Source organism: Theropithecus gelada, chromosome 11, assembly GCF_003255815.1.
Source record: "Theropithecus gelada isolate Dixy chromosome 11, Tgel_1.0, whole genome shotgun sequence".
NCBI lineage: Eukaryota > Metazoa > Chordata > Mammalia > Primates > Cercopithecidae > Theropithecus > Theropithecus gelada.
Window position 1 is genome coordinate 94,145,157 of NC_037679.1, and position 63,364 is coordinate 94,208,520.

The 63,364-nt window shown below is 39.7% G+C and overlaps 1 protein-coding gene across 1 annotated transcript; it reads left to right on the top strand.

The window, feature by feature from the left end:
• The first annotated feature begins 4,385 nt into the window (after positions 1 to 4,385).
• STYK1 (serine/threonine/tyrosine kinase 1) lies at positions 4,386 to 59,816 on the top strand. The gene is made up of 12 exons (XM_025402683.1): positions 4,386 to 4,719; positions 32,016 to 32,022; positions 41,756 to 41,874; positions 44,259 to 44,378; positions 44,825 to 44,959; positions 47,540 to 47,803; positions 49,421 to 49,602; positions 51,325 to 51,408; positions 53,869 to 54,077; positions 56,059 to 56,099; positions 56,763 to 56,859; positions 58,380 to 59,816. The coding sequence occupies exons 4-12, from the start codon at positions 44,327 to 44,329 to the stop codon at positions 58,582 to 58,584; spliced, it is 1,269 nt and encodes a 422-aa protein (XP_025258468.1). The 5' UTR covers positions 4,386 to 4,719; positions 32,016 to 32,022; positions 41,756 to 41,874; positions 44,259 to 44,326; the 3' UTR covers positions 58,585 to 59,816.
• The last annotated feature ends 3,548 nt before the right edge of the window (positions 59,817 to 63,364 follow it).

Sequence of the window (63,364 nt, forward strand, 5' to 3'; positions counted from 1 at the left end):
ATGTCCACCTGCCAGAGATGTTCCATAGCATGCAACAGCTCTAGCAGGCAGGAGTTAGGGGGAGATGAGATTGTGCATGCAATGTTTAGAGGATCATAGAATATGAACCCTGACAAGAACCTGAGGCTAATGTAGTCTAACGTTTCAATTTTACAAGTGAGAAAACTGAGGCCCAGAAAGGTCAACCTGCTCAAGCTGATGCGAGCTCTGGAATCTAGCTGTAGGTCAGTGATCTCTAAACAGTCATTCTCAACCGAACAACTGTATGAGAATCCTGGCGAAAGAAGGAAAACGAGAAGAAAAAAATGAGTGGACCCAAATGGTTGATATCATATCCTTAATTATCACGTTTTTTTAATCCATAGGGAGAACGAATGTTCTTGAGAATAAAAGTAGTTGGCAAGTGGTATACGTTTTTTATGGACAATAACATTTATTTTTTTAGTATTTACAGGAAACAGAGACTACGAAGAGGTGTAAGACATGGACCTTATACTGCACGCTCTTCCAAGCAATGTGTGGTAGGCAGAACAATGGGCCCCCAAAGATGTCCACACCCTAATCCTCAGAACCTGTGATTATGAGGCAGGAGAATAGGGTTTGAAGGCAGGAAACCTAAGGCTGATTGGCTCTGACTCCTAGAACTGAATCAAAAGGAAAACCCCACCTATCCACACCCAAGTAACAAAACGATCAGAGGCTACTTCCTTTGCAACTTCCCGCTCCACCCTTTTCTGCGTTGCAGATGAAAAATGAAAGGACCTCCGATTGGTCCCCTCCTGCAACCAATCAGACTGGTTACAGGCCAAGTCTTCGTGTGTAACTTTGTAACTTCACTTCAGCTTCCGATTGGTCATTTTGCATCACCAATCAGACTGGTTGCTGGCCGCTACTTCATTTACATAGGGTTTAAACCAAGTAACCAACAGAAAACCTCTAGAGAGTATTTAAACCCCAGAAAATTCTGTAACCAGGCTCTTGAGTCACTTGCTCGAACCTGCTCAGTCTGTGGAGTGTAATTTATTTTAATAAATCTGTGATTTACTTTCATTGCTTTGTTTGTGCCTTTTGTCCATTTCTTTGTTCAAAACGCCAAGAACCTGGACACCCTCCACCCGTAACGATTATGCTACCTTTAATGGCAAAAGTGACAATGGAGATGTGACAGAGGTTATGGAGCTTCAGAGAAGAAGATTATCCTGTGGTCCCAATCTACTCATCATGTGAGTCCTTAAAGGTGGAGAAACTTTCTAATCTGTGCTCAGAGAGAGAACAGGACACACAGCAATGGCAGAATGGTCACAGAAACACACACCTGATGTGAGAGGACTCAACCAGCCACTGTTGGCTTTGAAGATGGGGGAAACAAAAAGGCTAGCAACCAAAGAATATGGGAGACTTTTATAAGCTGGGAAAGGCAAGAAAACAAATTCTTCCCAGGAACCTCTAGAAAAGAATACAGCCCTGCTAATACCTTGATTTTAACCCACGTAGAATTATATTAACTTCTGACTTACAGAACTGTAAAATAAAAAATTTATATTGTTTAGGCCACTAAGTTTGTGGTAATGTGTTATGTTAGCAATAGAAAACTAATATATAATGTAAAAAGAAACAACATATACATGGAAGCTTACCAATGATCAATATTCTATAGGGTATACCAACCAGGGTTAAACACGAGGTCATATCAGTAGTAATTTCCCATACTCTGTCACTGCCTTTAGTTGGTTGCAGAACCTCTGGTTTTTCTTAAAAGATCCTTTCCCCAACTGTCCCTGAAGATCTTCAAGATAGTAGAGGACCTCATACATTTTCACAATCCCAAACCCTAGCTGCTACATAGAATCCACTATTTTCCTTGTCTTAGATTTCCTCTGGTGATGTCTACTGTTCTCTAAATGCCTGGGAAGCTCCATTTAGATGCCAGGCATTGCTGCGGTGACTCTACCACTGACTCTGTTTATAGCTTTCATCAAAGGGATTCTGATCCTCTGTGCCAGTGCAAGCCTTTCAGGTAAGCCTCAGGCCCATGTGGAGCTACCTCCCACTAGTAGCCACTGCTTGCCCTTTTGTGAAAGTTGAGCTGCATTTCCAGATAAGGTTGGAAGAATTCACCTGCCTCGCTTTTGTGTTATATTCCCTTGAAAACAGTTCCAACGCAAAGCTACCTTGCGTACACAAGGTCTCATACAGTTTTATTGTTGCTGTTGTATTTTTCTGTGAAATAACTCTACCAGTTGTACTTAGAGTCCCCTCTCACTAGGACTCTGTTATTTCATAAGGGCTTGGCCAAAGGACATTGAGATGCAGACACAATGCTGAACCCCAAGCTATTCTTGTTAGTGGAAAATACCTTTGTGCTTTGATTTTCGTTTTTCTTATAATGAATGACTTTCCAGGAATTCCTCCATGCCTTCTGTAAATAGATTCCACCCCACTAAACCAATAGATTCCTTCCTCACAACTGCAGAATCATACAAGAGGGAATATACTAAGTAACACATGGATGGATGGCTTTAACAGCTTAGAGGAGAGCAGGATCTGGCAGTTAGGATTCATGTAGACTAAACTGGAGAAGGAAGAGATCTCCAATGTATATTTCAGTGTGACTTCCCACTACTGTTCAGTACTTAATCTGGACAGAGAGAGAATGGGCATTCGACAAATTCCTACGGAATTAATAATGAGGCAGAAATGATGATCTGGTAGAAACACTGGAGCCGAAGCATTGTTGACAATGAGTTGGAGGCTCATAAATTTGAGATGGAGGTAATAATTGAAATTACAAGGGAATGAAAACTTGAAGAGAAAAGAGAAATAATGGCTATTCTAACCATCTTATTAATGAGTATAATGTGTGGGACTAGCTATACATATATACCTCATTGTGTATTTCTGCTGTTTAACTCAGACTATGTGGTACTTAGTTGTTTCCGTGTCTCGGCATTACCATTTCCAGTGTTTTCTCTATCTCGAAATGTTTTTAATGTATAATTTATTTGATTTGCTTAACAAAATTGGAAAGTAAAATTTTGCCTCCCCTTTCTGTACCATATATATATTTTTTTAATCCTAGAGGTTATAACCTCTATTACCATAACAGTAACGAGATTTTAAACAAAATTCTGTGCATCAGAATGAGTATCTAGCAATACACTGCAGAAATTTAAAAAATGAGTAAACCACTTTATCTGTCATCAAGGAGCATGCTTGGGGAGGCAGAGTAGAAAATTACATAATATGAAGTTCCAAAGAGTTCATTTGGCTTTGATTTATCACTTATGACATAAAGGATGGAAAGAACAACTAACTGATGAGATGTCTTCCTTTCTCCTTTTGAGGTAAAATTCACATCACATAAAATCAACCATTAGCCATTTAAAAATGAACAGTTCAGTGGCATTAAGTACAATTCATCCTGTTTTTATAAAGCCCTAAAGGAAATGAAAATGCCAATAGAGAAAGCTCTAGAGAATTGCCATATCTCAATCTCTAAATATTCCACATTACCTTGCACCCAAGTTCTTTTTGCTCTAATGAATGTCAGTTTGTGTTTCGTATGCGTTCAATGCTGAACAAACTGGTGACATATTCAAGTTTCCTATGACCCATATTTCTTTAATAGAATTTGTATTAGGTGTTCATATCTAACAGAATTCCTTCAGCTATCTATTAAGTATTTTCTATTATTTTAGTTTCCATGTGGGCAGGTAACATAACTAATTTGTTCACTGTTTCCCCAGAGGAGAACCCAGGACATAATGGGATACACATACACACACACACATACACATATACATATACATATATGTGTGTGTGTGTGTGTGCGTGCTCTCTAAATGAATGATCAATTACTTAATCTTGGGATTTTAATTCCCATTAATTCCTTATAGGTTCCCCCACGTCTCCGCAGTGATCAGTACTATCTTTTTTTTTTTTTTTTCAGACGAAGCCTTGCTCTGTCGCCCAGGCTGCAATGCAGTGGCACAATCTCGGTTCTATGCAATCTCTGCCTCCTGGGTTCAAACGAGTCTCCTGCTTCAGCCTCCTGAGTAGCTGGGATTATAGGCGTCCGCCATCACGCCCGGATAATTTTTGGATTTTTAGTAGAGACGGGGTTTCACCATGTTGGCCAGGCTGGTCTCGATCTCCTGACCACAGGTGATCCACCCGCCTTGGCCTCTCAAAATTCTGGGATTACAGGCGTGAGCCACCACTCCCGGCCCGTCAGTATTACCTTGGAACACCCCGGCAAAGCCTTCAGGTGGAGAACGTTCCCGGCGCGGAATAATCCACCTGAATGTGAATCCTGACCATTTTTAGGCGCCAGTGGAGGCCGCTGCTTTGGGGCCGGCCGTGAGGTGGCGCTGTTGCCCTGTATCGTGACTCCGTTTTCACCTGGACTGGAGTCTCCGCGATACCTGGCATCTAGCGATCACTGTAGATCAGCAACAAGTCCAGCTTTTACAGTTTCAGCAGAGGTTTCCTGTGGCTCGCGTGTGGCGAGTCCCGGAAACCTCAGAGCCCGCAGACTTCCCTTCGCGGGAGCCCGCCCGAACTCCATCCTTTGCCGGCAGCCACGCCCCGCAGTGGGAAGGAGGGACTGAAAAGCATTTCCTTGAGGCTGGCACACCTTGCCCTAGCCAAGCCAGTCATTATTTCCCCTCTGACTGGGCCGGTCCCACCTGAAACCGGAGTGACCACAGGAGGGACACGGTAGTGAACGGGGCATGGGGGGCGGGCGCGGCGGGGAGGGTAAAGAAGGTGGGAGGGGAATGGCGGCGAGGCAGCCGGGGGTGGACTTTGCAGCTGGGGAGGGAGAAGAAGGGAAGAGGCTGGGAGCGGAACGGTTGTGATCTGCTGTTTGTGTTTATGTGAACAAACAGAAATCACCAAGTGAATTAACCTGTGTTTCTTCGGAACAAGCATCTTGTGGGGTTTGGCTTCTGTGTTTTTATACGGTAAGGGACTAAACCTGCCTCAGCAGATTTGGTGCAGAGAGAAACATGAGAAAACCCAGGAATGGGGGACCTCTGTTTATTCCTGGAGAGGGGGCCATCAGGAGAGGGGCAGGGAAAGAATGAGCTTACAGGAATTACTTGTCAGAGGACTGCATAGCCTTTCAGACCATGGGCTCATTGCGTTCAGCATCAGCTTCTTCGACTGCAAAGCATAAATACGGGAATTACTTTCCAGGGTTGTTGCGGTATTTAAATGAGATATCAATCACCATGATTAAAAAGGGTACAGCGTGATGTGCTATCCCTTGCTGACTGAATCTCTGTTTTCTTTCTTTCTTTTTTGGGGAGTGGGGAGAATGGGGGAGGGAGTCTTGCTGTCTCACCCACGCTGGAGTGCAGTGGCACGATCTCGGCTCACTGCAACCTCCGCCTCCCAGGTCCAAGCGATTATCCTGCCTCAGCCTCCCAAGTAGCTGGGATTACAGGCGCCCACCACCACGCCCGGCTAATATTTTTATATTTTTAGTGTCTTTTTAACGTCTTTTTTCCTCTTTCATTTTTCTCTATCAACCCCTCATCCCCGCTTTGTCTCCCTTCTTTCTTTCTTTCATTTATGCGATTGTTGCTTCCTTCTGTAATGAGTCCTCTCCACATTGGAGTTTCTTATACCTATGAGACCACACTTCCTTCCCACTGGGTGGGAAGTAGTTGTGGCAATAAAGGAGTCGAGTTACTATAATGTGCAGCACAGCTCAACTGAAATACACCTGGAAACGGAACTCTGTGCTGTCTACCCGTTTTTTCCCCCTCAGTATACCGGAGTCTCCATTGACAGCTAGCTAGGCGGCAGCTAGGTCTTTCAATGAGACATCATGAAGTATTTGCTTCAATGAAAATCATACGCGTTTTCTTTCAGTGCCTGCATTACTGTATGAGTTTGCTAGGGCTGCTGTAACAAGGTACTACAAACTGCATGGCTTTTGGCACCAGGTACCAGGGACTGATTTTGTGGAAGACAATTTTTTCATAGATGCGGATGAGGTTGGTGGGAGATGGTTTCAGAATGAAACTGTTCCATCTCACGTCATCAGGCATTAGATTCTCATAAAGAGTTCACAACCTATATCCCTCACATGAGCTGTTCACAATAGGGTTCACGCTCCTATGAGAATCTAATGCCTGCGGGGATGGTAGCTCACATCTGTAACCCCACCACTTTGGGAGGAGGTGGTGGGTGGATCGTCCTGAGCTCAGGAGTTTGAGACCAGCCTGGGCAACTTGGTGAAACCCGTCTCCACCAAAAATACAAGAGGAAGAGAAAGAAAGAAAATCTAATGTCGTGGCTTATCTGACAGGAGGAGGAGCTCAGGAGGTAATGACAGCAGTGGGGAGTGGCTGTAAATACAGATGAAGCTTTGCTGGCTCACCTGCCTCTCACTTCCTGCTGTGCACCCCGGACCGGTCTGCACCCCGGGTGTTGGTGACCTCTGGCTTAAACAACGAAATGATTGTCTCACAGTTCAGGAGGCTAGCTGTCCAAAGCTAAGGTATTATGAGGGCTGCATCTATTCCAGGCCTCTTTCTTTTGCTTGTAGATGGCTGTCTTCATGTTTATGTGGTATTCTCCCTGTATATATCTGTCTCTGAATTTCCCCCCCCCCCCGACTTTTTTTTTGAGACGGAGTCTCGCTCTGTCGCCCAGACTGGAGTGCAGTGGCGCGATCTCAGCTCACTGTAAGCTCCACCTCCTGGGTTCACACCATTCTCCTGCGTCAGCCTCCTGAGTAGCTGGGACTATAGGCGCCCGCCACCACGCCCGGCTAATTTTTTTTTTTGTATTTTTGGTAGAGACGGGGTTTCACTGTGTTAGCCAGGATGGTCTCGATCTCCTGACCTCGTGATCCGCCCGCCTCGGCCTCCCAAAGTGCTGGGATTACAGGTGTGAGCCACCGTGCCCTGCCCCTGAATTTCCCCTTTTTATAAGGACACTAGTCTTATTGGATTAGGGTACATCCTAATTACCTCATTTTAATTGATTATCTCTGCACTATCATCTCCCAATAAAGTTACATTATGAGTTCTGGAGGTTAGAATGTCAGCATATTAATTTTGGGAGGGTGTATAGTTCAACCCATTAACAACTAAAGTCTTTAATCATGCACAAGTTAGTTGAGCATTGCATCTATTTCAGTTGTCTCTGGCAGAAACTAATTCCCACCTTTCCCAAACCCTCACAACCAGTCCCAACCAACATGTGCTCCGAAGTTCTGCCAGGAGTTATGTGATTTTGCAGCTCTGTTTTCTTTTAACCTGAGTTTATACATTTCCTGTTGCCACTGTAACAGATTACCACAAAGGTGGTGGCCTAACCCAACATAAAGTTTTATTTTACAGTTCTGGAGGTCAGAAGTAAAAATGGATGGGTAGGTCTCCAGATGGATGGTTCCTTTTGGAGGTTCTAAGGGAGAATCAATTTCCTTGCCTCCTCCAGTCTCTAGAGGCTGCTTACCATCCTTGGCTCATGGCCCCTTCCTCCATCTTCAAAACCAGGAATGGCCGGTCGAGTGTTTCTCATGTCTTTTCATGCTGACGCTCACACTTTTGCCTTTCTCACACTTAAGGATTCTTGTAACTGCACTGAACTCACTGAGTATTCCAGGGTAATCTTTTTATTTTAAGGTCAGTTGATTCATTCCATCTGTAACCTTAATTCCCCTTCACTATTTCAACACTACTAAAAATCAACATATTCATAGGTTCTGGAGATTAGGACATGGACATCTTTGGGAAGCCATTATTCTGCCTACTATACCTGAGCTTTCCCAACTGGGTATTCTTTATTTTTATTATATGTATATTTAAAATTTATGTTTAATTTAAAAAAATTAAAAATTATATATATAATTTATCATATACATGTTGTTTTGAAATATGTGTATATTGTGGAATGGTTAAATTAAGCTAATTAACATAGTATTATTTCACATATTTTTGTGGTAAGAACACTTAATATCTACTCTCTTAGCAATTTTCGAGAACACAATACATAGTTATTAACTATAGCCACCATGTTGTACAGTAGATCTCTTGACCTTATTCCTCCTTGTTAGAAAGAATCCTTTCATATCCTCTGACATCTTTCCAACCCCTCTAAGTCCCCCAACCTCTGGTAACCACCTTTCTATTCTCTGCTTTTATGAGTTCAACTTTTTTAGATTCTACATATAAGTGAGATCATGGGATTATTTTTCTTTCTGTGCCTAGTTTATTTCACTTAACATAATGTCTCCTGGGTTCATCCATGTTGTCAATTTCCATTTTTCAAAAGGCTGAATAATATTTCATTGTGTTTATACTATATGTATTTATACTTTATTCATTTATCCATTGATGGACATTTACATTGATTCCATCTCTTGGCTATTGTAAACAATGCTGCAATAAACATGGCGGGCAGACAGCAGTATGTCTGAAATCAGACACGCTGATTTCATTTTCTTGCTATCTATACACAGAAGGCAAAACACTGAGCCTTCAGAATAAAAGTAAGATAATATACTCAATAAAGAACACCATATACAAAAGTCAAATCACTATTGGATGTATACCCAATAGTGGGATTGCTGGATCATACAGTAGTTTACTTTTAATTTTTTGAGGAACTTTCCTACTGTTTTCCCTAATGGTTGTACTAATTTACATTCCCACCAACAGTGTGCAAGCGTTCTCCTTTCCCTATATCCTCTCCAACACTTATTTTTCGTTTTTTCGATAATAGCCATTCTAACAGGTATGAGGTAATAGCTCATTGTAGTTTTAACTTGCATTTTCCCTGATGATCAGTGATGTTGAACATTTTTTCACGTATGTGTTGGTCATTTGTGTGTCTTCTTTTGAGAAATGTCTATTCAGGTCCTTTGTCATTTTTAATACAGTTATTTGTTTTCCCCCTATTGTTTTAGTTCCCTATGTATTTTGGATATTAATCACTTACCAGACATGAATCACTTCTCAGATATTTCTCCCATTCCATGGGTTATCTCTTCACTCTGTTGATTTTTTCCTTGGTTGTGCAGACATTTTTTAGTTTGATGTAACCCCCTTTGTCTATTTTTGCTTTTGTTGCCTGTGCTTTTGGGTTTATGTCCAAAAAAACCTCGCCTATCCTAATATGATGTGGAGCTTTTCTCTATGTTCTTTTCTAGTACTTTTAGTGTCAGATCTTACATTTAAGTCTTTAATCCGCTTTGAGTTGATTTTTGTATATGGTGTTCTTTATTGAGTATATTATCTTATTTTTATTCTGAAGGCTCGATGTTTTGCCTGCTGTTTATAGATAGCAAAGAACTTAAAATATTTTATCTGAAGAAAAGCAACCTGCTTAATGATGGAACAAAAAATGTGTCCCTATTGAGCAGAAACCTGGGTACCATGGACTTGCTATATTTACTGTTAAAAACTACTCCCCATTCCCCCTTGTACTTTTAGTATTGTAGTTTAATTCTTTATGCCCCATTAGTTTCTATAGGTTGTTTTTCTACAAAAATTTCTTGCAGATCCAATGGTATTTTCATGGACGAATTAGCTACTTATTTATTCAACAATCATATGAATTCCGATATATGCCAGACACTGCTCTTGGTGCTAGGGATACGGCAGTGAACAAAATAACTGGTCCCTAAATTTTTATTCTCTTGAAGGTTTCATGCTTTTTCTTCTTACTTTGCCACTTCATTTTTGTCCTCCCTACCAGCCCAGGCTCAGCCAGTCTCCAGTTCTTCAACATGCTTTCTGAATTTAGATGTAGCTACTGTTCTGTGCCTACTTCTGGCCTGTGCTAATGAGGGACCTAAAGAAGCTGACTGTGCTCTCCAGGAAATTACAGTCTTGTTGGGAAGAAACAGATAATAATAGGCAAACTGGTTAAGTACTGAAAAAGTAGGTTGGGTATTAGCATATCATGTCTTGGCATAGTTTCTAACTGGAGAAAGTCAAAGTAGAAGGGAATGAATATGCACAAAGGTAAAGAAACTAATTATGGCCAGCCGGGCGCAGTGGCTCACGCCTGTAATCCCAGCACTTTGGGAGACTGAGGCAGGCGGATCACCTGAGGTCAGGAGTTTGAGAGCAGCTTTGCCAACATAGTGAAACCCCATCTCTACTAAATATACAAAAAAAAAAAAAAAATTAGCCAGGCATGGTGGCAGCTGCCTGTAATCCCAGCTACTCGGGAGGCTGAGGCAGGAGATTAGCTTGAACCCGGGAGGCGGAGGTTGCAGTAAGCCGAGATCGTGCCACTGCACTCCAGCCTAGGCAACAAGAGTGAAACTCTGTCAAAAAAAAAAAAAAAAAAAAAAAGAAGCAGCAGCAGCAGCAGCAGCAGCAGCTAATGACACAGACATCAGTGTAGAGTGGACAGAGTCCTCTCTCAGTCCAGGGGACCTGAAATCTGTTTTAAGCTCTGTCTTTGTGAGCAAACAACAAGGCACCTACCTCAGGGGTCCTTAGTTGTTTGATTATTATTTTTATTCCTTTTAAAAATGAAGGGTAGAGGTCGACTGGGAAATTGCTGGAGATTCTTCCAGGTTTAAAAAACAAACAAACAAAAAAAGTCTTTTATTTTTGAACTTCGCAGAATTTCTTTGAGATTTCTAACCAGAATAATAAGACAGTTTAGAGTTCAGAGGAGATAGTAACCTCTGGATAGGGAAAAGATAATGGGGATGGAGTAAGGGGTTTCTATCCATCCGTTGGCTTAAAACCTCATTTCCTGCAGAACCCTCCTCAGCCCAGGTGGCCTTCTTCACTAGCTTTTTCTCCCTATACCTTCTGCTGAATTGGGCAGTTAGAGTTCAGCCCTATCATATTGTGAATACTACCTCCTAAGGGTGAGTCTTCAGGAAGCACGAACATTTCCTGATGCTCACTCTTTCCTTAGCCCCCAGCAGTCTAGGTTGTATCCAAGCTTCTGAGTATTATGTGCTTCCGTGAAAGCCATCTCAATCAGTTTTCTCATATTTCTCTTTCACAATAACCCTTCTTGGCATAGTGACAACAAGGAGTATCGACAGTTAATTTGTTTTGTTTTGTTTTTTGAGATGGAGTCTCACTCTGTTGCCCAGGCTGGAGTGCAGTGGGATGATCACAGCTTGCTGCAGCCTTGACCTCTCAGGCTCAAGTGATCCTCCCATCTCAACCTCCCCAGTGGCTGGGACTATAGGCGTGTGCCACCACGTCCAGCTAATTTTTGTATTTTTTTTTTAAGGGACAGGGTCTTGCTGAAGACCCTGGCTAACTAGGCTGGCCTGGAACTCCTGGCCTCAAGTGATCCTCATGCCTTCATCTTCCAAAATGCTGGGATTACAGAAGTGAGCTGTGGAGGCCAGCTGACCGCTAATTCTTAACAGTTGCCATGGTCAGAGCAAATTGAAGGTAGTATTTTAACTTTTATGACCCAAAATTTATACTTTTATGCTTTAAATTACTGGCCAAAATAAAAAATGAAAAGGAAACCTGCTTTAGTTTTTTCCCTCTGTAGCTGTTAACCTTTTATAACCTCAATAACTAGCCGCATCTTTATACATTTAAGTGTATTTTCAAAAATTGTTAGATAACAATATATAGAAATATGGTAGTTTTAGAATATTGATCTAAATTTAAAGTATTATATGTATATAATTCTAGGCTAAGTTAGAATTCTAGTAAGGACACAGTAGTGGATGCCAAAGGTTTAAGGGAAAAGAATGTATTTCAAACTATACATTGTGGTTATAGAAAAATCTCAGTAATACACATGTGTATTAGTCCTTTCTCACACTGCTATAAATTAGCCAAGACTGGGTAATTTACAAAGAAAAGAGGTTTAATTGACTCATAGTTCCTCATGGCTGGGGAGGCCTCAGGAAACTTATAACCATGGCAGAAGAGGAAGCAGGCACGTCTTACATGGTGGCAGACTAGAGAAAGCATGTGAAGGAAGCAAAGGGGGAAGAGCCCCTTATAAAACCATCAGATCTCGTGAGAACTTATTCGCTGTCACGAGAACAGCATGGGGGAAACCACCCCCGTGATCCAATCACCCCCCACCGGGTCCCTCCCTGGACATGGGGGGATTATGGGGATTACAATTTGAGATGAGATCTGGGTGAAGACATAGAGCCAAACCATATCAACATGTAATATCCACATATGAAGTCAGATGCCTTTCTGGAAAAAGCCTTGAAATGATTGATTTTAGTTGCACACTCAGACACTGAATGATTTAACCAGATGTACTGTGTTGTGGGAGATGAATGCAGGATTTGTGTTGGACAACTTTAGGGGACAGGATTATTTTATATTCATATTATGCTACCAAATAAGTGGTGAAAAATACTTGCCAAAGGTGCTAATTTGATGTTTAGAGAAGTTGATCTCAAGTACTTTTTTTTTCTGACAATAGTCAGCTATCAGGACCAATTGTATGTCAAGTCACCCCTAGTTTGTGTCAGTGAAAAAAGGCTTAGAATCAACTTCTCCAAAGTCTCTGTTAAGTCAGATCAGGCTGGCTTCGCCTAGACAGGAAAAGCTCCTGGTTGACCCTCAGCTACGAAAATTAGCTGGACATGGTGGTGGACGCCTGTAGTCCCAGCTACTGGGGAGGTTAAGATGGGAGGATCACTTGAGCCTGAGAGGTGAAGGCTGCAGCTCTTTGACACCTCTTCATTCTGGGCCCAAATTTAGTACCACTTCCGGCCAGTTAGACGCTATAACAGCAAGAAAGGACTTGTTTTAGTCGTAGAATTAACAGGTTTGGCTTATGGTTCAAGGAAGGAGGAGAGAGGAAACTGGAATGCTGAAAATTGATCCTGACCTCCTTGTGGTCAGATTTATTCTATAAGACTTATTCTCCAATTCCACAAATCCAGCCCATCTGATGTGAAATCACATGGCTTCCCTGACTCCTGCTTCTGTGGTCTTTCCTCACAGGGCTCAAGGCCTGACTCCTTTAACTTCCCTTGGCGCTGATATCTTAGTATAAGTCAGAGCGAGTTCTGGCTAAGGAAGAAAAAGGAAGCAGATTATTAATTAGAATATTCTTAAAGCCCCATCAATGAAAACACAACTGCGATATAAATATTGTAGCCTTCATGTATCTGGTAGAGATTGGCAGAGGCTAGTCCGGATACATGTGCATCCCAAAGGCCCAGAAGAAACGGTGAAAGTGTATGCACGTTGTGAATTGCAAGGGCCAGGGTCTTCTTCCTCATTCTCATCCCTACAAAACTCAACTGAAAAAAATAGATGGAATATCCCAGTCAGCCGTATGAAGGGTGGGAAATTGTAGTGGGAAGAGCACCAGATGGAGATGCCAACACACAATGCTTAGGTGCTAATTAACTATTGGGAGGTATCTGAACTCTGTGCCTTAGTTCCCCCACCAGTATATTTGGAAGTTAGGTTTTTGTTGTTGCTTTCAAAGCACCCTTCTTATTGTACACATAGGGCATTCTGTGGCATTTGTGAAGCATGTGCTGTATTTCATAGTGTATTTGTCAAAGAGATCAAGAAATAGACAACAGGGTTGCTGTTCTTATGTTTTTTGTTTCTGTAACAGGGAGGTGTGATTATAGTGGTACAGAAGGTATGGGATGGTCACCTCATTTACAGTGTGTGAACGGCATGGCTTTCTGACACTGAGAGTTGAACCTGCTGTGTTTGCATTCTTTCTTGGAGCCCAGGCGGTTCCCATAACCCCAAATGACCTTGAGTTCACTCTCTGTCTCTTTTCCTCACCCATGTTTCATACTTAGAGACAGTCTAATTATGGATTCATGATTGGAAGGTCCCACATCTGATTAGATCTCTGATTCATTTTCTGACTTATGCAAGTCACCTTTTCATTTAAACTTAGTTTCCACATGCAATATGAAGTTGGCAAAATATCCACAAATTATTGTGAAATGGTTTTCTTTTACAAAAATGGGGATAATTTTGAAAAATATTCCAGTTTTGCAGCATTAGAAAAAAAGAAATGTAGGTAAACCAAATGTGATTTAAAACTACAATTATAATCTCCCCTCCCACACCAAAATCATTTTTTCTAAGTCTCCTTTTTTGGGGGGCTGACATTAAAATGAACTATTCTTAATTCGTTAAGTTAACATTTACTAGGAAATAGAATCAGGCTCACTTGAAATAAGGTCATAAAAGTGTGACCTTAGGATATCTACAAACAGACGGACAACAAAAATTTGACAGTATCAACAAGACATAACTAGTGACAGGTTGTGAATTTATAAATATTCAGATAGTGTGTGAGATAGATTGCTCACAAAAAGAAGTTCATTGATCCTTGGCATAGAACTCTCTGTTTTGTGCTAGATGTACTAGCATCTTTACACCTGAGTTTAGGGTTTAGCGGGGATATTGGGGGCTGCGTCTTTCTGGGCTTTTACTTAAATCTCAATCAGACATATTTTTGGTGCCTAGGGAGCGGTGGTCTCTGTAGGAGGATGGATAAATAGAAGTATTTATGTTAATAGGAAGTTAGGGATGCAGATTCTTTGGACACACTCTCTTGTCCCTGCAATTTATGACAACTTGAGAAATTTAGATCATCCCCTGTGGTCTGTCAGGGGAAAATAAGCTGGGTTCTGACATCAAGACAACTATAGAATATAGTGCCCTATAGTCTGTCTACTTATCCCAGGTATGAGAAGGATCAATAGTGGCATTGTATTACACCATGCTACTTCACATAGAATGTGTTTCTGGCCAGTCTCTGGGAGGCATTTGTCGCCCAACCTGTCCTAGAACAGATTCTTCCAGACACAGAACATTCTGTGGTCTCACCAAATCACACACAAATTCTGGTTTAACCTTTAGAGGCCATGGAACTATAAAGTTTATTATCAACAAATGTTACTTGTACACCAAAAACTACAAAATATCCCAAATATCCTTGAAAGAAGCTAAAGAAGACCTAAATGAATGGAAAGACATATTGTTTTCTTCAATGGGATGACTTAATACTGTTAAGATAGTGGTACTCCCCAAACTGATCTACATACTCAACATAATCGCTATCAAAATTCCAGCCGTTTTTGTTTTTGTTTTTTTTCCAAAATGGTCAAAGTGATTCTAAAATTTATGAGAACACAAGGGACTCAGAATAGCCAAAGCAGTCTTGAAAAAGAACAAAGTTGGAGGAATCACACAATGAATTTTTTTTTTTTGAGAGGGAGTCTCGCTCTGTCGCCCAGGCTGGAGTGCAGTGGCCCGATCTCAGCTCACTGCAAGCTCTGCCTCCCGGGTTCACGCCATTCTCCTGCTTCAGCCTCGCGAGTAGCTGGGACTACAGGCGCCCGCCACTGTGCCAGGCTCATTCTGTATTTTTAGTAGAGATGGGGTTTCACTGTGGTCTGGATCTCCTAACCTCGTGATCCGCCCGCCTCGGCCTCCCAAAATGCTGGGATTACAGGGGTGAGCCACGGCGCCCAGCCACACTTAATGATATTAAAACTTATGACAAATCTACAGTAATCAAGACTGCGTGGGCTGTGTGCTGTGGCACGCGCCAGTAATCCCAGCTACTTATGAGGCTGAGGCAGAGGGAATCCCTTGAGTCCAGAGCTTGAGGCTGCAATGAGCTCTGATCACACCATTGCACTCCAGCCTGGGGGACAAAGGGAGACATTTTCTCTAATAATAATAAGGCTGAAAAAGACTATCTTTAATAATAACAAAGAGCAGAAAACGGGTGTTTTTAACAAATTGTGCTGGGACAACTGGATATTCACATGCAAAAGAATGAAGTTGGACCTTGACCTCTAATTCAAAATGAACCAAAGGCCTGAAGGTAAGAACTAAAACTCTGAAATTATTAGGAAAAGCGTAAGTGTAAATCTTTGTGATACTGGTTGGGCAATGGTTTCTTAAACACACATCAGAAGCACTAGCAATCAAACACAAAATTGTCAAAAGTGAAAAGACAACATAGCAGCATGGAAGAAAATATTGCATATGATATATCTAATAAGGGTTTAGTTTCTGGAATATATACTGGGTACTTATACAATAAAAAGACAAATTGCCCAACCAAAAAAAATGGTAAAGGAGTTGAATGTACATTTCTTCAAAGAAGATATGCAAATGGCCAACGAGCATATGAGAAGATGCTCAGCATCAAAATGCAAATCAAAACCACAATGAGATATCATTTCACACCAACTAGTTGGGCTACAGTAAAAAAGACAAAAAGCAAGAAGTGTTTGTTAAGGATGTGGAGACACTGGACTCCTTATAAATTACTGGTGGGAGTATAAAGTGATGCAGTCACTTTAAAAGACAGTTGTCAGTTGCTCAAAATTTAAACATAGAGTTACCATGTCAGCAATTTCACTCCTACATATATACCAAAGAAAAATGTAAACATGTCCACGTAGAAACTTGTATGTGAATGTCCACAGCGGCGTTTTATATAAATGTGGAAAAGTGAAAACTATCCAAATGCCCACCCACTGATAAATGGCTAAACAAAATCTCTGTGTCTATCCATACAATGCAGTATTATTTAACCTCAAAAAGGAATGAAGTACTCTTTCATGCTACAACATGGATCATCCTTGAAAACATTTGCAAGTAAAAGAAGCCAGCCAGTTACAAAGTCCACATACTGTATGAGTCGATTTATATGAAATGTCCTGAATAGGCAAATCCATAAAGACAGAAAATAATTCATGAATCCCTGGGGCTGAGGAAGGGAGCAGTAGGGTATGATTGCTATTGGGTAGGAGTTTCTTTCTAGGGTAATGGAAATATTCTAAAATAAGATATTGGTGATGGTTGCATACTTTTGTGACTCTAATAAAACCACTAAATTGCACATGTTAAAAAGGTAAATTTTATGGTATATGAATTATATCTCAATTTAAAAAACAAGTAATATTAAAGGTAATTCTAATTTTACAAAAAAATACTAGTTTTTGAGAATTTACTGGACAAACAGTATAGGACAGATTTTAAGAACATGGACTCTAAAGCCAAATGATCTGGGTTGGAATCCATCTTCACTGCTTACTAGCTGTGTGGTCTGGAGTAACTTACTTAACCTCTCTGTGCCCCAGTTTCTTCATCTGGTAGAATTAAATGACTAAATATTTGTGAAGTGCTTGGAAGAGTGCCTAACAACGACTACCACAGTATAAATGTTTGCTGTTATAACCGTGTGCAATAAACTGTACTAGGTAATAGTGGGAATCAAAACCAGTATCGAGGAAGTTTGTGTAAAACACAAATGTCAGTTAAGGAAGAGCAGAGCAGGGTGGATTCCAAAGCAGATTGCTTCACTCCGTTTATTGGCTGGACTCTGCTCCATGCCGATGTGTGAAAAGAGTCTGGGTTTTGTCCAAGAGGAGGAGGCGATGATATGGATCGAGAATATAACATCTAAATTTTGCCTTCTTACTTGGGTCCTGGGAAAAGGTCCAAAAATATGTTAGAGGAGACAGATGGGGACTCGCAAGGAATGGTTAACGATACTTAATATATACTTGTTGTTTAATGTAAGTAAAAATTAGGCAAAAATTTTCCAAGATTTTCCTCTGGAATTTTGGTCATAAACTCATGATGTTTCTCCTCCTGTTCTGATTTGAAGATTACTTTTTTCTTGAGACAGTTTTAGTATTTCATTTCAAAAAGTAAAGGTCAGACTGTTACCGGAAAGGGGTTCCAATCCAGATCCCAACACAGGGTTCTTGGACTTCGCTCAAGAAAAAATTCGGGGCGAGTCCATAGAGTAAAGTGAAAGTAAGTTTACTAAGAAAGTAAAAGAATAAAGAAATGCTCTCCATAGGCAGAGCAGTGGTGTGGGCTACTTGACTGAGTATACTTATAGTTATTTCTTGATTATATGCTAAACAAGCAGTGGACTGTTAATGAGTTTTCTGGGAAAGGGATGGGCAAATCCCAGAACTGAGGGTTCCCCCATTTTTAAACCATATGGGGTAACTTCCTGATGTTGCCATGGCATTTGTAAACTGTCTTGACACTGGTGGGAGTGTCTCTTAGCATGCTAATACATTATAATTAGTGTATAATAAGCAATGAGGACCACCAGAGGTCACTTTTGTGGCCATCTTGGTTTAGGTGGGTTTTGGCTGGCTTCTTTACCACATTCTGTTTTATCAGGAAGGTCATTGTGACCTGTATCTTGGGCTGACCTCCCATTTCACTCTATAACTAAGAATGCCTGAACTCCTGGGAATGCAGCCCAGTAGGTCTCAGCCTCATTTTACCCCTTCCCTATTCAAGATGGAGCTGCTGTGGTTCAAATGCCTCTAACATATTTCTCTCCTCTCCTTTACAAGGGGACCCTTAATCCTAAGGGTTTTAGAGGGATGAAGATCCATCTTCTGTAACTTCTTCAGGCTGAATAGTAGCAATGATATTGCTGCCTAACTATCAGTGTCTTTTGTATTCAGGGTAGAGAGAAGCTTGGTCAGAAAGCATCAATATGCAGATGGCCATTCATAACTCTTGATTTCACACAAAAGATAATATCTGGAATATTAATAAGTGTTCAATTTAAGAAAACATTCAGTAAGCTTATACTGCATTCCTACACAAAGGGTGCAAAAGCAATATATTCCACAAGAGTAGAGCAAAATAAACAAAATTATCCTAAGTAAACTAACAAGGCTTTTTGTGAAGTGGGCAACTGTTGGAACCAAGATGACATGGGGTCACTAACTGATTCCAGTACTTGCCCAGAATTAGAATACTAATCCAGATTTTTATATTACCCATCCATCTTGTTTCTTCTGAGCTGCAGTCAGAGATCACTGGTTGATTCACAGGAATAGGCAGGGTCAGTCTAAATTGCAGAAAAAAACTAAAAACGGATGGGACTAGAATCTAACAACAGGTGTACCATAGTTCTTGAAACATAATTTTTCTATCTCCTCATTTTAACTAAAGACAGATCATAATAGAACTGATTTGTTTGCAAAAGTAAGCTTTAGTATTATACTTGGCCTGATTATTTATATGAAGTTCAGCAAGAATAATTATTTTTCACATAAGTTCTTTTTAAATTATCTCTGATGAAACTTTGTGCCATCAGGAATTTCAGTTAAGAGTTTTTAAAAACTCCTTGAGCTCAGCCATGGTTTTGTACCATAAAATACCTATGAGTTGGATAAATTCCCCTCCTCTTGAGGTCCCAAGATAACTTGGGGCTCCTGGGCCCATCAGAAAATGACATTCTTCACTTACCAGAGGTCAGGAACCCTGTACAGGGACTGCATAGACAAGGTATGAGGCCAGTTTTCCCAAGGAGCTTTTATTGGCTGTGTAAGTCAAGTTTAATTCCTTAAAGGAAAGCACGCTATTCTAGTCAAAGACTTGGTAATAATAAGTTTATTCAATTGTGTCCTGTTGCAAAAGAAAGCATTCTTTTTCACTTATGCAAATAACTATATTGCCGTAAGTTAAGCATACTCACAAGTAGTTTCCAAATTCTGGAGAAATCAGAGAGAAATATGCTCTAAAATTTTCTTTACAGGAGTATTGCCACAAGCTATAGAAAACCCAAAAATTTTCTTCACTCTGAAAAACAAAGCAAAGAATTAGCAATATTTTAAGCAAAAAGTCACAAAATGATTATTTCAGTCATTCCTTGTTGGTTCAATCCATGCAGTTAACTCCTGTTCTGTTTGATATTCATGAACATTTCAGCTCTCCATGAGAATCATGAAAGTTTTCTCCTCTATCCTAATGTCACAATCTCCAAAGTTATCAGAAACCTGCATTCAAGAGCACCTGTCAAAGTCCTATTGCTGATTATAAGGCACCTTTAAAAGAGGATCAAAACAAGACAACAGTTGTCTGTGAATGACAAAAAGTCTTAGGGCAGTCACAGTCAGACATGATTGACAAGGAAATGTGGTTACCTCTATGTCACACAATAATATTATGTAACAATTATAATTACTAACAATACACTAAGTCATATTAGAATTATAGGAGCTTCCCATAATTTTGGAACACATAACCAAGAACGTATTTATTCAAATATAGCCCAAAGAAAGGCAAACATAATTTTATATTTTATAATGCTTCCTGTATGATTTCTATAGATTTCTATACCACATTAAGCCACATATGGCCCTTCTGGACTTTAGAGGACCTAATATGAAAAGATTAATTAGGTCAAAAAATTTATCATTTGATTTTGGAAAGTTTGTCAAATATCGAAGGTTTAAGCACTTGATATTACAAACATAGAATCTCAGGTCACCATAAGTCATTCATTTAGCCAAAATGATAACTCAAAAATTGTAAAAAGACAAAAAACTTTACTCATTAATACAGGGAAGACAGCTTTCCACACAATGTCTCTTTTCCTTCCTGTCTTTTTCTTATAGTTTAGTCAAAAGGCAAACAGAATTTCATTTTTAAAAATATTACACAAAAATCTTATTCAAGAGAGAAAGCCAGATTTTACCCTTTGCATTAGTGTACTGTTAATGTCAATCCCAATTCTTAATAAAACCTTATAGACAAATCTATTCAATCTTAAGCAGTTAGACGAAAAGGTAAGATTCCCGTAAGCCTTTTTAAACTCTTTACAAATTTTTGTTAAGGAGCAGATCAGTGCTCTAAGAACACCCTGTTGTGCTTTTATTCCAATGTTCAATTTACAGAAAAACTGAATAAGACCCCTTTAACTTTAGCCAGTATGTTCACACAGAATTTCCTTCACAAGATTAATTTTTCACAGATCTTCCACAATTTGCTCAGACTTTCAGGATAAAGAATACTTACAACCCCTTAGCCTTCTAAACTAGGCTAAAAAAAATTCACATTCCCATGCCTTCTTATAATCTTTTACCAAAAACACATTTCACTTTCCTTACACACCTTGCATGTTAAAACTGTTTTTCCAGTAGTCTCGATTATATGTTACAATGTTAACTCTTAGCAACTTTTATTTTTGGTGAAAAACCTGGTAAGTAAGTGATTTTAATTAGGTACTAGGTGTGAAGCTTAGGACACCAGACAGAAGTACAAGATAAGATCTGATTCTTTCCAGCATAGCCAGGGGGCATGGCAAATTCTACATATCCCCAGGACTTATCTAGAATCTAATGTCTCTAAAGCAGGTATACCAAACAATTTTCAGAAGTCAAATAAGCAGTTTATGACCTTAAAGCATTTAGTAAATCCAATATCTTATCTACCTAATTTAGACCAAATGTCGAAATTTGGAAGACATTTTTATTTTACCAATAATCTTTAAAACTGTCTTTATTTCCCAAAGCTTACTAAAGTCGCATGAACTAAAAAGCCTTACAGTTTTTATTTTTCTGACAAAATATTTGATTTAAGTACTTATTATTTTTAAACCAATTAATCAGAGCTCTTTCATATATAAACATTACTCATACAACACATACGAATACACAACAGACAGAAGATCCAATAGTTGTAAGATTTTTCATTTGCCAATTTTTAAGTTTCTTAATTGAATTACTGGCTTCAGGGAGGAGCCCTTTGAGGAACAGGACCAGGAAAGCATGTAATTTCTAGAGCCTAATAGGCAGGCATAGCTGGAAGGCAAAACAGATTTAAAAAAATTAAGGGTCCCATTTTTATACCAGATGTTGAATCCCCAAAAAGAGAAAATCAGTCCACATCCTTTGGGACTCTTATCTCTCAGTGTGGCCATGGGGACACTTCCATATCTTCCAGGTGGCCAAGAGTATGCTTCTCTGATCCAAACATGCAAAGAGCCGAGTATCCTCCCCCCATAACTTCCATTAGCCATCCCTAAAAGTATGTTTCCTAGTTATTACAAACCAAAGCTCTCTCACAATGAGAAGTAATTTCTGATACCCACAAAAGTCAAAACCATCAGATAACACAATACAAAATGAAACACAGCATTAGATTTTGAGAAGGATTTATTTATCCCCTTTCAATTCCAGTGGTTTCATAAGGCAAACAGAAGCTTTTTTCCAAAACAGGACCTGTGGCAACTCCTCTGCTTTTCCCAAGGACTCCCAGGCTGTTAGAAATTATTTTAGATCACCTCATGTGTATCAAGAGTGGCAAGAAGACAAAATGGAGAAAAACAATTGTATTCATACATTTTTTTTTCTTTTTTCTTTTTTTTTTTTTTTTTGAGACAGAGTTGCCCAGGCTGGAGTGCAGTGACATGATCTTGGCTCACTGCAAGTTCCGCCTCCCAGGTTCACACCATTCTCCTGCCCCAGCCTCCCGAGTAGCTGGGACTATAGGTGCCCACCACCTCGCCCAGCTAATTTTTTGTATTCTTAGTGGAGACAGGGTTTCACCATGTTAGCCAGATGGTCTCTATCTCCTGACCTCATGATCCACCCTCCTTGGCCTCCCAAAGTGCTGGGATTACAGACGTGAGCCACTGCGCCCGGCCCTGTATTCATCCGTTTTCACCCTGCTGATAAAGACAAACCTGAGACTAGACAATTTACAAAAGAAGAGCTTTAATGGACTTACAATTCCACATGGCTGGGGAGGCCTCACAATCATGGTGGAAGGCAAGGAGGAGGAGCAAGCCATGTCTCACATGGGTAGCAGGCAAAGAGAGAACCTGTGCAGGGAAACTCCTACTTTTAAAACTCTCAGGTCTCATGAGACTTATTCAGTATCACAAGAACAGCATGGCAAAGAACCGCCCTCATAATTCAGTTATCTCCTACTGTGTCCCTCCCACAACACATGGGAATTATGGGAGCTACAAGAGGAGATTTGGGTGGGGACATAGCCAAACCCTATCAACAATTTAGTCAACTGAGAAGAAAAAATTTTTTTTTCCTCAGAGAAATAAGATCCAAGAAGAGAAAAATTATAAAGACCTTTTAAATATACATATAGCTCATATATCTGCTTTTAATTAAAGCTGACTTTTAACCATAACACTTTAAAAATACTCTTAAATCTCTTATTACCTGACTTTAGCCAGGCCAAACAATCCATTTTTCTGGCTTTTAAGCTCTACCAAAAGTAACCTCCCAGATGGAACCGGTAAGCCTTCACTAAGGTTATGACTTAATCACAAGTGTACCAGTATTTTAAAAGAAGTGATTAGCAGTTTTTACAAGATTTAGAGTCTACAAGGTAGCTTGGAGAAAGGAAGACTCAAGAAGGGAAGATAGAAGTTGTTCATGGAGGGGAATAAAATCAACAAATGGCAAAGATCACACAAATATCTACCAGAAAGTACTAATTCCCTAAACCAGAAATTGAACCCTGAACCAGGGATGCCATCGTGAAAAGACAAAGCCTTAACTACTAAGCTACAGCATTGGGAAGTTTCCATTGCCTTCCCAGAAAGGGCCTAGAGCAGACAGTTTTGAGCCAATGAAGGCTTTTAACTGCTGAAAACAATTTTTAGAGCTAACTATGTCATAAACTCCAAAATTGCTGTCCCCTGGATGGCAGAGACTAAGAGAAAGTACTGCCACGTGGTTACAAGGTCAAGCTCCCAAGGGTGTAAAACAAGATGAGAGAGAAACCCTATCCAGCTTATGGAGTCCTAAGCCTGTGTTCTATCCCAAGGTACCTCCCCTTTATGACTGAATAACACAGAAAGACAAATTCAAAGCACAAAATACACCAGATTCGCTACAGCATTAAGACTAGCATCGTGAATCCTTTTACTCATTAATCAAAACGTTGCAAGAGCTGGTGATTTCTACCATTTGTGCAACTGGTTTGTACAGAGAGAGGAATCGGAAGGGATAAAAGTGTTGCCTACGGTGGGGTGGGGAAGCCAAGGAGCTCAGGGAGACTAGAGAAAGACCCAGGTGGCCACTTGTCAGTAGTGAAGGATGTTTCCTAGAAGTCCCATAAGCTCTCAAGTTTCCCCCTTTGGGGAGAAAAAAGTTCCCCATGTCTGGTGATCCTGTACATGCCTAATCCTGTCACCCATAGCTGTCAGCAAAGAGTGCAAGGCAGATTAATCCAAAGAGAATAGCAGTTAACATCCCATAGTGTCAAATCCACTTTTAACCAAGAAGGACTTTGCTGAGAGGGGCCTCTAACCCCTAAATCTTCGGACGGACTCTAACCTTTCTAAATTGGGCCTCAAACTCAAGTTCCCTTAAGCATCCTTGCCTTTTATTAGGAGGGACCTTAACCCTCTCTGTCTTAGGAGATACTCTCCTAAGTTCGACCTCTAACATAATCTGATCCTTTGGCTGGGCAAAACATATCCCGCACCTTACCTAAAGTTGGCCAGTTGGCAGTGCTGTAGTCTATTTCCTTTGGGTCCATAGAATTTTCCTCAGTATAGTCCCTTCATGGTTTCCAGGAAGATGTTACTGGAAAGGGGTCCCAACCCAGACCCCAAGAGAGGGTTCTTGGACATTGCTCAAGGAATAATTCAGAGTGAGTCCATAAAGTGAAAGCACGTTTACTAAGAAAGTAAAGGAATAAAGGAATGGCTACTCCGTAGGCAGAGGAGCAGTGTGGGCTACTTGACTGAGTAGACTTACAGTTATTTCTTGATTATATGCTAAACAAGAGGTGGATTATTCATGAGTTTTCTGGGAAAGGGTTGCGTAGTGAAGTTTCCACCCCTTTTTAGACCACATAGGGTAACTTACAGATGTTGCTGTGGCATTTGTAAACTGTCACGCCACTGATGGGCATGTCTCTTAGCATGCTAACGCATTATAATTAGTGTATAATGAGCAGTGAGGATGACCAGCGGTCACTTTTGTGGCCATCTTGGTGGAAGTGGGTTTTGGCTGGCTTCTTTACTGCATTCTGTTTTATCAGCAAGGCCATTGTGACTTGCATCTTGTTGACCTCCTGTTTCATCCTATAACTAAGAATGCCTAACCTCCTGGGAATGCAACCCAGTAGGTCTCAGCCTTGTTTTACCCAGCCCCTATTCAAAATGGAGCTGCTCTGGTTCAAATGCCTCCAACAAGACCAATCTTTAAACATGAATGCAGTGCCACGTTTTTGTTCCCAGGACAAGTCAAGAATCCACGAGGGTAGCAGGTATTGCTAGCACTATTCATATACCTTTGCTTTAAACTGCTTTCTGTATCATTGTAGGGGCACATCTACCATTCTTGATTTTCCAGGAGCTCTGACTGTGTCTGTCAACATACAGGATGTACAGATTCTACTAAAAGGACTGCAAGGACTGGATTTTGAGGAAATGATATAAGGTATTAAATTTCTTGCTTAAGATGATAGAGAAAAACCCTTATCCACCTTTTCTCAGGTTTTACACTTCTGAATTCTCATATGTAAATATATTTTATATATCTTAGTTTCATTATAGTTCTACTTTCTTGAGTACTCCTCATGAGATATCAATAAATAATGATAATACGTCATATTTGTACTGATTGTTATACATCTCAAATACTTTACATGCAACTCTCTAGAAAAGATACGTTAATTGGGCCGGGCACGGTGGCTCACGCCTGTAATCCCAGCAGTTTGGGAGGCCGAGGCAGGTGGATCACAAGGTCAGGAGATCAAGACCATCCTGGCTAACATGGTGAAACCCCATCTCTATTGAAAAAAACAAACAAACAAAAATTAGCCGGGCATGGTGTCGGGCCCCTGTAGTCCCAGCTACTCGGGAGGGTGAGGCAGGAGAATGGTGTGAACCCGCAAGGCGGAGCTTGCCCTGAGCCAAGATCGCACCACTGCACTCCAGCCTGGGCGACAGAGCGAGACTCTCTCTCAAAGAAAAAAAAAAAAAAAAAGAAAAGATACGTTAACTGATTTGCCAAAGGTCACAGGGGAAGTCATTGACCCAGTGTTATAAGTGAGATCTCCGGACTCCTTTCCGTGTTTCAGGAGAAGTTTCTTCCTTTCAACCAAGCATTTCTCCTAGAACTTTCTATTGAGAAATATTTAGGTGAGGAAAACAAGATGAATTTCAGAGCAGAAGGAAGTTGAAGCCAAAGTGAAGATTACTGTCAGGACCTCATCATACTGGAGACCATATTGGTGTGCAAAAATAGCATTATTTTAAAGTTCATTTATCTTAGATTTTTTCCAGAGTGCATCTCATATTATCTCTCTGGAGACTCGTTAACCCTTTTTCTCTCTAAAAACTGTAAGTAGTGATATAAGACAAGATAAAAAGTGTGGTCGACAAATGATACAGCCTTAAGTAAAGTTTGCTTGAAAGTCTGTGAAAGAAATACCAAAACCTTAAGAGTTTAACAGATCCTCAAGTTATTTACCATAGAAAAGCTTTACTTCAGGAAGCAAGGGTACTTCAGAAGAGATGGCCTTGCGCATGTCTACATGAGAGGAGAGGGAAGGATGTGGGGAATATGACAGTTCTACCTTGGATTTCTGAAATACTTGTATTTGTATTCTAAAACTTTAAAGTACTTTCATATGATTTATCTCATTTGTGCTGTCAAAACATCTCTGATTACATTGTGCAAGACTATGACCCATTATTTTACAGATTAGGGATTAAACCCTGGGGAAATGATCTCACTTGCTGAAGATTACATACAAATGAGGGAGAGATGAATGAAGGGAGGAGGGGGAGAGAAAGAATGAGAGAGAGAAAGAGAGAGAGAGAACTAGAATAGTGGATGCCAATGTAGAATCTTATCTAATAAATTAGAGTCTGGCGAATTTTCTCTGGAATGAATTAAGAAAAGGAGATAACAAGGGTTTAAGGCAGGATTCCCAAACTTGGTCGCATATTGGAATTACCTTAGGAGCTTTACATACATCTCAATACCTGGTTCCTATTCCCAGAATCTGATTCTGATTTAATTGGTTTGAGATGCATCCCAGGCAATGGGATTTTTAAAAAGCTCCTCAAGTAGAACCTCTGACTTACATTTTGGTTGTTAGAGCCTAGGAAAAGAATAGTATAAAATCTGCTGCGTCCACTTTAATACTCATATGACCTTTTAAATTTGAAAACTATGAAGCAATTTACAAAAAAAGAATAGAACAATTGACAATTTAAGATTTAAAAAGCAGATACATTGCAGAAGGATGGTCAGAAAATTGTACCAAAGTGTAAGTAAGATTTTCTGCAAGCTCAGGTGTCAGGAAATAATTATCTTATTCCTGTGGAATATACAGAAATGTGAGTGGTATTATGTTATCATATTGATGTTACATAGAATGAAGGTCTTACCCACAAGGAGAGGTCATTCAAAAATGTCATAATTTGAGGAATAATAACAGTAATTATTATAGGAATATTCTTATTTTTATAGCTATCCTAGGAATAATTAGTAACAGCTACTGCTTACTATGTACTAGGTATTGTTCTAGGTGCATTATCATGTAAAATTGGTTAATTATTACAATGGCTCTTTGTGTTAGATACTATTGCAAACCCAATTTGCAGATGAGAAACTGAGGATGAGGAGAGATTAAGTAATTCACTCAAAAGTACAAAGCTAATTATAATAGTAGGAGAGATGGGTATACTGAATTTCAGAAATGGGCTGGGCTATGTTTCTGAGACTTATGATTAAAAAAAACTGGAAAGTGAGCTGAAACCTAGGAGTCTGAATAGTAAATACACCTTTCTCATGGCAGATATAAAAGACCATAAGGAAAGGAGTGAGTGAGCCCAGCATTTCCCTCACACATACAAGTTCAGAGCAGGAAAAGTGCAGGACCAAGGCAGGAGGCTGTTGGGCTCCAGCATGGCCCTCTTAAGACAACAAGCTAGCTGCAGTAGAATTGCAAACTTCAACTTAGGAAAATACACACTCCTGCGCACACACCTCACACACCAACAACCACACTTGCACACACACTGCTCCTGCACTTTTTTTTTTTTTGAGATGGAGTCTCGCTCTGTCACCCAGGCTGGAGTGCAATGGCGCAGTCTCGGCTCACTGCAACCTCCGCCTCCCAGGTTCAAGTAATTCTCCTGCCTCAGCCTCCTGAGTAGCTGAGACTACAGGTGCCTGCCACCACACCCGGCTAATTTTTTTTTTTTTTTTTTGGTAGAGACGGGGTTTCTCTATGTTGACCAGGCTGGTCTCGAACTCCTGACCTCAGGTGATCCACCTGTCTCGGCCTCCCAAAGTGCTGGGGTAACAGGCATGAGCCACCACACCCGGACCTGCTCCTTCACTTTTTATTCACTGAATTGGTTTCCTAAATTTACTTAACATTTAGCAAGTCTTCGGGCACTTTCATTTTATTGTGCCTGTGCTGGGAAGAAAGGAATTTTAGCTACATTTATGCTAATGCATTGAAGGAAAGCCATCAAAAAGGGAACCTTGATCAGGAGCACAAAGTTGGAACCATTTGTCTGAAAAGTAATTATGTTATACAAATACATTCTTGCTAGAAGAGGCACTTTTAGCTACTATCACTGAAGAACAATTTTACATTCTTATTAATTCTCACTAGAATCCTCTGATGTAAGCAGGCAGAATGATCTCAGCTGTATAGGTTAGTAAACCAAGGCTTCAATACATTAAGATAAACCCTTTTAAGATAAAATTCTTTTATTCTTTCTCCTTTACTACAGTTGAATGGAGATGATACATTAACTTTGTTCGTGGGACTTCCAACTTGGCTTTCTCCCAGGTCGGCAAGATAATGCCTTTAGCAAGCAACAGTGAAGCTTGTTAAACTCCAGATCTTCACCTTGACTGTAGGCCAGGAGAGCCCTCTTTGAAGCCATTAATCTTGATTTAACGATTGTACTTTGTCTTTAATTCTAAACACTAGTTCTTTAGGAAGATTGTTTTCCCTCTTTGACTTTTTTTTATTACCCTCAGCCAATTTTCTCTTTTGTATTTCGGCTAGCAAACTTTTCTGCCTTGTAGCCTTTCTTCTTTTGCATGTTCCTATTATAAAATAACTAAGGCTTAATTCATTCCATTTGGAAAATAGAAAATGGAGGAAAAAATTATTCATACTAACCATCATCACTGTTGCTATAACATTCTAATATACTTCTCTTTGGGATTCCCCTACACAGGTGTTTTTCCCACTCAATTTCATTGTACTCTTGTGGTACATATATTGTTAAAATGTGCCTTTTTACTTAACCCACTAACATTAAAAATTGCCATTTATTAAAACTTTTTGTGAACATAAATTTAATAAATATGTAGTATTCCATTGTCCAACTATATAAAAATAATTTGAAACATCCCTCCTCTTGATGAAAATTTAAGTTTTTCTTCTATTTTTAATTTTTTATTTCAGAAAATTTCAAATATATACAAAAGCAGCAAAAATAGTAGAATGGCTTCCCATGTATATCCCCTGAATTCAGCAATTTTGAACACATGGTTAATTTTTTTTAATTTACATCTCCATCTATTTCTCCTCCTTCAAGTTCATGAATTATTTTGAAGCAAATCCCTATTTATATTTTCAAAACAGTTAAATAAGTGTCACAGATTTTTTTGTGTGTTCAGAAACATCTTCCATTTTTAAAAAAACATATACATAATTGACACTTGGGAGAGAAATTACAGAGTCAAAATCGTTAAGGCCATTCAGACTCTCAATTTTCATAGTGCCAAGTTATTTTTCAAAATGTAGACATTTAGATTCCTTGTCAATCTTATAAGAGTGGTCTTTTTAAATAAAACTCTTTAGAGCATAAATATTAGTTTCCAAATGTTGTTTTCTGCTGGGTGTGGTAGCTCATACTTATAACCTCAGCACTTTGGGAGGCTGAGGTGGGAAGATCACTCAAAGCCAGGAATTTTAGATCACCCTGGCAACATGGCAAGGCCCCATCTCTACAAAAAAAAATTTAAAATGAGCCATGTGTGGTGGCACCTGCCTGTGATCCCAGCTACTCAAGAAGCTCAGGTGGAAGGATCACTTGAGTCTGGGAGATCAAGCCTGCAGTGAGCCAAGATCACGCCTCTGCACTCTAGCCTGGACAACAGAGCAAGGCCCCAGCTCAAAAAATTAAAAAATAAAATAAATAAATAATAAATAAATAAATATCTTTTTTTCTTAAATGAATTGGCAAAAAAAATGTATCTTGTTTTATTTTAACGTAGTTTTAAAATTACTAGTTAAGATAAAAAAACTTTCATTTTAGTTCACCATGCTTCCATATTTGTTAAACATTTTGTTTTGGTGAACTGGTTTTCTTTTGTTTTTCATGTTCCTTATTTATTGGCACATTAATGGTTTTCTTATTACTATAAAGGTACTATGTTTTTATTTGTTTATTGGTTGATGTTTTCATTGTGATTTTTTTTTTCCTGTTGGCAGAAAGTTTTTTGTTTAAGCTTAGGAAGTTGTCACAAACCCAATACAATTTATAATGTTAATTTTTTATGTCTCTCAAAGCATCTAGCTTTTTTCCCCAAAATTTATTTTGTGTACAGGTGAATCAAAACTATAATTTTTGTTATCAAACAAGTATTCTATCACCTAAATTCCATTTGATGAATATATCTTAGTAGTTCTCAACCCCAGCTGTGTGTTAGTATCTCCTGGGAAGCATTTCCTTGATTGAAGCTGATATGTGAGGTCATAATCTATGGGGTTTATAATCATCATAGTCTCTAAGAGGAGTGGTGTATTAGTCCATTTTTATGCTGCTGATAAAGACATACCTGAGACTGGGCAATTTATGAAAGAAAGAGGTTTAGTGGACTTACAGTTCCGAGTGGCTGGGGAGGCCTTACAATCATGGCAGAAGACAAGGGGGAGGAGCAAGTCACATCTTGTGTGAATGATGGCAGGCAAAGAGAGAGAACTCTTTTGTGCTGGGAAACTCCCCTTTATAAAACCATCAGATCTTGTGAGACTTATTCACTATCACAAGCACAGGACAGACCTACCCCCATGTTTCAATTACCTCCCACTTTGTCCCTCCCACAGCATATGGGAATTCAAGAAAAGATTTGGGTGGGGAGACATCCAAACCATATCGTTTTACACCTGGCCCTTCCCAAGTCTCATGTTTTCACATTTCAAAACCAATATTGCCTTCCCAACAGCCCCCCAAAATCTTAACTCATTTCAGCATTAACTCAGAAGTTCACAGTTCAACATCTTATCTGAGACAAAGCAAGTCGCTTCCACCTATAAGCTTGTAAAATCAAAAGCAAGTTAGTTATTTCTTAGATACAATGGGGTTATAGACATTGGGTAAATACAGCTGTTCCACAGGGAGAAATTGGCTAAAACAAAGGGCTACAGGCTCCATGCAAGTCCAAAATCCAGCAGAGCAGTCAAATCTTAAAGCTCCAACATGATCTTTCTTGACTCCATGTCTCACATCCAGGTCATGGTGATTCAAGTGGTGGATTCCCATGGTCTTGGGCATCTCTGCTGCTGTGGCTTGGCAGGGTATAGCCCCACTCCTGGCTGCTTTCGTGGGCCGGTGTTGAGTGTCTGCAGCTTGCCCAAGCACATGGTGCAAGCTGTTGGTGGATCTACCATTCTGGGGTTTGGAGGATGGTAGCCCTCTTCTCATAGCTCCGCTAGGTGGTGCCTCAGTAGGGACATTGTGTGGGGGCTCCAACCCCACATTTCCCTTCTGTACTGCCCTAGCAGATATTCTCCAGGAGTGCCCCGCCCCTGCAGCAAACATTCTCTGAAATCTAGGCAGAGGTTCTCAAGCCTTAATTCTTGACTTCTGTGCACCCACAGGCTCAACAGCACATGGAAGCTGCCAAGGCTTGAGACTTTCACCCTCCGAAGCAACAGCCCAAGCTCTACCTTGGCCCTTTTAGTCACAGCTGGAGCAGCTGGGACACAGGGCAACAAGTCCCTAGATTGCACATAGCAGAGGGACCCTGGGCTCAACCCATGAAACCATTTTTTCCTCCTAAACCTCTGCGTCTGTGATGGGAGGGGCTGCCTCAAAGATCTCTGACATGCCCTGGAGACATTTTCCTCATTGTCTTGGTGATTAACATTTGGCTCTTTGTTACTTATGCAAATTTCTGCAGCTGGCTTGAATTTCTCCTCAGAAAATGGGACTTTCTATTCTATCACATTGTCAGGTTGCAAATTTTCCAAACTTTTATGCTCTGTTTCCCTTTTAAAACTGAATGCCTTTAACAGCATCCAAGTCACCTCTTGAATGCTTTGTTACTTCGAACCTTCTTTGCCAGATACCCTAAATCATCTCCTTCAAGTTCAAAGTTCCACAGATATCTAGGGCAGGGGCAAATGCCACCAGTCTCTTTGCTAAAACATAACAAGAGTCATCTTTGCTCCAGTTCCCAAGAAGTGTCTCATCTCCATCTGAGATGACTTCATCCTGGATTTCATTGTTCATATCATTAGCAGCATTTTTTTTTTTTTTTTTTTTTTTTGAGACAGGAGTCTCACTCTGTCTCCCAGGCTGGAGTGCAGTGGCGTGATCTCAGCTCACTGCAACTTTCACCTCCCAGTTCAAGCAAGTCTCCTGCCTCAGCTTCCTGAGTAGCTGGGACTACAGGTGCCTGCCACTGCACCTGGCTAATTTTTTGTATTTTTAGTAGAGGCTGGGTTTCACCATGTTAGCCAGATGGTCTCAATCTCCTGACCTCGTGATTCAGCCTCATGATCCGCCCACCTCAGCCTCCCAAAGTGCTGGGATTACAGGCATGAACCACCGCTCCCGGCCTGGCTTTTTGGTCAAAGTCATTCAACAAGTCTCTAGGGAGTTTCAAACTTTCCCACGGTTTCCTGTCTTCTTCTGAGCCCTCCAAACTGTTCCAACTTCTGCTTATTACCTAGTTCCAAAATCACTTCCACATTTTTGGGTATGTTTTCAGTAGCTCCCCACTCCTGGTACCAGTTTACTGTATTAATCCATTTTCATGCTGCTGATAAAGACATACATGAAACTGGGCAATTTACAAAAGAAAGAGGTTTAATGGACTTACAGTTCCAAGTGACTGGGGAGGCCTCCCAATCATGGTGGAAGGCAAGGAGGAACAAGTCACATCTTACACGGGTGGTGGCAGGCAAAGAGAGAGAACTTGTTTAGGGAAACTCCCCCTTATAAAGCCATCAGATCCCATGAGACTTATTCATTATCATGAGAACAGCATGGGAAAGACCTGGCCCTTGATTCAATTACCTCCCACTGGGTCCCTCTCACAACACATGGGAATTCAAGATGAGATTTGGGTGGGGACACAGCCAAACCATATCAAGTGGGAAATGAATATCAGGATTGATATTTTTAAAAAACGCCTCCTAGGAGATTCTAATGTGCTCTCTGGTTTGAGAACCACTAATCTGCTCATTTTGATTCATGCTGACTTCTTTATATTAAAGTCCTAAATATGTGTCTTTTTTTCTGGGATATTTATGTGTTCTAGTAATCTATCTTAATGTTTTTCTGTGTGTGTGTGTGTGTGTGTGTGTGTGTGTGTGTGTGTATTTAGGCTTTGTAAACCATTTATGCCTGATACAGGCCTCTCCATACCAAACTTTGCTTTGTTTTTTTAGAATGAGAGATTACTGCATGTTGGGGTATTACTAGTTCCCTTTCTCATCTTGCTGGAGCCCTGTTTCCAAAGAAATCAACTATAAAATCTCTCTCTGAACTCCTCTTTTCAGTCCGCTCATTCATACAGGTCTCAAAGATCACAGAAGAGCTCCCTAGACACATTTTCTCCACATTCTTACCACCTATTCATTCCCAGAACCACCCTGCTCTCTGGCCACTACACTATAGCCATTCTTTCTATGACGAGTGACCTCCATGTTGCCTGTATCCACTACTTATTATTTTCCTGACCTCTCATCAGATTTTAGTCCAGCTGCTGTCCATGATCCTCTCCTTTGCTTCCACAACAGCACAAATTCTTGGTTCCCCTTTACTTCTCTAGTTTTTCCCTCTTAGGCCCTTTTTGAGTTTCCTCCTGGACCCCAACTCCTCTTCCTTCATGCAGCCTTATCCATTGGAACTCCATGCATTCTTTCCTAGGCCCTCTTTTCCTCTCTTCTCTTTTTCCTTTTTGTTTATTTTTTCCTCTTTCTCTCTTACTCACTTTCAAGCTTTCAGTATTATCTAATGACTCCCAGATATTTATCTCTGGTCCAGGCTTCTCTTATGAATCCTAAGAACTGTACAACCAAATGCTCATTTCTAATATTCTACTTAAAAGTCACACTGGCATCTCAAATCAAAATGTCCAGAATGACTCATCATCTTCTCCTCTTATTTGATTTCTCCTTCTTCTTCTTACCTTCTACAACCACTGTGTCCTGTTGGTTCAATCTCCTCATGGTTTCCAGTCCATTATTTTTCTTTTTTTACTGTCACTACTGTAACCCAAAAATGATTATGAAATTGCTGGTTTCACAATTGATATTCTCGTATGTATTTATTATCACCTGCAATTTGTTATTCAATGGCTGCAAAAATAATACTTTTTACTTTTCAATTTGAAATGATTAGAAGTTCACAAGTAGTTGCAAAAATAGTATAGAATCCAATGTAACAATTACCCATTTTCCCAGTGGGAACATCTAAATAACTGTAGCAAATAATCCAAATTATGAAACTGACAATGGCATAGTATAATTAACTAGACTATAGAGCTTCCTGGGATTTCAGTTTTTGCATTCATGCATTATCTTGTTCCTCTCTGTACATATTTCTCTGATATTTTATCATATATATTCATGTAATTATCACCACAGTCAAGATACAAGATTGTCTGTCACCATAAAGGAACTCCCTCATGCTACACCTTCAAAGTCACACCTTCTCCCTGTTCCTACTGGTAAACACTGATTTATTTTCTGTCTCTCTAATTTTGCCATTTTGGAAATATTATACGCATGGAACCATACAGCATGTAACATTTTGAGACAGGCTTTTTCCACTCAGCATGAAGTCCTTAAGTTCCATTCAAGTGTTGTATGTAGCAATCATTTGTTCCTTCTTATTGCTGAGTAGTATTCCAAATAATGTTTTTTTAAAAAATACAAAATGGATCATGTCACTCTACTTAAACACTTCGGTGATACTTAGAATAAAACAAGCAATGTTTAGCATGGCCTAAAGGCTCATTATGATCTGCCTCTGGACTACCTGCACAGTGCCATCTCTTCGTGTTTTCTCCTCTCTTGTTACTGTCCAGGCCCACTGACCTTCCAGTTCTAAGAATGTATCAAGCTCTGTTCTCATCCAAGGCCTGGATACTCCTCCTCTCTTGCCTTGTGCCTGTGCCCACCTTTATCTAGTCAGCTCCTACTCATCATCTGTTTAAATATTGTTTACTTAGAGAAACTTTTTTTGACTTCCTTTCTATTGCACCTTTTTTATAGCACCTTAAACTTCTCCTTCATAGCAAAACATATTTAATAACTTTTATGATTAGTTATTTAACATCTGAGTGAATGACTTGGAATAAGGCTGGCCCCCCTAGGAATGATGTGAGATAAACTCACTAGATTGTAGAAATGGAAGAAGTACAGCTGTCTCAAATGGATAGTCCAGTTATAGAGTAAAATTCAGGCAAGATTTAGTAACTCAGGTTTTCAGTGTGGTCGGCTGAACAAAAGGCAGTGGGCTTCAGGGTTGTGAATGAAGTAGGAATGAGGTAGAGTGGAGCAGGATGATGGTCAGTGAAGAGGCATTCGACCATTGTGGTTGCATTTATCTGGGAGGCTTTTATATTAGTAGCAAGAGCACGGTAATCAGAGTATAAAGCAACATTTCAATCTTACTTAGGATTGATTTAGGCAAAGAGAGGACAACAAGGCCTCATCGACTTGTGTGGCATTCAGGTGACGGGTCCAGATTTGAGAGTTCTGTTAACAGGCATGAATAAGTGGGCAGATTTTGGGAAGTGGATAAAGGCTACATCTTCCCCAAATTGGGAAGTATGTAAGATAAATAGGATGAAGAGGACTGAGACTGCTGATCACCATAATGCCCTCATCAGAATTGGTTCAGGAACTGGGTGGAAATTAGCCAGCATATAAGTGTTATCAGTGGAATCAGTACGAGGAGCTGAAAAATTTAGAGGCAGAAGAAATCAGGCAGGTGCTGATACATTTTCCCTGGTAAATACCATACCACTATCTAGCATTCTTTCCATTTCTAAACCTTAGTTTACAGCATTATGCTATTTGATTTATCTGGTTTAAATCTCTCTTCCTCAGCGTGATTGTTCAATTCAGATATCTACTGGCAGCTGTACTATTTCTGCTGTCAAATGACACCTAATTGAAGTATAAGAAGTTTTAAATCCTGTATTAACTTTTTGATTACTTTAACTCCCTCTCTGTACATGGAGATGAGTATACTTACATCCACAAATATTATAAATATTCAGATGAAAGGTTTTTTGTTTCATTTTGTTATTTTTGGTTATACATGTTTACCTGATTGATACAGCTATGTGACTATTTCCCAACTGGAAAGGCAGGTGAAAAAGTAAGGAAGGGAGAGGGAGAGCAACACGTATTGATGATCCGCAATGGCTCTGGTAATGTTCTAGATATTTTACAGAAATTATGCTATACAGCTCTCAACAACCCTGGTAGGTAGATATCATCAGCAGCACTTCACATATGGGAAAACGGGGGTTCACAAAGTTAAAATACCCATACAAAGTCATAATGAATGACAGAAATGAGATTCAAACAGAAGCCAAACTCCAAAGCCCCTTTCCTTACCATTATAGCATAGGAAATTGTATGCAGGGTAAGGGTAGGAAGAGATACCTATCAGATTCCAGGGCTGCCATGATATGGGTGGGAAGATGTGGATGAAAGGAAGCCTCCAAAATCTGGGAGCTCTTGCAGGGACAAGGAGAGGTAGCATAACTGGCTGAGGGTACTTATTGATTGGCATGCCCATTTTCCAGTTGATAAACTTCCTGCTGCTCTCTGCAGCAGGAGAGAGACACACAACCCTTAGGAGACACGCACGTTTCCTGCTCCCTAAACTAGGAAGGCGAGGAATGGCAAGGTCAGGTGACATGCTTCCGGATGCTGAATGAATCACCCACCAAACCAGAACTAGAACTTCAACCCTCTCAGTCTGTTATTACGGCACTAAGTTACGGCTGACTCCACTTCCCCTAATTCCCGGACTGCTCAGCTCTGAACCACGCTGACCCACTCCCTAGGGAGGGGAACCTGCCCTTGGATACCGGCTGTGCAGAATGAGGCAGGAGGTTATGTGTTCCCAGGGGGGTCTTTTTCCGCTTGCCAGGAGTTTGTTATTGTTTACCTGGAATTACATTCTACATATAGAACTTTTATAGTGACACACCCTGTAGGGCACAGCACTGAGGTAAGCAGCAGCTGAGTTAGCTTTCTGATGGTGAAACCTCATGACCACATCTCTCTGTCTGCCTGGACCCGGGTCTCATTTATCAGAGAATGAGAAAGTGCGTGTACGTGTATATGTGCCCCTACAGCCTGTGTAGCCTGTAGTCCTTCAGTCCTCCTCAGCTTGGGCCCTCCTCTCTGCCAGAGGGCAGTGTGTTAGATAGGCTGGAGAGTGGCCAGAAAACAAAACAGATCTCCTCACTTATGGGGGGAGACTTCCAAGAGAGTTTTAGAGAACCCAAAATCTTCCATAGAAGGAAAAACCCAGCAGGCTGAATACCAAAGAAGAGGACTGATCCCTGGAAATGAAAGGTCACTGACAACAGTAGGAACAAGGTATTTGAAAGCAGCCCCAAGCCGTCTTCTGGTGCATTAATCAGGTAGGAAAAGGAGACCCGGATGGATCAGAGATAATCCTGTACTGAGTGGGAGTGGCGTTGTGTGTTCTCGGCTTTTCCCTCTTACTGATGAGAGCCCTTATGCTGAGCTGGGGAAACTGAGGAGCTGGGAAAATTGTTATTCATTAGGAATCTCAGGAAGAGAAAGTAATCAGCAGGAGAATATTTAGTTTAAGATATGCTATTTTTGGGCTTTTGTTTGAAACTGGTAGATGAAGGATTATGGAATTGGGCACATAAAAAATAGCAAGAGGCCGGGCGCAGTGGCTCACGCCTGTAATCCCAGCACTTTGGGAGGCCGAGGCGGGCGGATCACAAGGTCAGGAGATCGAGACCACGGTGAAACCTCGTCTCTACTAAAAATACAAAAAATTAGCCGGGCGCGGTTGTGGGCGCCTGTAGTCCCAGCTATTCGGGAGGCTGAGGCAGGAGAATGGCGGGAACCCGGGAGGCGGAGCTTGCAGTGAGCTGAGATCTGGCCACTGCACTCCAGCCTGGGCAACAGAGCGAGACTCCGTCTCAAAAAAAAAAAAAAAAAAAAATAGCAAGATAATTATGATAAAAATAAGCTGTTTTGAATGTGTATAATACCTCAAAGGAAATAAAATGTGTTTATCTGTGAAACCATATTTAAAATCTGATGCTGTTTGTAAGTGTCTGTGAGCACTGCGTTTCTTACCTAGATGTTATGGGGCCTGGTTTCCAATCACTTCGCTCCTCTGCAAAGTAAATTTTTGTGAGGTACCAGGATACAGATTAAGCTTCCTCATCTCAACTGTGTATCACATATGTTTCAGGAATCTCTGGAGATAGGCAAAAATAGGAAGCAAGAAAAGCTGATAGCCCTCAGATGTCATAATCTGGTGAGCACCAATGAGTCAAAAGATCTGTTGAAACAGGCTCAGGGACTCCTAGGCACCGTGGTGGAAAGGGGGTTCCCTATGAGAACCCCTCTGAAACACTTTCCCTAGAGTTTCAAAGTTCGGTTTGATCCCTGGGTCTCTAGGAAGATGAGGGAGGGCAAAGATCAGAATAAGCACAATTTCTCAATATCTGAGAAGAGTGAGAGGACAAGATAACCTCTCTTAGGTAACCTCCTCCCCGCCTCACCCACACTAGGAGATATCACCGGGCATAAGGCAAGTTATCTACACAAATATGCTTCTCTGGATTTACAAAGAATCATGTCTCCAGTGTGCCCTTCCATGCACTCGGTGTCCTCTCACTGGTTTGTTTCCCTAGAAAGGGAGAGCCTGGGGCCCTGAGAGAGCCGCATGAAGACCCTAATTCCTAGGCCAGTGCCCTGTGCCCTGCAATTTCTGGTCTCTTCCTGACCCTCATGCTCACGGTGGAAGATGGCTAGTCCTAAGAACCGGACTCTTTTACTCAAAAAGCAGAAGATAGAAATAGGATTGGGGATCAGACCCAGGAAAATGAACAAAGGAAACAACCCAAGATGGCATAATCTGGTGAATACTGGGAAAAAAATTCTGATTCTACCTCTATTTTCAGAATATACTTTAAAGACAGACAGGCAGATGTCATCTATGTCCCTATGAGGTTCCTATATGACACCGTTACAGGCAGATTCAATTCATCCATTCTTTCCAAATTAGAGTGCATTTGTTAGTAAAATTTGGTTTCAGCCTTGTGGTCTCCATGATTCTTTTGGATTCTAATGTAATCCTTCTTGACCTCGTTGGTCTTGCTTATTTGAAAGACAAGTATATATGTATAAGAAAATAGTATAAAGAACATTGGGTTTGTAAGTAAAAGACCTGGGTGTGCAACTTTGCTCTGCCATTTTTTTTAAAAAGTGGCTAATTTGGCGGGGTATGGTGGTTCATGCCTGTAATCCCAGCACTTTGGGAGGTCAAGGCGGGCGGATAACCTGAGGTGAGGAGTTCAAGAACAGCCTGGCCAACATGGTGAAACCCTGTCTCTACTTAAAATACAAAAATTAGCTGGGTATAGTGGCATGCACGTGTAATCCCAGCTATTTGGGAGGCTGAGGCAGGAGAATTGCTGGAACCTGGGAGGCAGAGGTTGCAGTGAGCCGAGATCATGCCATTGCACTCCAGCATGGGCCAACAACAGCAAGACTCCACCTCAAAAAAAAAAAAAAAAGTGGCCAATTTATAACTTAATCACTAATTCATAACTTAGCCCTTCAGTTTCTGCCTTGCCTTCTTTGTATGAAAGTGCCTAGCAGAATACCTGGCACACCGTAGTTACTAAACACAGGTTTATTAGATCTGCAAACAGGAAGCTTGTTTTATAGGATGTTGGTAACAAGTAATTCTCAAATCCTCTAGATCTGAGCATTGTTCTCTGTCTCACTTCCAAATTAATATGTTCAGCCCATTAAACATGTTTTTTGTTTTGGTTTTGGTTTGGTTTGGTTTTTTGTTTTTGTTTTGTTTTTTTTTTCCAGATAGCTCAAGGGTAAGGATGAAAGACTGACTGTACAAGAAGGCAGACTGTTTCAGGCTAGGGGCTGCTACCTCCTTATAGTTTACTCTCCTCACTTTTAGTCTTTGAGTCTTCTGCCCCATAGCCATTAATAACTTCCTTGACCCATGTGGCATCCACCTGGGAGGGTGGATCACTTGTCTATCTAAAAAGAACATGGCTGGAAGATCCGCATGTGTTGATAAGCAAGCAGTAAGCTTGAAGGTGAGGCTGGCACAACGGATTTAATTGTACCTTACTGGAATAGAGCCAGATGTTCTAGTGAGTTCAATCACGGAATTTTTCACCACACGTAAGCAGGCAGAGTACAGGAAATCTGATTTTAGAAGTCTTACATCTAGGTATATTTTGGTAAGAAGAGTTTACTCTGGAAAGTCATGGGTAAATTGCAGATTGTGTCTGGGAGACTGTATTGTGCTAACTGAACAGAAATGCCACTTAATAAGAGTTGTGTTATGGTTGCAAATAGAATATAGTGTGAATTAAAATAGATGCCTAAATGCAGTGTGACATTATGCTTGTATTGTATGTGTAAAAGTTTAGAGAATTAATACTACTATTTAGTTCAATTTCGTTATAGTTACATTCATGAGCTTTTATGGTCTTCAGACTATAGTCTCGTAAAGATTTAGCATGGACTTTACTCCTCATTTTACTTTCATTCTCTTCCCCTTTGTGTCTCCTTCATCGCACTGTTTCTCCTCAGGATTCCCAATTAAAGAGGGGAGTTAAAACTTTAACATGCTAAGAGAAAGTCTGAAGCAACTGATGAGAGAACATTTAGTAATGATAACTACCAGAGAGACGATATTATTGTTCTAATTAGAACCATGCCTGAAGAGATTTGGCTCTGTAGATATAGGATTATGTAAACTAGAGGCAAAGTATGTACAATCGTATTTTACAACTATCAAACATAGTTGTCAGAATAAAATATATTACAATTTCACTAGACCCTTGATTCCAGTGCCATGGATTTCATTATTCATAACATTAAATAGAGAACTGTGGATAACTGTGGATAATGCTTTATAGTGTTAAGAACTTACAGTTCAGCTAAGAGAAGAAGCAGTAGCCTACAGCAGGAGAATATTTAGTTTAAGATATGCTATTTCTTATAAGATATAAGATATGACATATTGGGAAAAGTATTTAGATACAATGAAAGGGAGTGGAGTATTGGTCAGACTGAACAGACACCTCGGTCAGAAGTATCCTTCTAGTGGTTAGGTGGGCCAGAATTGAACCCATGGGAAAAGTCATCCTCGAGGGTTTTGGCATCAAGGCATGACTTTTCTCAGCTTGTCAGAGTGGGCAGGCCAAGCCATGTGGTTTCTGTGTGTGAATTTCAAGGAAAACAGTGATCTAGAGAGGAATATTGCTGTTACAAGTAAATATAAGCATTCTCTGATGTATGAGCTTTGGTGGCCTCTTTGTGGTGAGGTTTCCCACACTGGCGTTCATGGATATGTGGGTGTGCCCGGTGTGTATGCCCTAAAAATCCTAGACTCATCTGGTACGCTCCATATGCCTCTACCTAAACCGTAACCATCAGAAAGGGCTTATTGTATACACATATGGAAAGCAATTTCATTGAGTGGGCCTCATCATTCTATGCATTTATCTTCTTGCTCTGGCATCCAGTTTCACTGGGCTGCGAGATATCAATAAGCCTTGCCTCTTTAAACGACATATGTACAAATAAATGGGATGGTGAGAACGTGGTTCAGGAAATGCAGTAGCAGGCCATAGTGCATCCAAAGGTGAGTGCTCTGTAATAGATGTGATAGTCAGTGTAAGGGTATAAGCATGAGTTTGAATTATCAGGGATAGGTGTGTTTGGCCAGGTGCATATGGTTGAGTATGGATGCCCTCCATGAGCAGTTCACTGTACCCATGTCGGGGTACACGTACACATATGACTTTAAACGACTCCCTTCAGTATGTATCAGTGGGTGTGTAGTTTGTTTTCTGGGCAGAGCTCACGAGTCTGAGCTAGCTGCTGACTGACCCTTTTTTTCCACTTGTGCTGTGGTAAGAGGGAGTAGGCTGAGAACCTCCTCCCCAGAAAGCCAAACTGGTTAAACTGGCTGCTCCTTGAATGAAAATAATTACTTCTGATAATCCACTGAAAAGGAAGCGAAGGAAAGGAAAATAAGAATGAGAATAGCAGTGATGAATTTTCTAATAGCCTTCCTGAATTCACCCTACTGATCCAGTGTTTTATTTTTCAGACCTTCTCCTTTGTGCCACTCTCTTAAGGGTCTGTTTCTTGAAAGTTTCATCACAAGTGCCAGTCCTTCCATGTGGCCTCGTGAATTGTGAAAACTTTCTCAGCCACATTTCTCCTTGCCTTTTTGGTTTACACACTAGATATGGTGGACTTTGCTATCTAACTATTCGTCGACTTCTTAGATCCCGTTCTAAGAATAAGGATAAGGATAAGAATTTCCGTATTCTGTGCAAATTTTCCACTCGCTGGCTACTTTGCTGTCTACCTGGGCTTTTGTCAACCAACTACACAGTTTTGTCTCTCTTGAGTTATAAGGGAGTTGCTTAACTATTGAACACACATACAAGTTCATGGTGCTCCAGGAAGAGTGGAAAACAGGTAAGGCAGAATCTGGGAGGCTTCTTTACATAGGTCTTTCAGGCACTGAGAGATTCTACCTCAGTAAGTAACACTGTGGTTGTTAGTATCAATAATAAAAACAATGCATGATGTAATAGAGGACCGCACAATATGGCCAGTGTAACACCTGTACAATATAGTAGCATATTATGTAAGCTATGCTTCTGATTTTTGTTTTATGTTTTTATCGAGTCACTCCAAAACTGGATCACATATTTAGACTTATTTAGGAGAAAAATCACTATATTTTCTTTCAAGTTAATCAGAATTAAAGAAGTAGGCTTTGCTGACTATAGAACCATGGGCGTGTCTTGTCAAGCAAAGGCAAAATATAAATTTAGGAGAGGGATGGGAGAGTGGCAAACATGAGTTCTCTTCTGAAAGAAAGAACCAAGTTTCTGGGGGTGTTATTTGAAATATGTACTGATTATATTATATAGACTTAACAGTGATACACATAAAGAATCCATTGTCAGACAAACAAGAAACTAATAACTAGAGTCTACTTGGAGGAGACTGGAGGAGAGTTAAGAACTGGATAAATGGAAAAGAATGGGGTGGGAGAAAGATTTTTATGCTATCCTATTTTACATTTTTATTTTTTGAATCATATGAATGTATTTTCTTTTTATTTAAGAGAGAAAGAGAAGGTGGCTTGGTACTGATACTTCCTTTATATCCTGGTAGCAATCAGTGTCCATGTCTATATCTGATATGAGCAGAGGAAGCACCTTGAAGCTCTGAGGGATGAGGAATTAAATAGTTTTCATTGATAAATGCTGTCTGTTCATTGCTTGTGAGGGTGCGGATATTTCAGAGAAATAAAGCAAATGTGTAATTCATGTCCTTTGACATCTGTCAATTTTTTATTCATTACCTGAATTAACTGTGTGTAAAAATGAAATTAAATGTTTTCTTTAGAGCTAGACATGGTAGCTCATGCCTGTAATTCCAGAGACTCGGGGGACTGAGGCAGAAGGATTACTTGAACCCAAGAATTTGAGAATTCAGTGAGCCGTGATCACACCACTGCACTCAAGCCTGGACTACAGAGCAAGATCCCAACTTCAAAAAACAGTTTTGCTTAAAAAATGTGATGCACAGCTAAAAACACATATTAGACATGCTTAATACTGTAGGTAGATCATGCCTACATAACGCGTGGATCACGGTTCAGATAGATGTTGTGAATCTGTACTTGATCATGGGAGCAGAAGTCTCAGCTGGGAGGGGAGACTTTAAAATAATTTCAGTAACAATTGAATGAAAGGAGAAGAGCCGATCAGAGCTGTCTTTGCTGTATAATAGAGAAAAGAGAAATGTTGAAAGGAGAAGGTCGGGAGGGTTCTTCCAACCTGAATGTCAGCTAGGTAGATAGAGATAAACGGATGACTCAGAGAGGTAGCCAATTACCTAACTAGTGATCTGTAGAGGCAGTGTAAAATTCTGTGTGTGTTTCATTTATTTTTTTCATTCATTTTATTTTTATTTTTTCAAAAACCACTCAATCCTTAGGAATTACTCACAGCTGTGCTCTGTGCATTCTCTGTGGGCCTAGCAGAGAAGAGGACAGCCCTGTGGCAATGGGCATGACACGGACGCTCCTGGAATGCAGTCTCAGTGACAAGTTGTGTGGTAAGTACAGATTCCACAGATGTCTATCCTCTGATTGTAGAATTATGAAGGCTAAGGTCTGGATAGATTCTAGAAGGAGGATGATTTGATTTCCAGTAGAAATGAAGACAGTGGTGATAAAAGGATGGGGACTAGAAGCCGTTGTCTTTTTGGGGAGAGGGTAAGTGCTAATCAGCGATCCAGATGCTGCATCTTCAATCTTGGTAAGAAAACTGCCAGAAGCAACATCATGTACATTTGATGGGCTAAGAAACAGGGCCACTGGGGTTTCGGATTAGAGAGTTACTCCCAGCAGTGTTTCTGTTGAATGGAAGTAGAGGGGAAGGTAGAAGAGATGACCTTTTCATGTATGATGAGCTGATTGCTGGTGCATAGGGGAAATTGCATGAACGCCAGGTTAGGCTTCTTCTTCATTCTCTTCTCTTCCTATGTGATTGCCTACCCAGTCATCCAGGAGAAGCAGTATGAAGTGATTATCGTCCCAACCTTCTTGGTTACTATCTTCCTCATCCTTCTTGGGGTCATCCTGTGGCTTTTTATCAGAGAACAAAGAACTCAACAGCAGCGTCCTGGACCTCGAGGTAAAGCTCAAACTTTGGGGCTGGGCACGGGCTTAAAGAAGATGGAGATTAGGAAAAAGTATGGTCTAAGTTTCAATGAGCCCATGTGTAGAAGTCTAGATACCTGCAATGAGAGAGGCATGGGTTCCCTCCCATGGAGTTGAGAGGGGGATGATCTCTTTTCTAGGAAGTCCTGAGTTGGAATTCAACATGTGCTTACTGACTGAAAAAAGATTGTGCAAGAAAAAACCTCATATAACCTGTTTCTATTCCTATTGGACTATCAAAACTTTGACTATATGAGTGCCTAAGGACCTAGGAGAAAGACCTAAGGGGGTAAAGTCCAGGGCTTTATTAACATCCTAGGAGGATGACATATCACCCTATGATACATTCCTAATCTTTGCCTCCAGGATATATGATGGAAAGGAGAGGCCTTCATATTTTAATAGTCTTTGAAGTGCTAAGTAGATGATAACAGTCTATTCCGGAGTTCCATTGAGCTTATAATAAAAGGGAATCAGCTCATACATGAAACTCAGGGTAAAAAGAAGGAAAAAGAAAACTCTCGTAATAATATGCAACTCTATAGTGGCTAATCCTTTGTTTTTCTTTAAATTTTATCCCACTTATCTTATACTTCACTTTTATAGAAAACTTCTCAAACAAGTTGTCTTAAACTCACTTCTAGTACTTCTACTCATCACATTCTCTTTTGAACCCACTAAAATAAGGTTTTTATCTCTACCACTTTGCCAAAACAAGTCTTTCCAAGGTCATCAATGACAGCTATGTTGACAAGTCCAATGATCAATTCTCAGTTTTCGTCTTACCTGATCTGTCAAAAGCATTTGAAACAGTTTTGAACTTTTTTTCTTGAAATACTTTAAAAAACTAAAGCCACTTCCTAAATGCTATAATTTTTAGTCTTATGGATTCAAATATGTTTTCTATTCCAATGATAATCCCTTGAACTCGATTCTCGTATTAACCCACCTACTGCACAGTTTCAATAGAATACAAATCTCATATGTAATATGACCAAAACAAAGGTCCTGAAATTCTCTCACAAATGTCCTCCCCAAATAGTCTTGCCTGTCTTAGTAAAGGGCAAGTCCTGTCTTCTGTGTTTTCAATCTCAAACCTTGAAGATATCCTTAACTCCCTTCTTTCTCTCATAGTCCATATCTAATCCATAAGCAAACACTGTTACCCTGTTTTCAAAATAACCCCAAGTTACTCTCACATCTCACAGATGACTGCAACACACTCTTAACGTTCCCTGCTTCTGCCCCTACTCCTTTATAGAAAGGTCAGAATGAGTCTTTTAATAGTCAGTCCTGTTAGTTGTCAGATTGAAATCTCTCTGCCACACACACACACATGCAGTAACCTCCCGTCTTGCTCAGAATGAAAAATGACAAAACTATTTCCATGGCCTTACATGATCTGGGCCTCCCTGGCCTTATCTCCTACTACTCTCCAATGATCCCACTTGGCTCCAGCTACAGTGGCTTCCTTGCTGTTTCTCAACTATTCTAGGTGTGCTCCCTGCTTAATGCTTTTGCAATTTTTGCTCCCTTTGCCTACAGTACTCTCCCTGACACCAGCATGGTTTGCTCCCTAGTTGCTTCCAGGCCTTTCTCAAATGTTATCTCATCAGAAAGGCCTTTCTTGACCTTCATATATAACATAGGTGACTGATTCACTGGTGTTGCTTCTCCCTGCTGCCTTTTTTTTTTTTTTTTTTTTTTAAAGAGATGGAGTCTCGCTATGTTGCTCAGGCTGAATGCTAATTCCCAATAGCTGGGATTACAGGCTCATGGCACCACACTCAGCTTTTTCTCCATCTTTTATTTTCCTGCACAACATTAATTGCTTGATATATTATTACCTGCTTCCTCTCCCCTACCACTAGAAAGTAATCTTCAGGTGAATCTGGACTTTGCCTGTTCCCAACACTTAGAACAGTACCTGGCATGTAATAAGTGGTATTTGTTGAATAAATGAATAAATGTAGATTTAATAAGAAGGATGAACCTCTCTTTTTTGCTGGCCAAGGGAGGGAGAAAGTACTCGAAGACTTTTTTGACCGAGACTCAAGGATATATGAAATAACTTGACTTTTGGGGTAACTTGAGGGAGGAAGAATAACCATAGCTTAAAGTTGATTAATTACCCATACCTTTCCTTCACCTTGAAAGCCATTTGTCTGACTTAAATGACAGTTCTCACTGGCAGTTACCTCCACCTTTAGGCATCTGTGGTTTGGATTCCTATTCAGGAACTTCCCTAATTGTCTCCATACCACACTCATGGGGAGTACTCAATTGTAACCCAGAGGAAGGAAGGCAGAAAGGAAGTGTCATGACCGCTTTCCTAGGGTCCTTCTCGAGTTGTCCTAAGAAGTAATGGGGATTATCGTAAAGGTTCTACAAACTTGGCATTGATGCTGGTTTATAGAGAAGCATCAGAAGACAACTCCACATTGGCCAGAGAGAAAACTGCTGAAGGAACTTGCTTGCCAGTTTGTTTCGGGGTCTGCTTTCTGGGAATTCCCAGGGCAGGGAAAAACTGGTTGACACCATCTCTCTGTTCTAGACATTGCCCCTGTCCCTCCGTCTAGGGACCTAAGCTGGGAAGCAGCTGGACATGGAGGAAATGTGGCTTTGCCACTTAAGGAGACATCAGTGGAAAACTTTCTGGGAGCTACACCGGCCCTGGCTAAGCTGCAGGTGCCGCGGGAGCAACTCTCTGAAATTCTGGAGCAGATTTGCAACGGTAGCTATGGGCCTATCTTGCGAGCCAATATGAACACTGGGGACGCTTCTAAGCCCAAGAGTGTTATTCTCAAGGCTTTAAAAGGTAAAACAAGAAGTGTTTGACTCCCCTTCCCCTAACAGTAAATATTAACAGGCTTTGTGAACATTGAGATGTTAACTAACCGTTGTGATCACAGCTGTGTACAGAAGAAGGAAATAGAGTGGAAACCTGAGACAGAAATGTTTTTCTTGGTGTCCTTTATTTATTTATTTATTTATTTATTTATTTATTTATTTATGTATTTTTGAGATGGAGTCTTGCTGTGTCACCCAGGCTGGAGTGCAGTGTCCATATCTCAGCTCACTGCAAGCTCTGCCTCCTGGGTTCATGCCATTCTCCTGCCTCAGCCTCCCGAGTAGCTGAGACTACAGGCGCCTGCCACCTCGCCCGGCTAGTTTTTTGTATTTTTTAGTAGAGACGGGGTTTCACCGTGTTAGCCGGGATGGTCTCGATCTCCTGACCTCGTCATCGGCCCACCTCAGCCTTCCAAAGTGCTGGGATTACAGGCTTCAGCCACCGCGCCCGGCCCTTTTTTAAATTACACAAATTGTTTATTTGTGAATCCTCACCCAATCTCCAAATAATAACTAAAATGACTACCACGAATAAGTACAATGTTTTGATGAGTAAGATGTTAGCTGTGGGTTTTTACACAGTCTTTATTGTGTTGAGGTACATTCCTTCTGTACTTAGTTTGTGTAGTGTTTTTATCGTGAAAGGATATTGCATTTTATCAAATGCCTTTTCTGCATTGATTGAAATGATCATATGATGTTTATACTTTATTCTGTTAATGCGGTATGTCACAGAATTGATTTGCATATGTTAAAACATCCTTGCATCCTAGGTTCCCTAGCTCTTCTTTGCTATGGAGGCTGTTAAAACTGATTTTTTTCACAATGGATGTTACTTGGACTAGGATTCTGAGGTTGTTTCCTCATTTTCCTTTATTCTTTGATACCCTTTCCTGATATTATATTTCTTTTTTTTTTTTGAGACGGAGTTTTGCTCTTGTCACCCAGGCTGGAGTGCAGTGGTGCGATCTGGGCTCACTGCAACCCCCGCCTCCCAGGTTTAAGTGATTCTCCTGCCTCAGCCCCCCAAGTAGCTGGGATTACAGGCATGTGCTACCGTGGCCAGCTAATTTTTGGATTATTAGTAGAAATGGAGTTTCACCATATTGGCCAGGCCAGTCTCGAACTCCTGACCTCAGCCACCAGCCTCGGCCTCCCAAAGTGCTGGGATTACAGGCGTGAGCCATTGAACCCAGCTTATATTATATTTCTTTCTCTCTCTCTCTCTTCTTCATGATATGGGCCAGTAATGGTGGATACATAGAACAAAGATAAGACAAGCAAGGGTATGAATCCAAAGGACTAAATAGCAATAACTTTTTAATGCAAACAGACTATCTCTCTGTTTAGGCAGATGAAAGCCTATCCAGTTCTAATAATTATGATTCTGTGTTACCTTTGATAAAAGATCAGTGATATTAAGCATCATCTTCTTCTAATTGGTCCCCTTTGTATTTATTTTTGCCTACATTCACTCCCATGTGGGGCCTTGAGAATTACCGTCTTAAGTTGCCTCCTGCTCCCTGCCTCCCACTCATCGAGGATGCGCTGACTGCTCACTGCCTGGCTCTTTCATCCTCTACAGAACCAGCTGGGCTCCATGAGGTACAAGATTTCTTAGGGCGAATCCAATTCCATCAATACCTGGGGAAACACAAGAACCTAGTGCAGCTGGAAGGCTGCTGCACTGAACAGCTGCCACTCTATATGGTGTTGGAGGATGTGGCCCACGGGGACCTGCTCAACTTTCTCTGGACCTGTCGGCGGGTGAGCAGTAGGGCAGAGGTATTAGGAGGTTAAGGCTTGACCTTGTTGATTAGCTTTTCACATGTCAATTAGTGTGACAAATGACAAAATGCAGAGACATTATAATAGCATGACAGAATAATAGAACTTTTTGTAATTATAGAAATATTCTATAACTGCTCCATCCAATGTGATAAGCTGCTAATCACAGATGGCTTCTAGACACTTGAAATGTGGCTGATGTGATGGAGAAACTAAATTTTAAATTTTATTTAACCTTAAGTAATAGAAGTTTAAATAGCCACATGTGGCTAATGAGCACAGAGTGGACAGTACAAGTTTAGAGCATGGACTTTAGGCTTCACCTCCTACTAGTTATGTGACTTTGAGCAAGTCACCTTTCTGATACTGAGTTTTCTGAATCTGTAAAATGGGAGTAATAATTATTATAAAAAATACAAGAAATTACGTATGTAAAAACCGCAGTGGTTGGTACAGAGTAAGCACTCAAAATGGTAGCTGTTTTAAAGATAATTATATAACAACATGAGTATTTTTGGTAATGATTGTAATTTTGTTGTGGTTATTAAGTGTGTTTTCCATTCTGTAACATTACCATAGTATGGTGGGGCAAACTCAGGGAGAAATTTAGCTTGTAAAACTTTTGTAGCTCAAACTCATGTTTTTTAAAATTAAAATGTTCAGACATTTTTAGCCTCAAATGGATGTCATTTTCCTTGCAATTTCTCTTGTTCTGTATTCCTCTTTGAGAAGTGTTACCTGTTTCCCTAGTTTCTTACTTGCTAGTGAGCAAGTTCAACATTCTTTGAACCTCCTTCATATGCTGATTATTGTACAACTGAATGTGTATGAGAAAGGGACCCTGTTATTGTCTTCCATCCAGTGTTGTCAATAGGACAATTGCAAGTATTTAGGCATTTTAAACTTTTCAAAGAGGTCACTCATCTAAAATTTGTTTTGTCCTCTAACTGCACTAGCTTCTTTCCATTTTTCAAAAATACCGCGCAGCTGTATTTCAGATTATCTTTATATGTTTTTCTTGTTCCACCAAACTTCTCTCTTCTCTTCTTTTCATAGTTAATTTCCACTCATCCTTCAGATCTCATCAAACAATTTCCCTGTCCCTCCAACTCAATCAACTCTCTTCTGCCCACGATCATATGCTCTCTTAGCACTTTGTACATTTCCTTTATGGCACTTACAGATATGCAACCATTGATTTATGTGTGATTATTTGATTTCGATTCACATGTGCCTGTCACACAACAAGCTCCAGAAGGCAGCAGCCATGCTATTTTACTCATGCTTGTATTCCAAGTTCCTAACATGGAATAAGGGACATTTCAGGCATTCAATAAAGATGCATTCAGTTAATGTGCTAAATTAATCATGAACACATGTATGCTCACATGTGCATACACATGCACACTCACACAGAGCCCCAGAAAAACTGCTGTTTTATTCAGTGAATAGTCTTATTTATACTTGCCTTACTTACCTGCTATTCATCTATGTCTGTCATTGTTTTTCCAGTCCAGTTGATCATTTTATTTCTCTGCCTGTCTGAAAATCTCCCACATCAGCCTCACTTTGAACATTAGTCCTTATATTTTTCTTAGCTTTGGTAACTGCATTTCAGAGTATCTCTGCCCAACTTTATTTCTTTTCCAAATCTGTTAGTGCCATTTTGATATAATGGCTTTTTTCCCCCTGTCTCTTTAGGATGTGATGACCATGGATGGTCTTCTCTATGATCTCACAGAAAAACAAGTATATCACATTGGAAAGCAGGTCCTTTTGGCACTGGTAAGACGATGCAAAATGACAACTGATGGTGTGACATTTCCTTGTTAACCTTGTTTTTTATGCCATATTTCTCATATTAATATTCTCAAGTGGTGTATATGTTTTAAAGAAAATTAGATAGAAGTTAGGGGGCAGAAACTCAAGCATGGATAAATTGTTTTTAGTCCCTTCTTTAGGGATTTATCTAGATAATTTACTACACTATTGGTAATTTCAGGAAGAAAGTAGTCAACTTAGGGTTTATACAAGGAACAGGAAGGATTTTAAAAATTTTTCAGTCCTAAAATTCAACAGCCAGGGCCAAAAGGTATACGCCCATTTACTTGATACTTTTACATCCCCGTATGTACTAATAATAGAATTAAAAGAGATGGATAGGGAAGCAAGTAGGGAAAAGATACAGAAAGAGAAACTGAATGGGTGAAAGGCAACAGAACCAGAAGGAAGTATGCAATTTTATACCTGAAAAACAAGAAAAACTAGTTCAGAACATGTTTGGTTAGAGACTTGCTTTGATACTGAATGTGACAGGGAGTACATATAATTACAAAATGATTAAGGAACAAGTGGAAAAGGATGAATGAAAAGAGCAACAGTTGGATAATTCCTTTATTTTAAAACAACTTAAAGACAGAAGACAAAGAACTCAGGGTTTAAGATAAAAAATTTACCTTTACCAGAATTACCCAGGAACTTTCTATGTCTGTTTCTATGAAATTATTTAAATAGTTGTGTTTAAAATTAACATTTGCTATGGAAAATCAGGGCTCTGTGAAGCTGCTGTTTTAAGTATTTGATATATCTTGCCACCTTGAGGTGTGGAATATAGGGATCTAAGTGGAATCAGGAAAAAGTTAGAAAAAAAGGATTAAGGTGGGTAAAGAGTAATAGTTATGGGTGAAGCTCCTATGGGACAAGGGAGAGTACACATCATATACGTGAATATTGTCTATGGTGCTTGGAAGGCCTCGTTGGTATGTTCCCTTGATAAAGAGTGTCAGGATAGAGCCTACCCTGTATTCAGAACCACAATTGCAGAGGTGCCATACAGGGATGAATTGGTCAAACTGGTGCATTCATCAGGACCCTGTGCTACCTGTTACAAGGCAATATCATACTATTTTTTTCTTACTTTTAACAACCTCAAAGTCAGGTACATTCTTTAATTCTTATCACGGCAGTGTAATTTCTTATTTTAAAGCTTCACCAGACACAGAAAACTGCTAGTTTTCTTTATCATCAGTGATTGGAAATTATCACCTTTACGTTTTAATTTTCTATACCATCCTTGTTTAGTAATTACAGCCCTCAATCTCCAGGTCTTCAGTCATGTATAGTTTTGCAGCTTCTCCTTATGTCTTGAATAGTTTGATGCCATCAGAAATGACTCCAAAAATCAATTATCATAGGGTGCCATAGCTCTCCGATGCTCTGTTGGCTGTACTAGAATCTGATACTTCTTAAAAATGTAGGTTACCAGGTCTTTCTTCTTACATTTTGGTTTAGTAAATCTGGGGTGAAAATCTTATGTTTAAAAAGCTCTCAGGCAATTCCAATATGCAGACTGACTTGAGAATTTTTAGTAGAGTTTATATAGTAGATCCTATGAATTATAATACCTGGTTCTGGTCAGTACCACTTAATAACTCTGTGGCCATTTGTAAAATTTCAATTTATCTAAAAGAGAATTTCTGAATTCAACTCATGCAGTTATTTTAGGGTAAAAAGTGAGATATGTATGTAAATTTTTCATTATGATACTCAATTTCGGTATGTATTACATTGTTTTGGGGACTACTGCTAGAAACTTGGAATCAGGCCGGGTGCAGTGGCTCACACCCGTAATCTCAGCACTTTGGGAGGCCAAGGTGGGCGGATCACGAAGTCAAGAGATTAAGGCCATCCTGGCTAACACAGTGAAACCCCGTCTCTACTAAAAATGCAAAAAAATAGCTGGGCTTGTAGCAGGCGCCTGAAATCCCAGCTACTCAGGAGGCTGAGGCAGGAGAATGGCGTGAACCCAGGAGGCGAAGCTTGCCATGAGCTGAGATCCCGCCAGTGCACTCCAGCCTGGGCAACAGAACTAGACTCTGTCTCAAAAAAAAAAAAAGAAAAAAGGAAGAAACTTGGAATCTACTCGCTTCTCCAGTGTCTAGCTGGGTCCTTTCTCACGGGAAAGGAAAATCAAGCAGGGGTCAGTGTTTGACACAGAGGTGATTATATTTTCAAAATCCAGTATTAATGTCATTTGAATTATTTGCTCAATTTGGTATTCCTAAACACAATGCAGAAACGTGCGATTCATTAGCATGCTTTGGAAGTGACGTATCATTATTAATGAGACTTGTTCAGAGTAGAAAATGTCCTTGTGTTTTTGAAGATTCCTAGGACTGTCTCTCCTTGTCTGTGACCCAAGCTGTGATCTCAGACAGCTGATCATATTTGATTTTATCTTGACAGGAATTCCTGCAGGATAAGCATTTGTTCCATGGGGATGTGGCAGCCAGGAATATCCTGATCCAAAGTGATCTCACTGCTAAGCTCTGTGGATTGGGCCTGGCTTATGAAGTTTACACCCGAGGGGCCATCTCCTCTACTCAAACCATACCTCTCAAGTGGCTTGCCCCAGAACGGCTTCTCCTGAGATCTGCTGGCATCAGAGCAGATGTGTAAGGTTTATTCCTGGACTCTGAGTTTACTTTCTTCATGACTTGGGTGTTCTCCCTCAATATGATTTGATCTGTTGCCAATTATTTCTACAAATATAATCTCTACTTAGAAATCAGGCATACTCTCAAGCAGAAATGTTCTGTGACAGAGTTCATGTTTGTCATCTGTCTGCAGTCCTTTTTGGTGCTTTTTCAACCTTTTCTTTTCCTTTCTTTTCTTTTCTTTTCTTTCTTTTCTAAGGCAGGATCTCACTGTGTTGCCCAGGCTGAAGTGCAGTGGCATGATCACAGCTCACTGCAGCCTCCACCTCCCAGGCTCAAGCGATCCTCCCACCTCAGCCTCGCTAGAAGCTAGGACTATAGGCACGCACCACCCCGCTTGGCTTTTTTTTTTTTTTCTTTCTTTCTTTTTTTTTTTTTTTTTGAGACAAGGTTCACCATGTTGCCCAGGCTGGTCTAGAACTTCTCGGCTCAAGTGATCCTCTCACCTCAGCCTCCCAAAGTGCTGGGATTATAGGCATGAGCAACCACGCCCAGCCTCAAGTACTTCTTCTGTATTAGATTAGCAGCCTTAATTAGAAAAAAAAAAGTGAAAAGATTATTCACATCAATATCCTAGGACTTAATCTAGTAAAGTCTCTTTTATCTGAAGGAGGTAGGTCCACATAACCAAAATGCCAGTTAAACCATACATTGTTAAAATAAAAAGAAACATACATACCTTCAATCACTTATTTTAACATAAAACTTATAAATGCACATTATCTGTTTTTTTCAAGGAGGGGCAAGTCTTCTTTTTATGAGGATGAGTCTCCCAGATGAAGTTGTATGTTGTTCTTTTAGTGTAAATAGTATCTTTTAGTGTAAATAAGAATGATTTATTTTTGAGTTCCAGTTCAGAATGATTTTAGGTAGCATGAGAAACTTGAAAATAATTATGAAATTGTTTGCAGACTTTTGATGTTACTTTTCCCAGTTTTCTACAGTTGTCTCCCTCACACAATTTGACAACACTCTCTTTTTCAGCAGTTTATTTTTGTAAATAATTTTCAAAACAGTCAACTTAGTTTGAAGGAAGATAACACTTTTTTGCATGTAATCACTATATAAAATATCTAATTGATTATATAACTACATATAATTGCAATTACGTGTAAAATTGAGGTTAACAGGATCATAAAGAATCACAATTGACTTTTGGTAGCCATATAACTCAATTGCTTGGAGAAGTGAATAGATGTAATGTAGAATATCCTGCTAGCCATGAATGCCATGAGCAGCAGAGGAAATTTAGAATATCCGTTAATAGGATGAGTCAGTTATGAGATTTCCATTGCTGCTTCACTGACATGTGCTTTTCAGTAGACATCTGGGGGTCATAAACTTAACTGTAAAATATTAATCATTTAATAATGATATTATAGAATAGTGAACTATACACCTCTCAAGTCATATTGCTTAGGCAAATACCAATTTCAACTATATATAAAGTTTGCTCTGTTAATATTTTTCCTAGGTTTGGGGAATTAAATCTACTGAGAAAATAGTGACTAAATGATAAAACTTGTTGGATTTGCTCTAAGAATAAAGATTAGATTTGCTCTAAGAATAAAGGCTAGAATTCCAGCAGAGAGGGATGGAAAGGAAGAAAGAGACACAGAGGGAATATTTTTAGGTAAATGTGCTTTTGTAATTGAGGTAAATGTGTTTGTGTGGTTATATGCAAATAATAATCATCTATTAATTTAAAATACAGGAGAGTAAATAGAGATATAGCTTCAATCCTAAAAGAGATTCGAATCTACGGAAATTGAGCAGAAATGCTTTCTAATGGCAGTTATTTTGCTTTCCAGACACTCATCCTTGATTCTCCTTCATCCGCCTTTTTTATGGGGTTCTTACTAAAGGCCTCTGACACAAATGAGCTCTCTTTAGAAAAACAGAAATAGCAATTAAGTAGATGGCTTTGTCTCTTTTACAGCTGGTCTTTTGGGATCCTGCTCTATGAGATGGTGACTCTAGGTAAGGATGAGCCCCAAAATAGTGTGTACCTGTATGCAAATATGCAAGCATGTTTATTTAAGGGGTGGATGATGTATGCTTTCAGAAAGGGTTCAGTACAGTGCTGAAGCTTGAAATGGACGACATGTTATCTAAGCCTGATTCCCGTGATGGTCATATAAACTGATTATTTTCTGCTTGCCCCACTCCCTTCTTCCCTGTCCTTTTTTACCTTTCTTTTGCTTTCTTCATCTTTATTTTCCCCAAAATATTACCAAATCCACGGGATGTTTTCAGATCCCAAGGATAATTCCCAGAGTGGTCTTGGATAAACATAAAAATGTTTACTTCAGGCTTACTAATTCATTTGATTGAGAAACTGCACACCTTCCCATGTGCAGAGAGTGGAGGGCAGGTCTTATGTCTTACTTTGTCTTATTTGACTACTTTCTTAGAGATTCAGGTTTCTCCTAACTTATCAGGTTTTTTTCTCCAAAACACCTTTCCCCCCAATTCACTACGTTATATCCAGATTTGATCACCAGGGAGCAACTGAATCGTATGTAGTATTTTTCCTACGGCTATATCTTTTGCAAGCAACCAATCCAAATGGATGAAGAATAGTGTTAGTTACAGTTTGTATTTTAGAGGACCCTACAGTTCTCATTATTTTCATGATGACAGGGGCACCACCGTATCCTGAAGTCCCTCCTGCCAGCATCCTACAGCATCTCCAAAAAAGGAAAATCATGAAGAGACCCAGTAGCTGCACACGTACCATGTAAGTGGGTTTTAAAGATCTGCTCTTCTTTCATGCCAAATGTTGTTTTGCTCTCTATCAATCATGCCCTTTTCAAAGTGCTCAGATGATCCTTGCCTTTCCGTATGTACCAATGTACAGCTTTTAACCAAACCCACGAAGCGAAATACACCTATCTCATATATTATATATGCATATATGTTATATATACATATACATCCACAGTCACGCATACTCACCCACATACACACACATACCCCCACCACACACTGAGAACTACATTAGAAATCTAATTTTATTATAGTTTAGTTCCACGGGAAGCTTCTAAAATAGGTAGTAAGTAAACTAAACCCAATGCAAGTACAGTTGTGTTTAGTCTACATGTCAGTCTTCTGCCAGCCACAGTTCAGACAGCTGTCATAAAACCCATTGCACTAGAGTTACCCATTCAGAGTATACCAGTTCTTATTTAGTATTTAACTTTTAAATGACTGTCTCCCTGTTTTCCCAGCTCTCAGTGTGGCAGAAGCCAACCAGAGGAAGAGGGGATAAGCAGAAATTAGAAAGGCAGGAGGAGGATCCAGTGTTATCAGCAGATAGGGACAGTTAGTGAACCAACGTAGAGGCAGGAAATGGAAACGTAAAATTACACAGACTGTTATTACCAATGAAGTTCAAAAAGGAACTGCTACAGAATGTAAGAAAAGGTTAAATTGTGTATAAGAAGGCAGCAGAGAATATATTCATGTTTTTATTAGAATTGTTGCTATTTTATAAGTTTTTCATCATTGAATGGGTAAATCTACAGCACTTGGTTTTCATTATGATAAACAATTACTGCATCAAGCAGATTAAATTTAAATATCTTAACTATATATGAGTATACACACACACACAGGCACACAGTATAGTGATGAAGCTAGGGACAATAGAAAGAAATTGATGACAAACATTTCTATGTGTAAAAGGCTGGTCTTGATACGGGAGAGACGCCTAACTGACAAAATACCTGACCTGGTACCACAACCTCTGGTACTTGTAACACAGCCTTGTCATCTGCAGTTCTAGCAGCAGCTTCGAGGCACAAGCATTAAAGAATGTAACATTTTGATGAGGAGATATATGAAACATGAAAATCAACCTAAAGCATGCAGCAGTATATAATGATTAAAAACTCTATCTCATATCAGAGTAAAAACGATATGTGTTCAGTTCTACCCAGCCCTGTTACTTTACTGCACGTTGCTTACAATGTACAGCAAACAACGTCTAGTGATAAAACTGTCCTGTCATACCCTAGTTTGGAAAATGTTAAGTTATTCCTATCATACAAGAGCATGTGTTGAGAAAGTGCTATTAAGAGACTTGATATAAAAAGGTTGAGAAGGAATATCACTCTCTGGGAAGAATATGAGTAGCAGGGCAAACAGAAGACAATTAAAGAACTGCAGAGTTGTTTGTTAAGGTTTGTGAGGAGAGGAGACATGCTCCCCATGCATTTGCCTTGTCAAGGAAGTCAGCTTCTCTTGTTTCCCTCTCAGGTACGGGATTATGAAGTCCTGCTGGTGCTGGCGTGAGGCTGGCCGCCCCTCACCTAGAGAGCTGCGCTTGCGCCTAGAAGTTGCCATTAAAACTGCAGATGACAAGGCTGTGTTACAAGTACCAGAGTTGGTGGTACCTGAACTGTATGCAGCCGTGGCCGGCATCAGAGTGGAGAGCCTCTTCTACAACTATAGCATGCTTTGAAGAGTCCCGGGCAACAAACATTCATGCATGATTATATGTTCTTGGAATCAATTCCTCTAAGAACAGAGAATGGTCTTTCCAGGGGACACAAAGGAAGAAATGGGACATGGATTCTTGATCTTCCTTTGCACGTTTCTTGGGAAATCTAAATGATGCTGGATGAGACTCTGCACACCCTGAGCTAAGACATACTGTCAGTCTCACTTCTGCTGTTCCAGTCCTAGAAATCCTGGGTAGAAGTAGTAGACGTGTGCAAAGGAAGTTTTAGAACTCTGCAGTATTTGTTGGGGCATGACACAAATAAGCTCATCCCTCCCATCCTAGGCTAGTTTCCTCTGGAACCACATTTTTCTCTAGATGATTACAAGGTCCAGAAAATCTGGAATGAAATGAAGGAGTAGAAATCCAATAAAAGAGTTGAAGGGAAAGAAAATTTAAGGTTCTTCTTGCTCAGGATTACAGATGTGGACCAACACCTCCTTCAAGAAAAGGTGGTAGGACACAAAGTTCTTCAGTCCTGAGCCCTCCATGTAGGGTTGGAAGAGAACTATAATGGAAAAACCTCTGAGTTTCACCTTAGGTATAGATAAAAGAAAGATGGTCCCCTTTTATCTGATTCTGAAACAGGTAAACTCTGTTACTACGTTTAATTAGAAGATGGAGGAGTCATTTCATGATTGAGAACATTCAACATGTATTGTTCATTAAGCTTGCTTCCTAGTTCCAATTAGACTAAGGAGACTAAGCCGAGAGAGTCAATGTTAGAACAGTGATAAGAATGCGGTGTGTGTGTATGTGTGTGTGTGCACAATAAATAGGAAATGTAGAAACTAAGCAAGAAGCCTTTGCAGCTCAGTCTTTAACAAGGACTAGAAAAGAATGTAATCTGATATGGAAGGATAGCAGCTTCTAATTTTCAATCATCCATTGATATACTGTGAAACTTATTTTATTAAATTAATATTTATTAAATGGAAATATGTTTTTCTGGTTTATAACTGCTAAAAATATCATACGGAGGATAAATGTAAATAAATGAAAGTTAATGTTAATAGAAAAATTCAAGAGAGAACGTACAATGTCAGAAAAGGGACTCTTTATGTGTAAATGTGGATAATACCTGTCTCACAAGGTTGTTTTGAGGACTGGTATGTACTGAGTATGTATTTGTACACTATCTGGCACATATGTGCTCAATAAATGTGTTTCTCCTTTTCTTTTGCCTTTCCTAACCCAGAACCTTTCATATATTTTTCATTTAAAATCTACTATGGCCAAGAAGAGAAACTCAGTCGGTAACACTGCGAGGCAGGACGTGCCTAAAGATGATACGGCACAAATAGTGATATTATACATGTGCAATGATGAAGTCATCATTTTTGCATGCTTTTGGATGATGATAGTGGCCTCATACTATTTCAAAATATTGAAAACATCATCATGAGGGCAATTCTGTTGAACATGATGGTCTGCAATTTTAAAAACATCATCATGAGGGCAATTCTGTTGAACATGATGGTCTACAATTTTAAAAACATCACCATGAGGGCAATTCTGTTGAACATGATGGTCTGCAATTTTGAAAAACACTCGGGTACCCTGGAAGGGACATCTAAGACTGCTGTAAGAAAGATGACTGGCAGCTAAAAATGTTGTAGAAGAGGGAATCCTGATGGAATCCTAATGAGTTAGCTAAAGGAATAATGATTCTTGCTGCTGTGAGAATTCCACAATGACTAGTCAGGATTTAAATGGATAGCAAATTGCAGTAGGGAGAAGGGTGGAAGAGTGGCTTCACACAAAATTACAAAGTCCTTTGGAATCCCATTGTTGCCTCTCAGCTGTCCATTTAAGTCAAAATTACAAATATTTACTTATTTATCTGATCACTTAAAAATATTGAGTGTTAAGGCTTGCTGTGCCAGACACTTGGCTAGGTGTAGGATAAAAGAAATAGGAAGCTTTTGATTACAGTCTAGAAGGTGAGACACATTATACATTTATTTATGTGGGTATCTGTTAAGTGCAAAGTGTTAAGTGCTATCAAGAAATAGCATAGGTAGTAGAAGGGAGTTTAAAAGGAACACTTCCCTGAGCAGAAATGGGCTATAAACTGAGACCTCAGGGATGGGTAAGTAACCCAGGCCGAATGAGAAGACTGTCCCAGGAGGAGGACATGTGTGTGAAAATTCTGAGGCAAGGAACTGCAAGAAAGCATATGATATGGGTTGCAGCACAGTGAGCTAAGGGAAAGTGGAACACAGTGAAATGGAAGGTTGCTTTGTTGTACTGTCTTATTTGTTTCAGTAGGAGGGAAGGAAGCAGACAATTGATATTTAAATTTTTTACCCCCAATTTTATTTGTTTTTCTGGCCTGGAAAACTGGATACAGTAATTTTTACTCTAAGAAAACTGGTTCTTTCTCTCATTTGGCCAGACTTCTTCCAGAAGGAGGATGATATTTCTGGCATCTTTGACCTTTCAGTCAACCTGGGTGTTTCCAAGCTAATGAATGAAAAAAAGAATCAAAATATTTATCGTTTAATCAGGTTGACTCTAGATAGATTTTTTTGTATTGGTTTGATTGCCTTCTCTTCCAGTCTTGTTTTTCTTATCTATGTTTTATTGTTAAAAAAAGTTCCAACACTTAGGAATAAAGCAAACACCCACCTAGATACAGTCTCTAAGGGACACTTGGCGACGTCATTTAAAATAGAATAGTCTGAACCAGTAGTTCTCAAATTATGCTCATAGAGAACACTATGTTTTTCATGCCAGATTTAGGTATTCTGTTATTAAAATTAAATAATAGTAGTGGGTTTTTTAGCATTTTAAAACAAAAAAGTAAGTTAATGGAGTTTTCTTAATCTTAACTTTGTTGCAATAATTTTTTAAAAATTTTGCTTTGACACGCTCATTGAAATAAACAAGTAGCAAATACAGTGGAAGACTGGAAGATATCCTATTATCCTTAATTTAGCAGACTATGTTTATCCATTTTGGGCAAAAGAGTTAGAGATTATGCTATGTGTTTGAAGCATATAATATTGTTAAATGCCAGAAAAAAATTTTAGATTGAATAATCGAATTAAATATATCATGTCATGATAATCTAGAAGTAGCTCCAAGCGCTCTCCATATATGAACGTATGTGGTAAAGAATGGTGTGGAAAGTTAGGTGTTTCTGCATGATAGTGATTCTCTTATTTAAAAAGTTAATACCACTGAGTGGTAAAAAGACAGATAAGGCTAAAGTCCACAGGGAAGTCTATTATGGAAAAGAGAAGAGCAAGGTGGATGGATGAATTAAAAATAGACTACCTCATTCTGAGTATTTTTAAAAATTTAAACCACATTATGCACTTATTCTTGACTTACTACTCTGATCCATTTATTAATAACTGGATGAAATAGCCCTGACATCTTTTGTTCTGTAAATACAAAATCAAATGAATCAAAAATTATTCATAAATTTAAAACATGAGACTATAATATCTAGTGCTTATCACGATAAAGATGGAACATACTTCTGAAAATTGGAAGTCAGAATGATTTAATCATTAAGCCTTAATTTCAGTTGGAAATAAAACGTTTATTTCTTACCTTCTTCACTTTGTGCTTTGAAATTTACCACTGTATTAGCAAAGGTGAAAACAGTATTTTGGCTTCAATTAAGCAGCTCAAACATTTATTTTCATAAGTAAACTGTGTTGATATCAGTAAGTATGTCCTAATTTGGAGCTTACAACAACCGATTTGAAAAATGTTCACAATTTTTTTTTTTTTGCTATTTCTAGCCCAACTAAAAGTATATGAAAAGATTCTAACTGTGCTGACCAATACAGTAGCTTCTAGCCACATATGTTTATATAAATTTTCATCTAAATTAATCAAAATGAAGAATTCAGTTCGAAGTCACACTAGTCACATTTCAAGTGCTCAGCAGCCACACAAAAGAACTTTACCACATCACTGTTGTGTACCATCCGAGAACACCACAAAACGCAAATGCTTTATCACCTTGTAATTCTTGCTTCCATACAAAAGGTTCAAATTTTGGTTTAAAATATGAAGAGTTAAGTAAACATGGTTTCATATTTTATCTTACAAACAGGGTTATAGTCTTGAACCCCTATGTCATTTTTGGAGATCAAGACAGTAACAAAGACGTTAATACTTTGTGCATTCCATAACCTCTACTTACATAGTTACACATTCTGGTATCCATAGTTCCATTTAGGTAAACATGAAGATGAACACTGGCACATGTGCCAAAAACCTGAAGGAGAGACATTAGGGAATCTAATATTGAATGAGGCTTTCCATATAATTCAACAAAATGGATTACAGCTGATATTTCCAGAGATACTATGGAATACAGTGCTCAAATTTCTGTGAATTATTCTCGTGATAAGTGTGGTGACCAACCCATCTCAGTTTTCCTGGGTGTTTCCAGGTATGGAAAGTCCCATGTCCCAGTAAACTCCACAGTCCTGGTCAAACTGGAATGGCTAGTCACCCTAGCGATAAAACATGGTGCTTGCTGTTTCTTACGTACTTTCCAAAACGGTGGCCTATTGTAGGGATTGATTCATTTTTGTATACTAATAGTTATATAAGTACTAACATGGATTCAAGGAAACGTGGCTCAATTTGCCTTTTTAGTCATTCTACTTAAACCTTATGCTCTAGCTGTACCGAATTTCGTGGTGTTCCCAAAATATGCATTTCACCCACTGTCTTTGCTCAGGTCATTTTCTGCCTGGAATGCTTTTTCATC

Coding starts and splice junctions, on each gene's coding strand:
- STYK1 (XM_025402683.1), top strand. CDS start 44,327: ATGGGCATGACACGGACGCTCCTGGAATGCAGTCTCAGTGACAAGTTG. Junction 44,379..44,824: donor TCTCAGTGACAAGTTGTGTG/GTAAGTACAGAT, acceptor TTGCCTACCCAG/TCATCCAGGAGAAGCAGTAT. Junction 47,804..49,420: donor TATTCTCAAGGCTTTAAAAG/GTAAAACAAGAA, acceptor CATCCTCTACAG/AACCAGCTGGGCTCCATGAG.